Genomic DNA, 69,034 nt, shown 5'->3' on the forward strand with positions numbered 1-69,034 from the left:
ATTGTTACTGAGTGCCAGAGAATTGTTACTCAGGGACAGACAGAATTGTTACTGAGTGCCAGAGAATTGTTACTCTCACAGACACAAAATTGTTACTTGCACAGACACAGAATTGTTACTTGCACAGACACACAATTGTTACTGAGTGCCAGAGAATTGTTACTCAGGGACAGACAGAATTGTTACTGAGTGCCAGAGAATTGTTACTCAGGGACAGACAGAATTGTTACTGAGTGCCAGAGAATTGTTACTCAGGGACAGACAGAATTGTTACTGAGTGCCAGAGAATTGTTACTCAGGGACAGACAGAATTGTTACTGAGTGCCAGAGAATTGTTACTCTCACAGACACAAAATTGTTACTTGCACAGACACAGAATTGTTACTTGCACAGACACACAATTGTTACTCAGGGCCACAGAATTCATACTCAGGGACAGACAGAATTGTTACTGAGTGCCAGAGAATTCTTACTCAGGGCCACAGAATTCATACTCAGGGACAGACAGAATTGTTACTCAGGGACAGACAGAATTGTTACTGAGTGCCAGAGAATTGTTACTCAGGGACAGACAGAATTGTTACTGAGTGCCAGAGAATTGTTACTCTCACAGACACAAAATTGTTACTTGCACAGACACAGAATTGTTACTTGCACAGACACACAATTGTTACTCAGGGCCACAGAATTCATACTCAGGGACAGACAGAATTGTTACTGAGTGCCAGAGAATTGTTACTCAGGGACACCTAATCGTTGAATTAAATAGTATGTCAGACAACATGCAGAGGAGTGGCAGAGGAGGCAATGTTTTAGGAGCGAGCAGACGTGGCAGCAGAGGAAGGGGTCGAGGCAGCAGTATTCGCAGCCAGAGGCCAGTGCTCCCGGTGTCATCCAGCGGTCGTGTCTCCACCGACAACCCTGCCGTCATTGATTGGTTGGCTCGGTCGTCTTCCTCTTCCCAGGTCACCTCTGACACCTACAGCCAACGGTCGGTGGGTACGTCAGACACAACCGTTAGTTGGCATGGCCCGGGACCAAGCCCACTGAAATCACGTGTCCTCTACCTGCCCCTGTCCTTTGCTGTTCCCTCACCAAGCGAAGTATCGCATGCTGTGGGCTCAGCCCCACTGTACAGTGAGGAAGAGCTAACAGAGGGCGGTCAGAAACGGGGGGAGACATCAGCCTTTTCAGCAGCCAGGCGAAGAAGTACTGGCGAGGAGAGTGACATAGGGTGCTGGCAGATTACGGACCTCCCATAGCTGCTGCCAGGCCCCTAATCTGCCATGGGCCCCTATATACCGCCTCCTCATGCTGCTGCCAAGTCCAGAGTCTCTCATGGGTCCCTGTACGGCCTCCCATTGCTGCTGTCTCCATCGCCACACTCTGCCATGTGCCACTTTCAGGTCTCCTCACACACTGCTGGTGTGTTGAATTTTTTGACATAGGGTGCTGGCAGATTACGGGCCCCCTATAGCTGCTGCCAGGCCCCTAATCTGCCATGGGCCCCTATATACCGCCTCCTCATGCTGCTGCCAGTTCCAGAGTCTCTCATGGGTCCCTGTACGGCCTCCCATTGCTGCTGTCTCCATCGCCACACTCTGCTGCCATGTGCCACTTTCAGGTCTCTTCACACTGCTGGTGTGTTAAATTTTTTGACATAGGGTGCAGGCAGATTACGGGCCTCACATAGCTGCTGCCAGGCCCCTAATCTGCCATGGGCCCCTATATACCGCCTCCTCATGCTGCTGCCAAGTCTAGAGTCTCTCATGGGTCCCTGTACGGCCTCCCATTGCTGCTGTCTCCATCGCCACACTCTGCTGCCATGTGCCACTTTCAGGTCTCTTCACACTGCTGGTGTGTTAAATTTTTTGACATAGGGTGCAGGCAGATTACGGGCCTCACATAGCTGCTGCCAGGCCCCTAATCTGCCATGGGCCCCTATATACCGCCTCCTCATGCTGCTGCCAAGTCCAGAGTCTGTCATGGTCCCTGTACGGCCTCCCATTGCTGCTGTCTCCATCGCCACACTCTGCTGCCATGTGCCACTTTCAGGTCTCTTCACACTGCTGGTGTGTTAAATTTTTTGACATAGGGTGCAGGCAGATTACGGGCCTCACATAGCTGCTGCCAGGCCCCTAATCTGCCATGGGCCCCTATATACCGCCTCCTCATGCTGCTGCCAAGTCTAGAGTCTCTCATGGGTCCCTGTACGGCCTCCCATTGCTGCTGTCTCCATCGCCACACTCTGCTGCCATGTGCCACTTTCAGGTCTCTTCACACTGCTGGTGTGTTAAATTTTTTGACATAGGGTGCAGGCAGATTACGGGCCTCACATAGCTGCTGCCAGGCCCCTAATCTGCCATGGGCCCCTATATACCACCTCCTCCTGCTGCTGCCAGGTCCAGAGTCTCTCATGGGTCCCTGTACGGCCTCCCATTGCTGCTGTCTCCATCGCCACACTCTGCTGCCATGTGCCACTTTCAGGTCTCTTCACACTGCTGGTGTGTAAAATTTTTTGACATAGGGTGCTGCAAGATAACGGGCCTCACATAGCTGCTGCCAGGCCCCTAATCTGCCATGGGCCCCTATATACCGCCTCCTCATGCTGCTGCCAAGTCCAGAGTCTGTCATGGTCCCTGTACGGCCTCCCATTGCTGCTGTCTCCATCGCCACACTCTGCTGCCATGTGCCACTTTCAGGTCTCTTCACACTGCTGGTGTGTTAAATTTTTTGACATAGGGTGCTGCAAGATAACGGGCCTCACATAGCTGCTGCCAGGCCCCTAATCAGCCATGGGCCCCTATACCGCCTCCTCCTGCTGCTGCCAGGTCCAGAGTCTCTCATGCCATGTGCCACTTTCAGGTCTCTTCACACTGCTGGTGTGTTAAATTTTTTGACATAGGGTGCAGGCAGATTACGGGCCTCACATAGCTGCTGCCAGGCCCCTAATCTGCCATGGGCCCCTATATACCACCTCCTCCTGCTGCTGCCAGGTCCAGAGTCTCTCATGGGTCCCTGTACGGCCTCCCATTGCTGCTGTCTCCATCGCCACACTCTGCTGCCATGTGCCACTTTCAGGTCTCTTCACACTGCTGGTGTGTTAAATTTTTTGACATAGGGTGCAGGCAGATTACGGGCCTCACATAGCTGCTGCCAGGCCCCTAATCTGCCATGGGCCCCTATATACCGCCTCCTCATGCTGCTGCCAAGTCCAGAGTCTGTCATGGTCCCTGTACGGCCTCCCATTGCTGCTGTCTCCATCGCCACACTCTGCTGCCATGTGCCACTTTCAGGTCTCTTCACACTGCTGGTGTGTTAAATTTTTTGACATAGGGTGCAGGCAGATTACGGGCCTCACATAGCTGCTGCCAGGCCCCTAATCTGCCATGGGCCCCTATATACCGCCTCCTCATGCTGCTGCCAAGTCTAGAGTCTCTCATGGGTCCCTGTACGGCCTCCCATTGCTGCTGTCTCCATCGCCACACTCTGCTGCCATGTGCCACTTTCAGGTCTCTTCACACTGCTGGTGTGTTAAATTTTTTGACATAGGGTGCAGGCAGATTACGGGCCTCACATAGCTGCTGCCAGGCCCCTAATCTGCCATGGGCCCCTATATACCGCCTCCTCATGCTGCTGCCAAGTCCAGAGTCTGTCATGGTCCCTGTACGGCCTCCCATTGCTGCTGTCTCCATCGCCACACTCTGCTGCCATGTGCCACTTTCAGGTCTCTTCACACTGCTGGTGTGTTAAATTTTTTGACATAGGGTGCAGGCAGATTACGGGCCTCACATAGCTGCTGCCAGGCCCCTAATCTGCCATGGGCCCCTATATACCGCCTCCTCATGCTGCTGCCAAGTCTAGAGTCTCTCATGGGTCCCTGTACGGCCTCCCATTGCTGCTGTCTCCATCGCCACACTCTGCTGCCATGTGCCACTTTCAGGTCTCTTCACACTGCTGGTGTGTTAAATTTTTTGACATAGGGTGCAGGCAGATTACGGGCCTCACATAGCTGCTGCCAGGCCCCTAATCTGCCATGGGCCCCTATATACCGCCTCCTCATGCTGCTGCCAAGTCTAGAGTCTCTCATGGGTCCCTGTACGGCCTCCCATTGCTGCTGTCTCCATCGCCACACTCTGCTGCCATGTGCCACTTTCAGGTCTCTTCACACTGCTGGTGTGTTAAATTTTTTGACATAGGGTGCAGGCAGATTACGGGCCTCACATAGCTGCTGCCAGGCCCCTAATCTGCCATGGGCCCCTATATACCGCCTCCTCATGCTGCTGCCAAGTCCAGAGTCTGTCATGGTCCCTGTACGGCCTCCCATTGCTGCTGTCTCCATCGCCACACTCTGCTGCCATGTGCCACTTTCAGGTCTCTTCACACTGCTGGTGTGTTAAATTTTTTGACATAGGGTGCTGCAAGATAACGGGCCTCACATAGCTGCTGCCAGGCCCCTAATCAGCCATGGGCCCCTATACCGCCTCCTCCTGCTGCTGCCAGGTCCAGAGTCTCTCATGCCATGTGCCACTTTCAGGTCTCTTCACACTGCTGGTGTGTTAAATTTTTTGACATAGGGTGCTGCAAGATAACGGGCCTCACATAGCTGCTGCCAGGCCCCTAATCAGCCATGGGCCCCTATACCGCCTCCTCCTGCTGCTGCCAGGTCCAGAGTCTCTCATGCCATGTGCCACTTTCAGGTCTCTTCACACTGCTGGTGTGTTAAATTTTTTGACATAGGGTGCAGGCAGATTACGGGCCTCACATAGCTGCTGCCAGGCCCCTAATCTGCCATGGGCCCCTATATACCACCTCCTCCTGCTGCTGCCAGGTCCAGAGTCTCTCATGGGTCCCTGTACGGCCTCCCATTGCTGCTGTCTCCATCGCCACACTCTGCTGCCATGTGCCACTTTCAGGTCTCTTCACACTGCTGGTGTGTAAAATTTTTTGACATAGGGTGCTGCAAGATAACGGGCCTCACATAGCTGCTGCCAGGCCCCTAATCTGCCATGGGCCCCTATATACCGCCTCCTCATGCTGCTGCCAAGTCCAGAGTCTGTCATGGTCCCTGTACGGCCTCCCATTGCTGCTGTCTCCATCGCCACACTCTGCTGCCATGTGCCACTTTCAGGTCTCTTCACACTGCTGGTGTGTTAAATTTTTTGACATAGGGTGCTGCAAGATAACGGGCCTCACATAGCTGCTGCCAGGCCCCTAATCAGCCATGGGCCCCTATACCGCCTCCTCCTGCTGCTGCCAGGTCCAGAGTCTCTCATGCCATGTGCCACTTTCAGGTCTCTTCACACTGCTGGTGTGTTTAATTTTTTGACATAGGGTGCAGGCAGATTACGGGCCTCACATAGCTGCTGCCAGGCCCCTAATCTGCCATGGGCCCCTATATACCGCCTCCTCATGCTGCTGCCAAGTCTAGAGTCTCTCATGGGTCCCTGTACGGCCTCCCATTGCTGCTGTCTCCATCGCCACACTCTGCTGCCATGTGCCACTTTCAGGTCTCTTCACACTGCTGGTGTGTTAAATTTTTTGACATAGGGTGCTGGCAGATTACGGGCCTCCTATAGCTGCTGCCAGGCCCCTAATCTGCCATGGGCCCCTATATACCGCCTCCTCATGCTGCTGCCAAGTTCAGAGTCTGTCATGGGTCCCTGTACGGCCTCCCATTGCTGCTGTCTCCATCGCCACACTCTGCTGCCATGTGCCACTTTCAGGTCTCTTCACACTGCTGGTGTGTTAAATTTTTTGACATAGGGTGCAGGCAGATTACGGGCCTCACATAGCTGCTGCCAGGCCCCTAATCTGCCATGGGCCCCTATATACCACCTCCTCCTGCTGCTGCCAGGTCCAGAGTCTCTCATGGGTCCCTGTACGGCCTCCCATTGCTGCTGTCTCCATCGCCACACTCTGCTGCCATGTGCCACTTTCAGGTCTCTTCACACTGCTGGTGTGTAAAATTTTTTGACATAGGGTGCTGCAAGATAACGGGCCTCACATAGCTGCTGCCAGGCCCCTAATCTGCCATGGGCCCCTATATACCGCCTCCTCATGCTGCTGCCAAGTCCAGAGTCTGTCATGGTCCCTGTACGGCCTCCCATTGCTGCTGTCTCCATCGCCACACTCTGCTGCCATGTGCCACTTTCAGGTCTCTTCACACTGCTGGTGTGTTAAATTTTTTGACATAGGGTGCTGCAAGATAACGGGCCTCACATAGCTGCTGCCAGGCCCCTAATCAGCCATGGGCCCCTATACCGCCTCCTCCTGCTGCTGCCAGGTCCAGAGTCTCTCATGCCATGTGCCACTTTCAGGTCTCTTCACACTGCTGGTGTGTTAAATTTTTTGACATAGGGTGCAGGCAGATTACGGGCCTCACATAGCTGCTGCCAGGCCCCTAATCTGCCATGGGCCCCTATATACCACCTCCTCCTGCTGCTGCCAGGTCCAGAGTCTCTCATGGGTCCCTGTACGGCCTCCCATTGCTGCTGTCTCCATCGCCACACTCTGCTGCCATGTGCCACTTTCAGGTCTCTTCACACTGCTGGTGTGTTAAATTTTTTGACATAGGGTGCTGCAAGATAACGGGCCTCACATAGCTGCTGCCAGGCCCCTAATCTGCCATGGGCCCCTATATACCGCCTCCTCATGCTGCTGCCAAGTCCAGAGTCTGTCATGGTCCCTGTACGGCCTCCCATTGCTGCTGTCTCCATCGCCACACTCTGCTGCCATGTGCCACTTTCAGGTCTCTTCACACTGCTGGTGTGTTAAATTTTTTGACATAGGGTGCAGGCAGATTACGGGCCTCACATAGCTGCTGCCAGGCCCCTAATCTGCCATGGGCCCCTATATACCACCTCCTCCTGCTGCTGCCAGGTCCAGAGTCTCTCATGGGTCCCTGTACGGCCTCCCATTGCTGCTGTCTCCATCGCCACACTCTGCTGCCATGTGCCACTTTCAGGTCTCTTCACACTGCTGGTGTGTTAAATTTTTTGACATAGGGTGCTGCAAGATAACGGGCCTCACATAGCTGCTGCCAGGCCCCTAATCTGCCATGGGCCCCTATATACCGCCTCCTCATGCTGCTGCCAAGTCCAGAGTCTGTCATGGTCCCTGTACGGCCTCCCATTGCTGCTGTCTCCATCGCCACACTCTGCTGCCATGTGCCACTTTCAGGTCTCTTCACACTGCTGGTGTGTTAAATTTTTTGACATAGGGTGCTGCAAGATAACGGGCCTCACATAGCTGCTGCCAGGCCCCTAATCAGCCATGGGCCCCTATACCGCCTCCTCCTGCTGCTGCCAGGTCCAGAGTCTCTCATGCCATGTGCCACTTTCAGGTCTCTTCACACTGCTGGTGTGTTAAATTTTTTGACATAGGGTGCAGGCAGATTACGGGCCTCACATAGCTGCTGCCAGGCCCCTAATCTGCCATGGGCCCCTATATACCGCCTCCTCATGCTGCTGCCAAGTCTAGAGTCTCTCATGGGTCCCTGTACGGCCTCCCATTGCTGCTGTCTCCATCGCCACACTCTGCTGCCATGTGCCACTTTCAGGTCTCTTCACACTGCTGGTGTGTTAAATTTTTTGACATAGGGTGCTGGCAGATTACGGGCCTCCTATAGCTGCTGCCAGGCCCCTAATCTGCCATGGGCCCCTATATACCGCCTCCTCATGCTGCTGCCAAGTTCAGAGTCTGTCATGGGTCCCTGTACGGCCTCCCATTGCTGCTGTCTCCATCGCCACACTCTGCCATGTGCCACTTTCAGGTCTCCTCACACTGCTGGTGTGTTGAATTTTTTGACATAGGGTGCTGGCAGATTACGGGCCTCCTATAGCTGCTGCCAGGCCCCTAATCTGCCATAAGCCCCTATATACCGCCTCCTCATGCTGCTGCCAAGTCCAGAGTCTGTCATGGGTCCCTGTACGGCCTCCCATTGCTGCTGTCTCCATCGCCACACTCTGCCATGTGCCACTTTCAGGTCTCCTCACACTGCTGGTGTGTTGAATTTTTTGACATAGGGTGCTGGCAGATTACGGGCCTCCTATAGCTGCTGCCAGGCCCCTAATCTGCCATAAGCCCCTATATACCGCCTCCTCATGCTGCTGCCAAGTCCAGAGTCTGTCATGGGTCCCTGTACGGCCTCCCATTGCTGCTGTCTCCATCGCCACACTCTGCCATGTGCCACTTTCAGGTCTCCTCACACACTGCTGGTGTGTTGAATTTTTTGACATAGGGTGCTGGCAGATTACGGGCCTCCTATAGCTGCTGCCAGGCCCCTAATCTGCCGTAGGCCCCTATATACCGCCTCCTCATGCTGCTGCCAGGTCCAGAGTCTCTCATGGGTCCCTGTACGGCCTCCCATTGCTGCTGTCTCCATCGCCACACTCTGCCATGTGCCACTTTCAGGTCTCCTCACACTGCTGGTGTGTTCCATTTTTTGTCATAGGGTGCTGGCAGATTATGGGCCTCCCATAACTGCTGCCAGGCCCCTAATCTGCCATGGGCCCCTATACCGACTCCTCATGCTGTGACGTTGCAACAAGGTGGAATTCAACCCTACATATGTTAGACCGCCTTTACGAACAGCAAAAGGCCATCACAGATTTCCTGATGTTAAAAGCAGATAAAGGTACTCCCTGTGTAACTTAGATGTCAGCCATTGGCAGCTCATGCGTGACACCTGCGCTTGCTCAGGCCCTTTGAGGAGGCCACGCTATTCGTGAGTCGGCAGGACTATGGGATGAACGACGTCATTCCTCTGTTGCACGTCCTGGAACAAATGCTGTTAACAATGGCTGGTCAGGGTGCGGTAGACGTGGCGCACAGATCTCAACGCCACATGGCCCCTGTGGGGGCAGGACTGGAAGAAGAGGAGGAGGTAGAGGAGGACATTGGTGCTCAGGAATTATTGAGTGAAATGGGTGGTTTTTCCACTCAGCGGACAGGAGTGGAGGAGCAGGAGCATCTGGTAGAGGAGGAGGAAGAGGAGACAGAGGACCTAGACGCACCGTGGCAGTATGCTGTGGAGATGGAGGCAGGGAGTCCCTCGCATTCCTTGGCACAAATGGCCCATAGCATGCTCGGTTGCTTGCGTAGCGACAGCCGAATAATAACCATCAGACAGAGGGATGACTTTTGGCTGTCCACCTTGTTGGACCCTCGCTACCGTTCAAAAATGGTGGCCTTTTTCACACCTGCTGAGAGGGAGGCCAAAATAACGTACTATAAAAAACACCTATGTAGTCAGCTGGTCTCTGCCTGTCTGCGCCAACGTCCATCCTCAGACACTGTGGGCCCTGTGCGCTCGTGTTCCGCTGCCATGGCAGCAGGGGAGGGGTGGGGTGGTAGGAGCAGTGGCAGCTCCACCAGCAGCGGCTGCCTCAGTCTGCAGTCGATGATGAGTAGCTTTCTTCACCAGCGCAGTGAGGAAACTACTAACCAGCCGCAGCAGCAGCAGCAGCATCAGGTGGACCTGGAGCAGGACCTCAAACAACAGGCTTAGGCCTACTTGGACAGCACCCTGCCAACCGAGGTAGACAATCCCCTTGACTACTGGGCAACGAAACTTGACCTTTGGCCCCAACTAGCTGAATTTGCCCTTGAAAGGCTGTCATGCCCGGCCAGTAGCGTGGCATCGGAGCGCGTGTTTAGTGCGGCAGGAGGTATTGCAACTCCGCGGAGGACACGACTGTCCACCCAAAGTGTGGAGAGACTGACGTTTGTGAAAATGAATCAGGCGTGGATTAGTCTGGATTTCAAACCACCAGTTCCTGACACAACTGACTAAATCCGCCATGAATCATGCCCCAAACATGTGCCACTTTCAGGTCTCCTCACACTGCTGGTGTGTTCCATTTTTTGTCATAGGGTGCTGGCAGATTACGGGCCTCCCATAGCTGCTGCCAGGCCCCTAATCTGCCATGGGCCCCTATACCGCCTCCTCATGCTGCTGCCAAGTCCAGAGTCTCTCATGGGTCCCTGTACGGCCTCCCATTGCTGCTGCCTCCATCGCCACACTCTGCCATGTGCCACTTTCAGGTCTCCTCACACTGCTGGTGTGTTCCATTTTTTGTCATAGGGTGCTGGCAGATTACGGGCCTCCCATAGCTGCTGCCAGGCCCCTAATCTGCCATGGGCCCCTATACCGCCTCCTCATGCTGCTGCCAGGTCCAGAGTCTCTCATGGGTCCCTGTACGGCCTCCCATTGCTGCTGTCTCCATCGCCACACTCTGCCATGTGCCACTTTCAGGTCTCCTCACACTGCTGGTGGGTTCCATTTTTTGTCATAGGGTGCTGGCAGATTACGGGCCTCCCATAGCTGCTGCCAGGCCCGTAATCTGCCATGGGCCCCCGTACCGACTCCTCATGCTGCTGCCAGGCCCGTAATCTGTCATGGGCCACTGTTGTCGCTTGTTGGCATATTCCGCTCGTTCAGATGCTCCTTCTCCTGCTACTCCTCTTCACGGATTCCGTCAGCAGTCTTTCTTGGAATCCGTTTCCAAGAGACAACAGTTTGCGAGCACGCACCCGACGGTGCAGAAGCTGAACGTCCTCCTGTCCAAGTTGCTGCTGCCAGGCTCGTAATCTGTCATGCGCCCCTGTACCGCCTCCTCATGCTGCTGCCAGGTCCAGAGTGTGTCATGGGCCCCCGTACCGACTCCTCATGCTGCTGCCAGGCCCGTAATCTGTCATGGGCCCCTGTACCGCCTCCCCATGCTGCTGCCAGGTCCAGAGTGTGTCATGGGTCCCTGTACGGCCTCCCATTGCTGCTGCCAGGCCCGTAATCTGCCATGGGCCCCTGTACCGACTCCTCATGCTGCTGCCAGGCCCGTAATCTGTCATGGGCCCCTGTACCGCCTCCTCATGCTGCTGCCAGGTCCAGAGTGTGTCATGGGTCCCTGTACGGCCTCCCATTGCTGCTGTCTCTATCGCCACACTCTGCCATGTGCCACTTTCAGGTCTCCTCACACTGCTGGTGGTTTCCATTTTTGTCATAGGGTGCTGTATGGCCTCCCATTGCTGCTGCCTCCACCGCCACACTGTGGCTCCACACTCTGGTTTTGGCCCCGTGACTGCCCAAATGAGTGAAGTGTGCGGTGATTCTAAGATCGACGGCACTCATCTGCATGTCATACTGACTGACAGTATTATTTCTCTTCCCCAGCAGACTCCAAGGGCATTTAAATTAAAGGTACAGTGTTCTGCACTAATATTAAGTCTCTCTGAAGCCTAGAAACACCCTTTTTTAAGTTAAATTCACAGCGAATTTATTCGACTCGAATCGAATATTGTCCACGAATTCGCCGAATCAGTCGAATCGAATTTTTCATTTCTTCGCTCATCTCTAGTGACTAGGCTCCCAAAAAGTCTCACACATGTGGTATCCCCATACTTGGTAGAAGTAGCAGAATGTATTTTGGGGTGTAATTCCACATATACCCATGGCTTGTGTGAGCAATATATCATTTAAGTGACAACTTTGTGTACAAAAAAAAAAAATAATGTTTTTGTCATTTTCCAAAAACTTGTGGAAAAAAAAAATCTTCCATGGGCTCAATATGCCTCTCAGCAGATAGCTTAGTGTGTCTGTTTTCTGAAAAGGGGTCATTTGGGGGTGTTTGTACTATCTTGGTTTTTTAGCAGCTCAAGAAATGTGATGGGCAGTCAGAAAGTAAGAGCTGTGTAAATTCCATTATCTACACCATAGTTTGTAGACGCTATAACTTTCACACAAAGCAATCAATATACACTTATTGGAATTTCATTTACCAAAAACATGTAGGAGAATACATTTTAGCCTAAAATTTATGATGAAATTTTAGTTTTTTAGATATTTTTTATGACAGAAATGAGAAAATATAGTTTTTTTTTCAAAATTTCGGTCTTTTTCTTTTTATAGCGTGAAAAATAAAAAGCACACAGGTGATTAAATACCACCAAAAGAAAGCTCTATTTGTGTGAAAAAAGATCATAAATTTCATTTATGTACCATATTGCATGACCGTGCAATATCAGTTAAACGAATGCTGTATAGCAAAAAATGGCGTAATTTGCAGTATGTATACCATAGTTTGTAGACGCTATAACTTTCGCACAAAGCAATCAATATACACTTATTGGGATTTTTTTAACCAAAGACAAGTATAGCGTGAAAAATAAAAAGTGCACAGGTGATCAAATACCACCAAAAGAAAGCTCTATTTGTGTGAAAAAAGGACATAAATTTAATGTATTTACAGCATTGCATGACCGTGCAATTGTCAGTTAAACTAGTGCAGCGCTGTATAGCAAAAAATGGCGTAAATTGCAGTATGTATACCATAGTTTGTAGACGCTATAACTTTCACACAGAAGAATTAATAAACACCTATTGGGATTTTTTTTACCAAACACATGTAGCAGAATACATTTTGGCCTAAATGTATGATTAACTTTGAGTTTATTATATATTTTTTATAGCCGAAAGTAAAAAAGATTGTTTTTTTAAAAACATGTTTGGTCTTTTTTTGTTTATAGCGCAAAAACTAAAAATTGGAACATGTGATCAAATACCACCAAAGAAGGCTCTGTGAAAAAAAGAATGTAAATTTCGTTTGGGTACAGCATTGCATGACCGCACATTTACCAATTGAAATAGTGTAGTGCCGAATAGCAAAAAAAGGTCTGGTCGGGAAGAAGGGGTAAATCTTCAGGAGGGAAAGAGGTTAATGGAGGCGGAGACAGCAATAAAAACGGACAGGTGTTCTAATCCCTCTCCACTTTATCCAAAGCTAGAAAAAAGGTTTTGCCCATAGTTATACTTTAAGTTTCTGCAATCAATGCATAGAAAGTCATAATAATATTGTCTGACATGGTAATGTAACACCCTGCCGTAATACTGTTTGCAGGATGTTAAATGGTCACAAGATGGCAGTGTCCTGCAGACCAGTTATACAGACTCTGTTGAAAAGCTTTGTGGGATTCGTAGGCTGATTGCAGGACTTCACTGTCTGACGGGGAGTTAATAAACTACATTTCCCAGAGAAGCTGGCAGATTGGTGGAGGCAAATACATACAGAAGCTCAGGAATGCGAGGACAGGCAGTGAATGTAGAGAGCTGGGGAGCAGGTGTAAAGGGAAAACTGTGCGGGACACCAGAGGTCCAAGTTGGGCCAGACCACAGAGAGTGTAGGAGAGAGGAGGAATTGCTGACTGCTGACATTGCTGGCAAGCCTGGCAGACAACCCTGCGAGCAGTCAAGCTGGAGCACTGCTGTCCAGAGTGATCTCTGAAGGAGGAACTTGAGGAAACAGGGGCTCTCATCTACAGAGAGACCATTCACCACCTGACCAAGGCCACTGATCGGGTGAGAGAATGCCATACTCAAGCCATCTAAGTTGCACTTTTTGCTCCCCTTACAGTCTGCCCCATTCTGCCCAATTTTCATTTCTGCCAAATTTTGCACCTCACCCTGTTTGGGTCAAAAATGGGTACCATTCAAACTCAATATCATTTAAAGGGACAGCTCCCTTCCTTTGTGTTCACCCTCTATTAAGGAAGTTTTACTTTTGCCTCAAGGAAGATTTGAATCCTTAAGAGTGCCAACTAGGGCCCCATCGAGTGTGTCAAAGATCTGAAACTGCAGTTAAAGGGGCATTGACCTTATTAACTGAAGAGCTCTTCTTTTTCTCAGAATTAGACTCAGCCATCCGCTACTGAGAGCCCAAAGTGAGTTAACCTCTCTGGTAGTTTTTTTTACCCACTGGTGAAGAAACATCTCAGGACTGGGGCTATCATTTAAATTCTGAATTGCAGGACCTCTAGAACTGATTGAGATTGTGCTATGTTGTAACCCTTACTTGAAGTTACTAGAGTGACAGCTGTTTTCTTATATACATATTTTCCTGTAGCTTTACTGTGCTTACATTTGAGCTCAATACAACCAAAATATCAGTTCACTCTAAACCATGTGTGAGTCTATTTTACGGTTGCAGCCAGAGGATTCTTCTGGCCAGAGGTTTAAAGTGATGTCAGCAGGGCTGAGCTTCCAGAGTGGGGTCAAGAAAGACAGGGAACCTGAAAATTGCTCAGCGGCCCCTGAGGGGGTAGGGCTACAATAATAAAATAGTGTGTAGTGGCAGTGTAGCCTCTCATATGGTACCTACAAGGCACACCAGTCATACAAGAAATAGCCTACAGTCATTTTTCTCTTTATCATAGGTCTAGAGTTTAGACAGGCATTCCCCCGTGGTCCCACAAGGTGTTGTTGTCCAGTAGCTGGGATACCCTTGGTATTTTGCAGCAGCCCTGTCAGAACCTGGATCACATGCTGGTGGCACTGTGCTTCCCAGAGTAGAAAGTTGTAGTTCCAGTGTCCACCAGCAGGTGCTTCCCATCAGCCAGCAGTCTCTAGTAATCAGTCTCTACCTGATGCTGTTTGCTGGATGTGTTTCTTGACAGATACTGAGTGCTGTTTATCCTGTTCCGGCTCCTGATCTTGCCCTGCATCATGTACCCTGCTGCATTTTTTTCTGCTCCCTTTATTCCTGATCACAATCCAGGTTTGAAAATATTGTGCCTAGTTAGTTTGTAGTTAGGCTCCCTTTTACTTAGTTAGGCATTTTGGTTATATGGTTGTGGTTTACTTGTAGTTTTAGGTTTGCTGGGTGCTAGGATTTGGATGTCTTTTGTTTCACGATTAATAAATCAACTATTATACATAGTCTGGTCTCCAGTTTCCTTGTGTAGCCATGCAGATCTGGTCATCTCAGCTGTTGATTCTTGACAAGCCCTTTATCAGTTCAGCCCACCCCATGTTGTTGGGCAGCCTTCCTAACTGTCCAAGTTGTAAAATGAGTATATAAGGTCAGGGTAGTGACGCATAGCCAGTCCGTCATAGGAAGAACTAGTTTTCGGTCAGGAAAGATGCAGCCGTCTGTGTATTTCATATGCTTCCCCCCTTGGGAGGTAAGATCATGGCATGTCCCATGCTACAGATGCCTAGAATCTACCTCTCTATGCTAAAAGGAACAGGTCTCACTCAGTGTACTGCCCATTCTGTAAGCAATTCTTTGTAACCAATTTTGATTTACATACCAGGCTGCTGGACCTCCATATGTGGAGTAGCTGAATTTACTATGTACCTTGTTTGTTGAACTGTTCAGTAGCGCAACAGAAAAGATATGCAGTGGCTGGACATTGAGTTATCCTGACCAAAGTGAACTTCTTCTGGAACTTTTTCTTTCCTACCTACTTTGTGATGTGCGGTCCTTTGCTGAGGGACCAGGGCTGATAATCCTGGTAAAGCCAGGCTTAGTTGTCTTTAGCCAGTGAGGGCTATCCCAGAAGCAGAATGGGGGACACAGACCAGAGGTCCCATGATAAAGGATTAATGTGACCAATGAGAGCATCGCCCACTGCTCGGTTGTAGAGTGTTAAAAAATGCTTCCACGCTACACAACGTTCAAATGTGAGAAGACAGGAGACACTGGGGGGATAGCTATCACAGATATAATTTTACAGGCAGAGGCGGACTGACCATTTGAGCACTCGGCACTGCCTGAGGGCCCGAGGTCAGTAGGGGGCCCCATGAGATGCCTTTGATACCTTTCACAGGCTTTTTTGGGTGTGGTTTGAGTGTTGGCAAGGACACAGGGGCCCCATGATTTGCAATTGCCTGGGGGCCCCATGAGTCGTCAGTCCGCCCCTGATTACAGGATTAAGCGCATGAGCTCTAGGCCCGCATGAGCTCTAGCATGTACATGGCTTCAGTTCCAGAACACACCTCAATACCTATGGTACCAGTAAATCTGAAATTGCTGACTATTAGAGATGAGGTTTGGGTTTGAGGCTACCATGGGCTCCCTGGGAATCCTGCGTGGTTGAGAGTCGTGAACCTATCAAATTCATGCAGGAATTCACTGAGCTGAATTCTTTGTACCAAAGCATTTTATGGCTTTTGCCATTATGTCAGCTGGCTTATAAAGGTCAATAATGGGGGCTTTTTGAATTGCAAAGGGCTTTGTTATTAAAAGGTGAGTTTTCAGCAGTTATTTGTTAATGTGTGAAGTTTATGGAGATCAAAAAGTGTGGGAGACTGTTCATAGTTCAGTGACCCAGAAGTCCTTTATGGCAACCTTTTTGTGTCTACTAGCGACCACTATAGTTGCAGTTACCTGCCCCCACCTCCTTTTTGTATATCAACTAGGTTAAAAAAAATTGGCTTGGGCATTATGGGGTTTCACAGTTTATTTTTTGAGGGGTGGTAAATTATATTTTGCTATGGCCTTTTTGTTATTTTGGGGTCCACAGTGTACAAATGTTGCTGACACAAACAAAGCTGCCCTCGACGCAATGTTGTGTGATACAGTGTGCATTGAAGCACCACATTTTTTCCCCCTATTGCTAAAGTTGATATTAAATGTAGTCAATCCCCTTTACTGAAATTGTCAGGCAGGCCTGAAGGGAGAGGCAGAGGATCTGTACATGGATATTATCTCTGTAGAGATAGTAGGAGGTGAGCAGGCTCTACAGGGCAAAGTTGTAGTCGGGCCATATCACCAAGAGGCATGTCTGCCTTTTCTCCCTACTCTAGATATACTTTTAATTATGAATTGACACAATGTAGTCACCTGAATCTCAGCTAACAAAGCATGACTTAAGTCACAATGTAATAATATTTGGTGACATTCTAATGAAGTCGCTTAAATATTTAAAAAGTTAAATATATCACACACATCGGAAGATAAGAAAAACATTTGAGATTTGCTACAGTGGAGATAATATTACAGGATGGATCCCTTTCATAAGCGCTACAATGTACACGGCTTCCATTCCCGAACATTCCTTGACACGTACTTTTCTAATAAACCAGAAATGACCTTAACTTATGAGTGTCTGACATATCCTATGGAGAAGTTTTGCTCTGCATTTTCCACAGGTAGGTAAAGTTATTTTTGAATTAATAAATTATTTTGTAAAGAGTTCAGGATTTACTGTATATATTAGGAGAAATGCAGCATGAACTATTGATTTGCACAATGATCTTGTACAAGTAAAGAATGAACAGATGATTGAGTCATTTATATAGAAAAACTAGGTTGAGACAAAGCAGAATTGCTGCTGATCCACACTTTAGGAAAACCTAGGGTTATGTTAACTTGCTGTGGAGCACAAGAATGTGCATAAGGAGGCTGTTTTCAAATGTTTTAAATGTTTTAAAAGGCAAATCAATGCAGCTATAGGTGGAAACCTGTTTGACTGACTCAGCCCCTTACATTTGTTGGAAATACCATCTCCCTGCCTAAACTCCCAGCCTAATTATGCCCTCCTGGAAGTATTGTTTGTTCAAGGCCTTCCTATTACATTCTACATAACATAAAAAAAATAATACTATAAATCCAGCATGCAGTATGGGAGAGCTTCATAATGGACACACTAGGTGTGCAGACCTGGAAACTCAGTGCAGGGTGTGGGAGCCTCTCATAATCGGCACAGCAGGTACAGTGAAGGAAATAAGTATTAAATCCCCTGCTGATTTTGAATGTTTGCCCACTCACAAAGAAATGATCAGTCTAAAAATCGAATGGTAGGTGTATTGTAACACTGAGAGATAGAATAGCAACAAAAAATTCAAAAGAAATGCATGTCTAACAAATTATACACGGATTTGCATGTTCATGAGGGAAATAAGTATTTGATCCCCTTCACAAAACATGAATTAGTACTTGGTGGCAAATCCCTTGTTGGCAATCAAAGAGGTCAGACTTTTCCTGTAGTTGGCTACCAGATTTGCACACATCTCCGAAGGGATTTTGGCCCACTCCTCTTGGCAGATCCTCTCCAAGTCATTAAGGTTTGGTGGCTGACGTTTGGCAACTCAAACTTTCAGCTCCCTCCACAGATTTTCAATTGGATTAAGGTCTGGAGACTGGCTGGGCCACTCCAGGACCTTAATGTGCTTCTTCTTGAGCCACTCCATTCTCTTGGAGAATAAAATAATCACTTCTCACTGATCCTGCTCTGGAAAAGGATATTGCTAAGGCAATTGATGACTATTTTCGCACTAATGATATTCCTGAGACCCTTTGGTCTGCTCATGAGGCAGTCATTAGTGAACATCTCATTCAATTAGCCTCATCTTTTAACAAGGAGATCTGGGAAAAAATTCTTCCCTTACGAACCAATTGGATGCCTTATATAAATCTCACTCTAATTCACATTCTCTGGCCCTATTACTACAGTTCAATCAGAAAAGACTGGAATTAAATTCTTTACTCTCCCACAAAACTGAAAAAGCTTAATGCTGGTCAAAAGCTAAGCTCTTCCTCTCCAGCTACTCCTATATGGCTATGTTTACCCGTAAACTGACCCAAATCGTGAAGCCCACTCATGTTCACAAACTTCGTATTGACTCTGGACAACTGGTCTTTTCAACCCAAGACACTTAAAAAATATTTGAAGATTTTTATTCTAAGTTATTCTCCAGTCTCCCAGACAGTGATGTCCAGGTTAGATGGTATTCCACTTCTGTCCCTTTCCTCACCCCAGCAGGATATTTTGAATACGTTATGTACAGAAGAAAAAGTCCTCTCTATTATTAAATCTAGAGATGAGCGAAGAAATGAAAAATTCGATTCGACTGATTCGGCGAATTCGTGGACAATATTCGATTCGAGTCGAATAAATTCGCTGTGAATTTAACTTAAAAAAGGGTGTTTCTAGGCTTCAGAGAGACTTAATATTAGTGCAGAACACTGTACCTTTAATTTAAATGCCCTTGGAGTCTGCTGGGGAAGAGAAATAATACTGTCAGTCAGTATGACATGCAGATGAGTGCCGTCGATCTTAGAATCACCGCACACTTCACTCATTTGGGCAGTCACGGGGCCAAAACCAGAGTGTGGAGCCACAGTGTGGCGGTGGAGGCAGCAGCAATGGGAGGCCATACAGCACCCTATGACAAAAATGGAAACCACCAGCAGTGTGAGGAGACCTGAAAGTGGCACATGGCAGAGTGTGGCGATAGAGACAGCAGCAATGGGAGGCCGTACAGGGACCCATGACACACTCTGGACCTGGCAGCAGCATGAGGAGGCGGTACAGGGGCCCATGACAGATTACGGGCCTGGCAGCAGCATGAGGAGTCGGTACAGGGGCCCATGGCAGATTACGGGCCTGGCAGCAGCAATGGGAGGCCGTACAGGGACCCATGACACACTCTGGACCTGGCAGCAGCATGGGGAGGCGGTACAGGGGCCCATGACAGATTACGGGCCTGGCAGCAGCATGAGGAGTCGGTACGGGGGCCCATGACACACTCTGGACCTGGCAGCAGCATGAGGAGGCGGTACAGGGGCGCATGACAGATTACGAGCCTGGCAGCAGCAACTTGGACAGGAGGACGTTCAGCTTCTGCACCGTCGGGTGCGTGCTCGCAAACTGTTGTCTCTTGGAAACGGATTCCAAGAAAGACTGCTGACGGAATCCGTGAAGAGGAGTAGCAGGAGAAGGAGCATCTGAACGAGCGGAATATGCCAACAAGCGACAACAGTGGCCCATGACAGATTACGGGCCTGGCAGCAGCATGAGGAGTCGGTACGGGGGCCCATGGCAGATTACGGGCCTGGCAGCAGCTATGGGAGGCCCGTAATCTGCCAGCACCCTATGACAAAAAATGGAACCCACCAGCAGTGTGAGGAGACCTGAAAGTGGCACATGGCAGAGTGTGGCGATGGAGACAGCAGCAATGGGAGGCCGTACAGGGACCCATGAGAGACTCTGGACCTGGCAGCAGCATGAGGAGGCGGTATAGGGGCCCATGGCAGATTAGGGGCCTGGCAGCAGCTATGGGAGGCCCGTAATCTGCCAGCACCCTATGACAAAAAATGGAACACACCAGCAGTGTGAGGAGACCTGAAAGTGGCACATGGCAGAGTGTGGCGATGGAGGCAGCAGCAATGGGAGGCCGTACAGGGACCCATGAGAGACTCTGGACTTGGCAGCAGCATGAGGAGGCGGTATAGGGGCCCATGGCAGATTAGGGGCCTGGCAGCAGCTATGGGAGGCCCGTAATCTGCCAGCACCCTATGACAAAAAATGGAACACACCAGCAGTGTGAGGAGACCTGAAAGTGGCACATGTTTGGGGCATGATTCATGGCGGATTTAGTCAGTTGTGTCAGGAACTGGTGGTTTGAAATCCAGACTAATCCACGCCTGATTCATTTTCACAAACGTGAGTCTCTCCACACTTTGGGTGGACAGTCGTGTCCTCCGCGGAGTTGCAATACCTCCTGCCGCACTAAACACGCGCTCCGATGCCACGCTACTGGCCGGGCATGACAGCCTTTCAAGGGCAAATTCAGCTAGTTGGGGCCAAAGGTCAAGTTTCGTTGCCCAGTAGTCAAGGGGATTGTCTACCTCGGTTGGCAGGGTGCTGTCCAAGTAGGCCTAAGCCTGTTGTTTGAGGTCCTGCTCCAGGTCCACCTGATGCTGCTGCTGCTGCTGCGGCTGGTTAGTAGTTTCCTCACTGCGCTGGTGAAGAAAGCTACTCATCATCGACTGCAGACTGAGGCAGCCGCTGCTGGTGGAGCTGCCACTGCTCCTACCACCCCACCCCTCCCCTGCTGCCATGGCAGCGGAACACGAGCGCACAGGGCCCACAGTGTCTGAGGATGGACGTTGGCGCAGACAGGCAGAGACCAGCTGACTACATAGGTGTTTTTTATAGTACGTTATTTTGGCCTCCCTCTCAGCAGGTGTGAAAAAGGCCACCATTTTTGAACGGTAGCGAGGGTCCAACAAGGTGGACAGCCAAAAGTCATCCCTCTGTCTGATGGTTATTATTCGGCTGTCGCTACGCAAGCAACCGAGCATGCTATGGGCCATTTGTGCCAAGGAATGCGAGGGACTCCCTGCCTCCATCTCCACAGCATACTGCCACGGTGCGTCTAGGTCCTCTGTCTCCTCTTCCTCCTCCTCTACCAGATGCTCCTGCTCCTCCACTCCTGTCCGCTGAGTGGAAAAACCACCCATTTCACTCAATAATTCCTGAGCACCAATGTCCTCCTCTACCTCCTCCTCTTCTTCCAGTCCTGCCCCCACAGGGGCCATGTGGCGTTGAGATCTGTGCGCCACGTCTACCGCACCCTGACCAGCCATTGTTAACAGCATTTGTTCCAGGACGTGCAACAGAGGAATGACGTCGTTCATCCCATAGTCCTGCCGACTCACGAATAGCGTGGCCTCCTCAAAGGGCCTGAGCAAGCGCAGGTGTCACGCATGAGCTGCCAATGGCTGACATCTAAGTTACACAGGGAGTACCTTTATCTGCTTTTAACATCAGGAAATCTGTGATGGCCTTTTGCTGTTCGTAAAGGCGGTCTAACATATGTAGGGTTGAATTCCACCTTGTTGCAACGTCACAGCATGAGGAGTCGGTATAGGGGCCCATGGCAGATTAGGGGCCTGGCAGCAGTTATGGGAGGCCCATAATCTGCCAGCACCCTATGACAAAAAATGGAACACACCAGCAGTGTGAGGAGACCTGAAAGTGGCACATGGCAGAGTGTGGCGATGGAGACAGCAGCAATGGGAGGCCGTACAGGGACCCATGAGAGACTCTGGACCTGGCAGCAGCATGAGGAGGCGGTATATAGGGGCCTACGGCAGATTAGGGGCCTGGCAGCAGCTATAGGAGGCCCGTAATCTGCCAGCACCCTATGTCAAAAAATTCAACACACCAGCAGTGTGTGAGGAGACCTGAAAGTGGCACATGGCAGAGTGTGGCGATGGAGACAGCAGCAATGGGAGGCCGTACAGGGACCCATGACAGACTCTGGACTTGGCAGCAGCATGAGGAGGCGGTATATAGGGGCTTATGGCAGATTAGGGGCCTGGCAGCAGCTATAGGAGGCCCGTAATCTGCCAGCACCCTATGTCAAAAAATTCAACACACCAGCAGTGTGAGGAGACCTGAAAGTGGCACATGGCAGAGTGTGGCGATGGAGACAGCAGCAATGGGAGGCCGTACAGGGACCCATGACAGACTCTGAACTTGGCAGCAGCATGAGGAGGCGGTATATAGGGGCCCATGGCAGATTAGGGGCCTGGCAGCAGCTATAGGAGGCCCGTAATCTGCCAGCACCCTATGTCAAAAAATTCAACACACCAGCAGTGTGAGGAGACCTGAAAGTGGCACATGGCAGAGTGTGGCGATGGAGACAGCAGCAATGGGAGGCCGTACAGGGACCCATGACAGACTCTGGACTTGGCAGCAGCATGAGGAGGCGGTATATAGGGGCCCATGGCAGATTAGGGGCCTGGCAGCAGCTATGGGAGGCCCGTAATCTGCCAGCACCCTATGTCAAAAAATTCTACACACCAGCAGTGTGTGAGGAGACCTGAAAGTGGCACATGGCAGAGTGTGGCGATGGAGACAGCAGCAATGGGAGGCCGTACAGGGACCCATGACAGACTCTGGACTTGGCAGCAGCATGAGGAGGCGGTATATAGGGGCCCATGGCAGATTAGGGGCCTGGCAGCAGCTATGGGAGGCCCGTAATCTGCCAGCACCCTATGTCAAAAAATTCAACACACCAGCAGTGTGTGAGGAGACCTGAAAGTGGCACATGGCAGAGTGTGGCGATGGAGAAAGCAGCAATGGGAGGCCGTACAGGGACCCATGAGAGACTCTGGACCTGGCAGCAGCATGAGGAGGCGGTATATAGGGGCCTATGGCAGATTAGGGGCCTGGCAGCAGCTATGTGAGGCCCGTAATCTGCCTGCACCCTATGTCAAAAAATTAAACACACCAGCAGTGTGAAGAGACCTGAAAGTGGCACATGGCAGAGTGTGGCGATGGAGACAGCAGCAATGGGAGGCCGTACAGGGACCATGACAGACTCTGGACTTGGCAGCAGCATGAGGAGGCGGTATATAGGGGCCCATGGCAGATTAGGGGCCTGGCAGCAGCTATGTGAGGCCCGTAATCTGCCTGCACCCTATGTCAAAAAATTTAACACACCAGCAGTGTGAAGAGACCTGAAAGTGGCACATGGCAGCAGAGTGTGGCGATGGAGACAGCAGCAATGGGAGGCCGTACAGGGACCATGACAGACTCTGGACTTGGCAGCAGCATGAGGAGGCGGTATATAGGGGCCCATGGCAGATTAGGGGCCTGGCAGCAGCTATGTGAGGCCCGTAATCTGCCTGCACCCTATGTCAAAAAATTAAACACACCAGCAGTGTGAAGAGACCTGAAAGTGGCACATGGCATGAGAGACTCTGGACCTGGCAGCAGCAGGAGGAGGCGGTATAGGGGCCCATGGCTGATTAGGGGCCTGGCAGCAGCTATGTGAGGCCCGTTATCTTGCAGCACCCTATGTCAAAAAATTACACACCAGCAGTGTGAAGAGACCTGAAAGTGGCACATGGCAGCAGAGTGTGGCGATGGAGACAGCAGCAATGGGAGGCCGTACAGGGACCCATGAGAGACTCTGGACCTGGCAGCAGCAGGAGGAGGTGGTATATAGGGGCCCATGGCAGATTAGGGGCCTGGCAGCAGCTATGTGAGGCCCGTAATCTGCCTGCACCCTATGTCAAAAAATTTAACACACCAGCAGTGTGAAGAGACCTGAAAGTGGCACATGGCAGCAGAGTGTGGCGATGGAGACAGCAGCAATGGGAGGCCGTACAGGGACCATGACAGACTCTGGACTTGGCAGCAGCATGAGGAGGCGGTATATAGGGGCCTATGGCAGATTAGGGGCCTGGCAGCAGCTATGTGAGGCCCGTAATCTGCCTGCACCCTATGTCAAAAAATTTAACACACCAGCAGTGTGAAGAGACCTGAAAGTGGCACATGGCAGCAGAGTGTGGCGATGGAGACAGCAGCAATGGGAGGCCGTACAGGGACCATGACAGACTCTGGACTTGGCAGCAGCATGAGGAGGCGGTATATAGGGGCCCATGGCAGATTAGGGGCCTGGCAGCAGCTATGTGAGGCCCGTAATCTGCCTGCACCCTATGTCAAAAAATTTAACACACCAGCAGTGTGAAGAGACCTGAAAGTGGCACATGGCAGCAGAGTGTGGCGATGGAGACAGCAGCAATGGGAGGCCGTACAGGGACCATGACAGACTCTGGACTTGGCAGCAGCATGAGGAGGCGGTATATAGGGGCCCATGGCAGATTAGGGGCCTGGCAGCAGCTATGTGAGGCCCGTAATCTGCCTGCACCCTATGTCAAAAAATTAAACACACCAGCAGTGTGAAGAGACCTGAAAGTGGCACATGGCATGAGAGACTCTGGACCTGGCAGCAGCAGGAGGAGGCGGTATAGGGGCCCATGGCTGATTAGGGGCCTGGCAGCAGCTATGTGAGGCCCGTTATCTTGCAGCACCCTATGTCAAAAAATTTAACACACCAGCAGTGTGAAGAGACCTGAAAGTGGCACATGGCAGCAGAGTGTGGCGATGGAGACAGCAGCAATGGGAGGCCGTACAGGGACCCATGAGAGACTCTGGACCTGGCAGCAGCAGGAGGAGGTGGTATATAGGGGCCCATGGCAGATTAGGGGCCTGGCAGCAGCTATGTGAGGCCCGTAATCTGCCTGCACCCTATGTCAAAAAATTTAACACACCAGCAGTGTGAAGAGACCTGAAAGTGGCACATGGCAGCAGAGTGTGGCGATGGAGACAGCAGCAATGGGAGGCCGTACAGGGACCATGACAGACTCTGGACTTGGCAGCAGCATGAGGAGGCGGTATATAGGGGCCTATGGCAGATTAGGGGCCTGGCAGCAGCTATGTGAGGCCCGTAATCTGCCTGCACCCTATGTCAAAAAATTTAACACACCAGCAGTGTGAGGAGACCTGAAAGTGGCACATGGCAGCAGAGTGTGGCGATGGAGACAGCAGCAATGGGAGGCCGTACAGGGACCATGACAGACTCTGGACTTGGCAGCAGCATGAGGAGGCGGTATATAGGGGCCTATGGCAGATTAGGGGCCTGGCAGCAGCTATGTGAGGCCCGTAATCTGCCTGCACCCTATGTCAAAAAATTTAACACACCAGCAGTGTGAAGAGACCTGAAAGTGGCACATGGCAGCAGAGTGTGGCGATGGAGACAGCAGCAATGGGAGGCCGTACAGGGACCATGACAGACTCTGGACTTGGCAGCAGCATGAGGAGGCGGTATATAGGGGCCCATGGCAGATTAGGGGCCTGGCAGCAGCTATGTGAGGCCCGTAATCTGCCTGCACCCTATGTCAAAAAATTTAACACACCAGCAGTGTGAAGAGACCTGAAAGTGGCACATGGCAGCAGAGTGTGGCGATGGAGACAGCAGCAATGGGAGGCCGTACAGGGACCATGACAGACTCTGGACTTGGCAGCAGCATGAGGAGGCGGTATATAGGGGCCCATGGCAGATTAGGGGCCTGGCAGCAGCTATGTGAGGCCCGTAATCTGCCTGCACCCTATGTCAAAAAATTAAACACACCAGCAGTGTGAAGAGACCTGAAAGTGGCACATGGCATGAGAGACTCTGGACCTGGCAGCAGCAGGAGGAGGCGGTATAGGGGCCCATGGCTGATTAGGGGCCTGGCAGCAGCTATGTGAGGCCCGTTATCTTGCAGCACCCTATGTCAAAAAATTTAACACACCAGCAGTGTGAAGAGACCTGAAAGTGGCACATGGCAGCAGAGTGTGGCGATGGAGACAGCAGCAATGGGAGGCCGTACAGGGACCCATGAGAGACTCTGGACCTGGCAGCAGCAGGAGGAGGTGGTATATAGGGGCCCATGGCAGATTAGGGGCCTGGCAGCAGCTATGTGAGGCCCGTAATCTGCCTGCACCCTATGTCAAAAAATTTAACACACCAGCAGTGTGAAGAGACCTGAAAGTGGCACATGGCAGCAGAGTGTGGCGATGGAGACAGCAGCAATGGGAGGCCGTACAGGGACCATGACAGACTCTGGACTTGGCAGCAGCATGAGGAGGCGGTATATAGGGGCCCATGGCAGATTAGGGGCCTGGCAGCAGCTATGTGAGGCCCGTAATCTGCCTGCACCCTATGTCAAAAAATTAAACACACCAGCAGTGTGAAGAGACCTGAAAGTGGCACATGGCAGAGTGTGGCGATGGAGACAGCAGCAATGGGAGGCCGTACAGGGACCATGACAGACTCTGGACTTGGCAGCAGCATGAGGAGGCGGTATATAGGGGCCCATGGCAGATTAGGGGCCTGGCAGCAGCTATGTGAGGCCCGTAATCTGCCTGCACCCTATGTCAAAAAATTTAACACACCAGCAGTGTGAAGAGACCTGAAAGTGGCACATGGCAGCAGAGTGTGGCGATGGAGACAGCAGCAATGGGAGGCCGTACAGGGACCATGACAGACTCTGGACTTGGCAGCAGCATGAGGAGGCGGTATATAGGGGCCCATGGCAGATTAGGGGCCTGGCAGCAGCTATGTGAGGCCCGTAATCTGCCTGCACCCTATGTCAAAAAATTAAACACACCAGCAGTGTGAAGAGACCTGAAAGTGGCACATGGCAGCAGAGTGTGGCGATGGAGACAGCAGCAATGGGAGGCCGTACAGGGACCATGACAGACTCTGGACTTGGCAGCAGCATGAGGAGGCGGTATATAGGGGCCCATGGCAGATTAGGGGCCTGGCAGCAGCTATGTGAGGCCCGTAATCTGCCTGCACCCTATGTCAAAAAATTTAACACACCAGCAGTGTGAAGAGACCTGAAAGTGGCACATGGCAGAGTGTGGCGATGGAGACAGCAGCAATGGGAGGCCGTACAGGGACCATGACAGACTCTGGACTTGGCAGCAGCATGAGGAGGCGGTATATAGGGGCCCATGGCAGATTAGGGGCCTGGCAGCAGCTATGTGAGGCCCGTAATCTGCCTGCACCCTATGTCAAAAAATTTAACACACCAGCAGTGTGAAGAGACCTGAAAGTGGCACATGGCAGCAGAGTGTGGCGATGGAGACAGCAGCAATGGGAGGCCGTACAGGGACCATGACAGACTCTGGACTTGGCAGCAGCATGAGGAGGCGGTATATAGGGGCCCATGGCAGATTAGGGGCCTGGCAGCAGCTATGTGAGGCCCGTAATCTGCCTGCACCCTATGTCAAAAAATTTAACACACCAGCAGTGTGAAGAGACCTGAAAGTGGCACATGGCAGCAGAGTGTGGCGATGGAGACAGCAGCAATGGGAGGCCGTACAGGGACCATGACAGACTCTGGACTTGGCAGCAGCATGAGGAGGCGGTATATAGGGGCCCATGGCAGATTAGGGGCCTGGCAGCAGCTATGTGAGGCCCGTAATCTGCCTGCACCCTATGTCAAAAAATTAAACACACCAGCAGTGTGAAGAGACCTGAAAGTGGCACATGGCAGCAGAGTGTGGCGATGGAGACAGCAGCAATGGGAGGCCGTACAGGGACCATGACAGACTCTGGACTTGGCAGCAGCATGAGGAGGCGGTATATAGGGGCCCATGGCAGATTAGGGGCCTGGCAGCAGCTATGTGAGGCCCGTAATCTGCCTGCACCCTATGTCAAAAAATTTAACACACCAGCAGTGTGAAGAGACCTGAAAGTGGCACATGGCAGCAGAGTGTGGCGATGGAGACAGCAGCAATGGGAGGCCGTACAGGGACCATGACAGACTCTGGACTTGGCAGCAGCATGAGGAGGCGGTATATAGGGGCCCATGGCAGATTAGGGGCCTGGCAGCAGCTATGTGAGGCCCGTAATCTGCCTGCACCCTATGTCAAAAAATTAAACACACCAGCAGTGTGAAGAGACCTGAAAGTGGCACATGGCAGCAGAGTGTGGCGATGGAGACAGCAGCAATGGGAGGCCGTACAGGGACCATGACAGACTCTGGACTTGGCAGCAGCATGAGGAGGCGGTATATAGGGGCCCATGGCAGATTAGGGGCCTGGCAGCAGCTATGTGAGGCCCGTAATCTGCCTGCACCCTATGTCAAAAAATTTAACACACCAGCAGTGTGAAGAGACCTGAAAGTGGCACATGGCAGAGTGTGGCGATGGAGACAGCAGCAATGGGAGGCCGTACAGGGACCATGACAGACTCTGGACTTGGCAGCAGCATGAGGAGGCGGTATATAGGGGCCCATGGCAGATTAGGGGCCTGGCAGCAGCTATGTGAGGCCCGTAATCTGCCTGCACCCTATGTCAAAAAATTTAACACACCAGCAGTGTGAAGAGACCTGAAAGTGGCACATGGCAGCAGAGTGTGGCGATGGAGACAGCAGCAATGGGAGGCCGTACAGGGACCATGACAGACTCTGGACTTGGCAGCAGCATGAGGAGGCGGTATATAGGGGCCCATGGCAGATTAGGGGCCTGGCAGCAGCTATGTGAGGCCCGTAATCTGCCTGCACCCTATGTCAAAAAATTTAACACACCAGCAGTGTGAAGAGACCTGAAAGTGGCACATGGCAGCAGAGTGTGGCGATGGAGACAGCAGCAATGGGAGGCCGTACAGGGACCATGACAGACTCTGGACTTGGCAGCAGCATGAGGAGGCGGTATATAGGGGCCCATGGCAGATTAGGGGCCTGGCAGCAGCTATGTGAGGCCCGTAATCTGCCTGCACCCTATGTCAAAAAATTAAACACACCAGCAGTGTGAAGAGACCTGAAAGTGGCACATGGCAGCAGAGTGTGGCGATGGAGACAGCAGCAATGGGAGGCCGTACAGGGACCATGACAGACTCTGGACTTGGCAGCAGCATGAGGAGGCGGTATATAGGGGCCCATGGCAGATTAGGGGCCTGGCAGCAGCTATGTGAGGCCCGTAATCTGCCTGCACCCTATGTCAAAAAATTTAACACACCAGCAGTGTGAAGAGACCTGAAAGTGGCACATGGCAGCAGAGTGTGGCGATGGAGACAGCAGCAATGGGAGGCCGTACAGGGACCATGACAGACTCTGGACTTGGCAGCAGCATGAGGAGGCGGTATATAGGGGCCCATGGCAGATTAGGGGCCTGGCAGCAGCTATGTGAGGCCCGTAATCTGCCTGCACCCTATGTCAAAAAATTAAACACACCAGCAGTGTGAAGAGACCTGAAAGTGGCACATGGCAGCAGAGTGTGGCGATGGAGACAGCAGCAATGGGAGGCCGTACAGGGACCATGACAGACTCTGGACTTGGCAGCAGCATGAGGAGGCGGTATATAGGGGCCTATGGCAGATTAGGGGCCTGGCAGCAGCTATGTGAGGCCCGTAATCTGCCTGCACCCTATGTCAAAAAATTTAACACACCAGCAGTGTGAAGAGACCTGAAAGTGGCACATGGCATGAGAGACTCTGGACCTGGCAGCAGCAGGAGGAGGCGGTATAGGGGCCCATGGCTGATTAGGGGCCTGGCAGCAGCTATGTGAGGCCCGTTATCTTGCAGCACCCTATGTCAAAAAATTTAACACACCAGCAGTGTGAAGAGACCTGAAAGTGGCACATGGCAGCAGAGTGTGGCGATGGAGACAGCAGCAATGGGAGGCCGTACAGGGACCCATGAGAGACTCTGGACCTGGCAGCAGCAGGAGGAGGTGGTATATAGGGGCCCATGGCAGATTAGGGGCCTGGCAGCAGCTATGTGAGGCCCGTAATCTGCCTGCACCCTATGTCAAAAAATTTAACACACCAGCAGTGTGAAGAGACCTGAAAGTGGCACATGGCAGCAGAGTGTGGCGATGGAGACAGCAGCAATGGGAGGCCGTACAGGGACCCATGAGAGACTCTGGACCTGGCAGCAGCAGGAGGAGGTGGTATATAGGGGCCTATGGCAGATTAGGGGCCTGGCAGCAGCTATAGGAGGCCCGTAATCTGCCAGCACCCTATGTCAAAAAATTCAACACACCAGCAGTGTGAGGAGACCTGAAAGTGGCACATGTTTGAGGCATGATTCATGGCGGATTTAGTCAGTTGTGTCAGGAACTGGTGGTTTGAAATCCAGACTAATCCACGCCTGATTCATTTTCACAAACGTGAGTCTCTCCACACTTTGGGTGGACAGTCGTGTCCTCCGCGGAGTTACAATACCTCCTGCCGCACTAAACACGCGCTCCGATGCCACGCTACTGGCCGGGCATGACAGCCTTTCAAGGGCAAATTCAGCTAGTTGGGGCCAAAGGTCAAGTTTCGTTGCCCAGTAGTCAAGGGGATTGTCTACCTCGGTTGGCAGGGTGCTGTCCAAGTAGGCCCAAGCCTGTTGTTTGAGCTCCTGCTCCAGGTCCACCTGATGCTGCTGCTGCTGCTGCGGCTGGTTAGTAGTTTCCTCACTGCGCTGGTGAAGAAAGCTACTCATCATCGACTGCAGACTGAGGCAGCCGCTGCTGGTGGAGCTGCCACTGCTCCTACCACCCCACCCCTCCCCTGCTGCCATGCCAGCGGAACGCGAGCGCACAGGGCCCACAGTGTCTGAGGATGGACGATGGCGCACAAAGGCAGAGACCAACTGACTACATAGGTGGTTTTTATAGTACGTAATTTTGGCCTCCCTCTCAGCAGGTGTGAAAAAGGCCACCATTTTGGACCGGTAGCGAGGGTCCAACAAGGTGGACAGCCAAAAGTCATCCCTCTGTCTGATGGTTATTATTCGGCTGTCGCTACGCAAGCAACCGAGCATGCTATGGGCCATTTGTGCCAAGGAATGCGAGGGACTCCCTGCCTCCATCTCCACAGCATACTGCCACGGTGCGTCTGGGTCCTCTGTCTCCTCCTCCTCCTCCTCTACCAGATGCTCCTGCTCCTCCACTCCTGTCCGCTGAGTGGAAAAACCACCCATTTCACTCAATAATTCCTGAGCACAAATGTCCTCCTCTACCTCCTCCTCTTCTTCCTGTCTTGCCCCCACAGGGGTCATGTGGCGTTGAGATCTGTGCGCCACGTCTACCGCACCCTGACCAGCCATTGTTAACAGCATTTGTTCCAGGACGTGCAACAGAGGAATGACGTCGTTCATCCCATAGTCCTGCCGACTCACGAATAGCGTGGCCTCCTCAAAGGGCCTGAGCAAGCGGCAGGTGTCACGCATGAGCTGCCAATGGCTGACATCTAAGTTACACAGGGGAGTACCTTTATCCGCTTGTAACATCAGGAAATCGGTGATGGCCTTTCGCTGCTCGTAAAGGCGGTCTAACATGTGTAGGGTTGAATTCCACCTTGTTGCAACGTCGCAGATCAGGCGATGCTGTGGAATTCCGTTCTGCCGCTGCAGCTCAATGAGGGTGTTCTTTGCGGTGTAGGAATGGCTGAAATGCATGCACAGTTTACGTGACATTTTAAGGATGTCTTGCAGTGGGATGGTGGATTTTAGGAACCGCTTGACAACCAGATTGAACACGTGAGCCATGCATGGCGCATGGCACAACCTTCCTTGACGCAGAGCAGACACCATGTTCTTTCCGTTGTCAGTCAACATGGTTCCGATTTTTAGTTTGCGCGGAGACAGCCATCTGTCGATTTCTCTGTTCATTACACTCAGCAGTTCCTCCCCTGTGTGACTACGTTCGCCAAGGCATACCAGGTGCAGCACAGCGTGACACCGTTGCGCCCTGCACATGTGATATGCCGGTCGGGTAATGGGACTTGGCACGGGGGTGGCGGCTGAGGACACGGCGGAAAAAGAGGTGGTAGAGGCGGACATGCTTGCTGGACCAAGGACGTGCAAACGTGGAGGCAAAAGCGTCGTGACCTGTCCAAGTTGCTGGTGCGGCTGTGCCGGCACCACGTTCACCCAGTGGGCCGTAAATGACATGTACTGTCCCTGACCGTAGTTACAGCTCCACACGTCGGCGCTGCCGTGCACTTTGGCAGAGACCGACATGCTCAAAGACTGGCCCACCATCTCTTCTACATGTGAATGCAGGGCTGGCACTGCCTTTTGGGCAAAGAAATGACGGCTTGGCACTCTCCACCGCGGCGCGGCACAAGCCATCATTTCTCGGAAAGGTGCTGAGTCCACCAGTTGGAAAGGGAGGGACTGCAGCACCAGCAACTTGGACAGGAGGACGTTCAGCTTTTGCACCGTCGGGTGCGTGCTCGCAAACTGTTGTCTCTTGGATACGGATTCCAAGAAAGACTGTTGACGGAATCCGAGAAGAGGAGTAGCAGGAGAAGGAGCATCTGAACGAGCGGAAGATGCCAATGAGCGACAACTCCCCTCAGCAGAGGTGTTGGAGCCTTGACTGGCTGATAGAGGGCGATTGACGACGTCGGGTGACGGAGCAAGTAACGGAGCGGGTGATGGAGCGGGGGCTGGGGCAGGCAGAACCGCCGTATGTTTATCACGGTTTTCCCAGGCCACCGAATGGTGACGCTGCATATGCTGACGCAACGCTGTAGTCCCAACATGGGCCCCCTGGCCACGCTTGCATTTCTGGCCACATAGTCGACATACGGCTACATTTACTTCCTCGGGCGGCTTGAGGAAAAATTGCCACACCACCGAGTAGGAAACTTTGCCCCCGCTACTCTTCACTGGCTGACTGCTACTTCCTCCGTGCGCACCGGCACCACTACTGGCCGTGGTGGTAGGCTGCAGTGGAGCTGGTGCTCTACTCCGTGGACGTTTGGCTCCACTGACACTGATGCGACCCTGCTGCTGTCTCCTGGGCAACCCACCGACTGTTTTGCTCGCTGCCAAGCTGCCACCCTCTTCTCCTGATGATGCGGAAGAAATTGCCTGATGACGACGAGGCTGCCAAGTGCGATCAACCTCCTCATCATCAAGTAGGGTCTCCGCCTCACTACTAGCCCCCTCGGCTGCGTCTGGGTCAGGAGACAGACCTGTCTCTAGACCGGCTACCGAGCCACTCTCCTCGCCAGTACTTGTTCGCTTGGCTGCTGAAAAGGCCGATGTCTCCCCCCGTTCCTGACCGCCCTCTGTTAGCTCTTCCTCACTGTACAGTGGGGCTGAGCCCACAGCATGCGATACTTCGCTTGGTGAGGGAACAGCAAAGGACAGGGGCAGGTAGAGGACACGTGATTTCAGTGGGCTTGGTCCCGGGCCATGCCAACTAACGGTTGTGTCTGACGTACCCACCGACCGTTGGCTGTAGGTGTCAGAGGTGACCTGGGAAGAGGAAGACGACCGAGCCAACCAATCAATGACGGCAGGGTTGTCGGTGGAGACACGACCGCTGGATGACACCGGGAGCACTGGCCTCTGGCTGCGAATACTGCTGCCTCGACCCCTTCCTCTGCTGCCACGTCTGCTCGCTCCTAAAACATTGCCTCCTCTGCCACTCCTCTGCATGTTGTCTGACATACTATTTAATTCAACGATTAGGTGTCCCTGAGTAACAATTCTCTGGCACTCAGTAACAATTCTGTCTGTCCCTGAGTATGAATTCTGTGGCCCTGAGTAACAATTCTGTGTCTGTGCGAGTAACAATTCTGTGTCTGTGCGAGTAACAATTCTGTGTCTGTGCAAGTAACAATTTTGTGTCTGTGCGAGTAACAATTCTCTGGCACTCAGTAACAATTCTGTCTGTCCCTGAGTAACAATTCTCTGGCACTCAGTAACAATTCTGTCTGTCCCTGAGTAACAATTCTCTGGCACTCAGTAACAATTCTGTCTGTCCCTGAGTAACAATTCTCTGGCACTCAGTAACAATTCTGTCTGTCCCTGAGTATGAATTCTGTGGCCCTGAGTAACAATTCTGTGTCTGCGCGAGTAACAATTCTGTGTCTGTGCAAGTAACAATTTTGTGTCTGTGCAAGTAACAATTTTGTGTCTGTGCGAGTAACAATTCTCTGGCACTCAGTAACAATTCTGTCTGTCCCTGAGTAACAATTCTCTGGCACTCAGTAACAATTCTGTCTGTCCCTGAGTAACAATTCTCTGGCACTCAGTAACAATTCTGTCTGTCCCTGAGTAACAATTCTCTGGCACTCAGTAACAATTGTGTGTCTGTGCAAGTAACAATTCTGTGTCTGTGCAAGTAACAATTTTGTGTCTGTGAGAGTAACAATTCTCTGGCACTCAGTAACAATTCTGTCTGTCCCTGAGTAACAATTCTCTGGCACTCAGTAACAATTCTGTCTGTCCCTGAGTATGAATTCTGTGGCCCTGAGTAACAATTCTGTCTCTGTGCGAGTAACAATTCTGTGTCTGTGCAAGTAACAATTTTGTGTCTGTGAGAGTAACAATTCTCTGGCACTCAGTAACAATTCTGTCTGTCCCTGAGTAACAATTCTCTGGCACTCAGTAACAATTCTGTCTTCCCTGAGTAACAATTCTCTGGCACTCAGTAACAATTCTGTCTGTCCCTGAGTATGAATTCTGTGGCCCTGAGTAACAATTCTGTCTCTGTGCGAGTAACAATTCTGTGTCTGTGCAAGTAACAATTTTGTGTCTGTGAGAGTAACAATTCTCTGGCACTCAGTAACAATTCTGTCTGTCCCTGAGTAACAATTCTCTGGCACTCAGTAACAATTCTGTCTGTCCCTGAGTATGAATTCTGTGGCCCTGAGTAACAATTGTGTGTCTGTGCAAGTAACAATTCTGTGTCTGTGCAAGTAACAATTTTGTGTCTGTGAGAGTAACAATTCTCTGGCACTCAGTAACAATTCTGTCTGTCCCTGAGTAACAATTCTCTGGCACTCAGTAACAATTCTGTCTGTCCCTGAGTAACAATTCTGTCTGTCCCTGAGTATGAATTCTGTGGCCCTGAGTAAGAATTCTCTGGCACTCAGTAACAATTCTGTCTGTCCCTGAGTATGAATTCTGTGGCCCTGAGTAACAATTGTGTGTCTGTGCAAGTAACAATTCTGTGTCTGTGCAAGTAACAATTTTGTGTCTGTGAGAGTAACAATTCTCTGGCACTCAGTAACAATTCTGTCTGTCCCTGAGTAACAATTCTCTGGCACTCAGTAACAATTCTGTCTGTCCCTGAGTATGAATTCTGTGGCCCTGAGTAACAATTCTGTCTCTGTGCGAGTAACAATTCTGTGTCTGTGCAAGTAACAATTTTGTGTCTGTGAGAGTAACAATTCTCTGGCACTCAGTAACAATTCTGTCTGTCCCTGAGTAAGAATTCTCTGGCACTCAGTAACAATTCTGTCTGTCCCTGAGTAACAATTCTCTGGCACTCAGTAACAATTCTGTCTGTCCCTGAGTAACAATTCTGTCTGTCCCTGAGTATGAATTCTGTGGCCCTGAGTAAGAATTCTCTGGCACTCAGTAACAATTCTGTCTGTCCCTGAGTATGAATTCTGTGGCCCTGAGTAACAATTGTGTGTCTGTGCAAGTAACAATTCTGTGTCTGTGCAAGTAACAATTTTGTGTCTGTGAGAGTAACAATTCTCTGGCACTCAGTAACAATTCTGTCTGTCCCTGAGTAACAATTCTCTGGCACTCAGTAACAATTCTGTCTGTCCCTGAGTAACAATTCTCTGGCACTCAGTAACAATTCTGTCTGTCCCTGAGTAACAATTCTCTGGCACTCAGTAACAATTCTGTCTGTCCCTGAGTAACAATTCTGTCTGTCCCTGAGAATGAATTCTGTGGCCCTGAGTAAGAATTCTCTGGCACTCAGTAACAATTCTGTCTGTCCCTGAGTAACAATTCTCTGGCACTCAGTAACAATTCTGTCTGTCCCTGAGTATGAATTCTGTGGCCCTGAGTAACAATTGTGTGTCTGTGCAAGTAACAATTCTGTGTCTGTGCAAGTAACAATTTTGTGTCTGTGAGAGTAACAATTCTCTGGCACTCAGTAACAATTCTGTCTGTCCCTGAGTAACAATTCTCTGGCACTCAGTAACAATTCTGTCTGTCCCTGAGTAACAATTCTGTCTGTCCCTGAGTATGAATTCTGTGGCCCTGAGTAAGAATTCTCTGGCACTCAGTAACAATTCTGTCTGTCCCTGAGTATGAATTCTGTGGCCCTGAGTAACAATTGTGTGTCTGTGCAAGTAACAATTCTGTGTCTGTGCAAGTAACAATTTTGTGTCTGTGAGAGTAACAATTCTCTGGCACTCAGTAACAATTCTGTCTGTCCCTGAGTAACAATTCTCTGGCACTCAGTAACAATTCTGTCTGTCCCTGAGTATGAATTCTGTGGCCCTGAGTAACAATTCTGTCTCTGTGCGAGTAACAATTCTGTGTCTGTGCAAGTAACAATTTTGTGTCTGTGAGAGTAACAATTCTCTGGCACTCAGTAACAATTCTGTCTGTCCCTGAGTAAGAATTCTCTGGCACTCAGTAACAATTCTGTCTGTCCCTGAGTAACAATTCTCTGGCACTCAGTAACAATTCTGTCTGTCCCTGAGTAACAATTCTGTCTGTCCCTGAGTATGAATTCTGTGGCCCTGAGTAAGAATTCTCTGGCACTCAGTAACAATTCTGTCTGTCCCTGAGTATGAATTCAGTGGCCCTGAGTAACAATTGTGTGTCTGTGCAAGTAACAATTCTGTGTCTGTGCAAGTAACAATTTTGTGTCTGTGAGAGTAACAATTCTCTGGCACTCAGTAACAATTCTGTCTGTCCCTGAGTAACAATTCTCTGGCACTCAGTAACAATTCTGTCTGTCCCTGAGTAACAATTCTCTGGCACTCAGTAACAATTCTGTCTGTCCCTGAGTAACAATTCTCTGGCACTCAGTAACAATTCTGTCTGTCCCTGAGTAACAATTCTGTCTGTCCCTGAGAATGAATTCTGTGGCCCTGAGTAAGAATTCTCTGGCACTCAGTAACAATTCTGTCTGTCCCTGAGTAACAATTCTCTGGCACTCAGTAACAATTCTGTCTGTCCCTGAGTAAAAATTCTGTGGCCCTAATAACGTTTCTGTGGCCCTAAGTAACAATTCTCTGGCACTGAGTAACAATTCTGTCTGTCCCTGAGTATGAATTCTGTGGCCCTAACTAGCGTTTCTTTGTCCCTAAATAACGATTCTGTGGCCCTCATTAACAAGTCTGTGTCCCTGAGTAATGGTTCTCTGTCCCTAAGTAACTTCTCTCTGTCCCCAATTCTCGTTTCTGTGGCCCTAACTCTGTCCCTGTCCCTAGTACAGAGCGGTCTGCCTCTGTTCAATGACTGCAGGCAAATGAAGATTTCCAAAATGGCCGCTATATATACCTCGACCATTACACAGTGCTGGCTGGCTGGCTGCTGATTGGCTGATGCGATCACATGTCGTTGAGGAATGCATTATGGGGCAGCGCGCCTTGTCTGCGCGCCTTCCCCGACATCCCCGCTCCGTCGCCGCACATGTCAGCCGCCATTTTCGGAAAAATTTCGATTCGCGCGTCCGAATTAGGCTGTTTTTCGGATTCGGCACGAATCGAAATTTTTCCGATATTCGACTCGAATTCCACTTCGGATACTTCGATTCGCTCATCTCTAATTAAATCACTTGAATGCAATTCTGTTCCAGGACTGGATGGGTATTCCACACAATATTATAAGCAGTTTGCAGCTCTGTTGGTGCCTTGTCTTACTTGTCAATTTAATCATATTCTACAAGGTAGACAATTCCCCGGGGAGATGCTGTTGGCCAACATGTCCTTGATTCCCAATTCTTCAAAAGACCATACTCTACCACATAATTACAGGCTAATTTGGATCAGTAACAGCAGTCAAAATTAATGCTTCCCTAAACTTCAATATGTATTTAGGGCTCTCCCTGTTCATCTAACAAAATTATACTTGGACTCTTTTCAGTAAAATATTAATACATTTATATAGGCTAATTCCCATCCCCATTTTGCTAAATCCACCTTATATTGCTGTAAGGATAAAGGTGGCTTGGGGATCCCCTGCATTTGGCTCTATTATTTATCTGCATGTTTCTCCCAGTTGGACCAATGGAACATCCTTGACTCCAGAGTTCAATGGGTATGTTTTGAAAGTGAGTCCATTTTGCCTTTTTTGTTTGATGAGCCTATTATGGTCTACTTCTATTTCAGTGCAAGACACTACCCCACGTAATATTACAGTTGCTCAATCCCTTAGACTTTGGCAGATCTATAAACAAAAATTCAATCTGACCTCATCTACGCTACCTCAGACTTTGTTTTTGGGTAACCCTGCCTTTATCTATGGACTCTCTGGGCTCTTTTACTTCTCTTGGTGGATATCTTGAAACCTAATGTTTTGGTCTAACTTCCAAGTCAATTCCACCTTTGCTTCCCCATCATTATATTTAAAAATTTGCCAGAACACCCCTAGAGGCAAAGGCCTCATTTCTGATCTATATAAATATATGATTGGTATCAGTTCCCCAGAAAACTTGTCACATATGACTAAATGGGAGGAGGATAGTGGTACTTCATTCTCTCCAGGGGACTGGAAGGAATGTTTGACCAACCTTCAAAAGTGTACTCAGTATCTTAGTGTTCGAGAAACAGCCATGAAGCTGTTGATTAGGGGGTATCTAACCCCTGGTCAAACTACATACTATCTACCCTCCTGTACCCCCTACATGTTTCTGTGGCAGTTCTCTCCCTGGGATACTCCCGAACATCTTTTGGTTCTGTGACAAGGCATAATCTGTCTGGCGGAAAAAACAATCCTTTTTCATTTACCCTAATAGGTAGCCCTGTCTCATTGACTATGGCACATTGCCTACTGTTTGCCCCACTCCCAGGAGTCACCCATGTTCAAGAAAAATGTACCCACGCAATCTGTGTTGCAGTTCAGTTGGTTATTGAACTCCACTGGAAGACATACCCTTGTCACAGGTCAAATCCAGAGTTGATGTCATTATGCTAATGGTGAAATTATTTCACATCCTAGATAACTCAAAAATCACAATTCAAAGATAAGTGGGACCCTTGGAGAGATCAAAAACACCTTTTTTTTCTTTTAAAACGCTGTTCCCCCCTTTCCTTTAGGTTTCTCATTGCTAGTAGACACTGTTAGCCACCCGATATCCTTGTCTTGCATAACATCTTTGTATCTAGACTATTCTGGGTTCTATATTTTGAAATATGTTGACATTCCATTGCTCTTATTACTTTCTTATTATCACATGTCAAACCTGATATATATTGTGCCTTGGTTTGTATTAAGCATAACATATGCGTCATCATGAGTATTGTATCCCTTTATTTGCTCTGTTTTTGTATATTCTGTTATTGGATATGCTGGTTCTATTGTATAGTTTTGCAATCTTTAATAAAAGATAGTAAACAAAAAATAAATATATGCCTATTCCTTGCTTAATTTATACTGATAGTGCAGCATAATTTTCATAATGTGTTATAGCTGACGCACATATGATGTTAAGATTTAAAGTGATATTAAACCCAAAATAAAAAAAATTACCATACTGCAGTTTACCGATCATTAGTGGCTGTATTAATTTTCTTTTTTTTAGGCTTTTTTCCCTTCTGTTATCCCCTGGTGATCTGGCCAAAACATCTTCTGTATTATACAGACACCATTCTGGATAAAGGAGCACAGGGGCAGATTTGGGCAGCAGCGCTGTCAGTGTTGGAAGTACTAGCAGAGTTAACTACACTAACAAATTGAAGCTAAACTCCAGCTAACACTTTATATTCAGTTACAACAAAGATTTTTCCTTTTGGGATAAAGGATTTATATAAATGTAAAAAAGATGATCATTAGAGATGAGCGAATCGAACTAGGCGAACCGGAATTCGAGTCGAATTTCAGGAAATATTCGATTCGTGTCGAAACCGAAATTTTGCCTACTTCGGGTGCGCGAATCGAACATTTCCCGATCAGCCGGCAAAAGTGTCCCTGCAGTGAGCTCCGCTATTTCTGACAGTTCTCTGACAGAAGGAACACATGTTTAGCGGTTGAAACATTGTATCTATTAGTTTACATTTAGGATACAGATGTTTCAACCACTGTACATGTGAAGAAGTTGTGAGAGAACTGTCAGAAATAGAGGAACTCTGCACATACACTTTTTGCCGGCTTGGAATTATTCTTCTTTTCATCCTACTTCTTCTTCTTCTTCATCCTCAGAAGAAGAGGATGAGGATGAGGATGAAGAAGAAGAAGAAGAAGAAGAAGAAGAAGTAGGATGAAAAGAAGAATAATTCCAAGCCGGCAAAAAGTGTATGTGCAGAGTTCCTCTATTTCTGACAGTTCTCTCACAGCTTCTTCACATGTACAGCGGTTGAAACATCTGTATCCTAAATGGAAACTAATAGATACAATTTGTATCTATTAGTTTCCATTTAGGATACAGATATTTCAACCGCTGTACATGTGAAGAAGCTGTGAGAGAACTGTCAGAAATAGAGGAACTCTGCACATACACTTTTTGCCGGCTTGGAATTATTCTTCTTTTCATTCTTCTTCTTCTTCCTCATCCTCATCCTCATCCTCATCCTCTTCTTCTGAGGATGAGGATGATGAAGAAGAAGAAGAAGAAGTAGGATGAAAAGAAGAATAATTCCAAGCCGGCAAAAAGTGTATGTGCAGAGTTCCTCTATTCTGCAGATACACTTAGAGGAGCTCTGCAGATACACTTAGAGGAGCTCTGCACATACACTTTTTGCCGGCTTGGAATTAATCTTATTTTCATCCTACTTCTTCTTCTTCTTCTTCTTCTTCTTCATCCTCATCCTCAGAAGAAGAAGAGGATGAGGATGAGGATGAAGAAGAAGAAGAAGTAGGATGAAAATAAGAATAATTCCAAACCGGAAAAAAGTGTATGTGCAGAGCTCCTCTAAGTGTATCTGCAGAGCTCCTCTAAGTGTATCTGCAGAATAGAGGAACTCTGCACATACACTTTTTGCCGGAAACCGCTGTATGGAGTGAATGTCCCAGAACTGTCAGAAATAGACTATTTATGACAGTTCTGGGACATTCACTGCATACAGCTGTTTTAACCGCTGTATGGAGGGAATGTCATGGAACTGTCAGAAATAGACTATTAATGACAGTTCTGGGACTGTCCTTCAATGCAGCGGTTGAAACATTGTATGTATTTGTTTCCATAAATGGATCCATTTATGGAAACAAATACATACAATGTTTCAACCGCTGTATGGAAGGACAGTCCCACAACTGTCATTAATAGTCTATTTCTGACAGTTCCATGACATTCCCTCCATACAGCGGTTAAAACAGCTGTATGGAGTGAATGTCCCAGATCTATCAGAAATAGACTATTTATGACAGTTCTGGGACATTCACTGCATACAGCTGTTTTAACCGCTGTATGGAGGGAATGTCATGGAACTGTCAGAAATAGACTATTAATGACAGTTCTGGGACTGTCCTTCAATGCAGCGGTTGAAACATTGTATGTATTTGTTTCCATAAATGGATCCATTTATGGAAACAAATACATACAATGTTTCAACCGCTGCATGGAAGGACAGTCCCAGAACTGTCATTAATAGTCTATTTCTGACAGTTCCATGACATTCCCTCCATACAGCGGTTAAAACAGCTGTATGGAGTGAATGTCCCAGATCTATCAGAAATAGACTATTTATGACAGTTCTGGGACATTCACTGCATACAGCTGTTTTAACCGCTGTATGGAGGGAATGTCATGGAACTGTCAGAAATAGACTATTAATGACAGTTCTGGGACTGTCCTTCCATGCAGCGGTTGAAACATTGTATGTATTTGTTTCCATAAATGGATCCATTTATGGAAACAAATACATACAATGTTTCAACCGCTGTATGGAAGGACAGTCCCACAACTGTCATTAATAGTCTATTTCTGACAGTTCCATGACATTCCCTCCATACAGCGGTTAAAACAGCTGTATGGAGTGAATGTCCCAGATCTATCAGAAATAGACTATTTATGACAGTTCTGGGACATTCACTGCATACAGCTGTTTTAACCGCTGTATGGAGGGAATGTCATGGAACTGTCAGAAATAGACTATTAATGACAGTTCTGGGACTGTCCTTCAATGCAGCGGTTGAAACATTGTATGTATTTGTTTCCATAAATGGATCCATTTATGGAAACAAATACATACAATGTTTCAACCGCTGCATGGAAGGACAGTCCCAGAACTGTCATTAATAGTCTATTTCTGACAGTTCTATGACATTCCCTCCATACAGCGGTTGAAACCGCTGTATGGAGTGAATGTCCCAGAACTGTCAGAAATAGACAGAAACTGTCACAGAACTGTCCTTCTTCTCATCCTTCTCCTTCTTCTCATCCTTCTTCTCATCCTTCTCCTTCTTCTCATCCTTCTCCTTCTTCTCATCCTTCTCCTTCTGCTCATCCTTCTCCTTCTGCTCATCCTTCTTCTCATCCTTCTCCTTCTTCTCATCCTTCTCCTTCTCCTTCTTCTCATCCTTCTCCTTCTCCTTCTTCTCATCCTTCTCCTTCTCATCCTTCTCCTTCTCCTTCTCATCCTTCTCCTTCTTCTCATCCTTCTCCTTCTTCTCATCCTTCTCCTTCTCCTTCTTCTCATCCTTCTCCTTCTCCTTCTCATCCTTCTCCTTCTTCTCATCCTTCTCCTTCTCCTCATCCTTTTTCTTCTCATCCTTCTCCTTCTCCTTCTTCTCATCCTTCTCCTTCTTCTCATCCTTCTCCTTCTTCTCATCCTTCTCCTTCTTCTCATCCTTCTCCTTCTTCTCCTTCTTCTCATCATTCTCCTTCTTCTCATCCTTCTCCTTCTTCTCATCCTTCTCATCCTTCTTCTCATCCTTCTTCTTCTCATCCTTCTCCTTCTTCTCATCCTTCTCCTTCTCCTTCTTCTCATCCTTCTCCTTCTTCTCATCCTTCTCCTTCTTCTCATCCTTCTCCTTCTCATCCTTCTCCTTCTCCTTCTTCTCTTCCTTCTCCTTCTTCTCATCCTTCTCCTTCTTCTCATCCTTCTTCTTCTCATCCTTCTCCTCCTTCTTCTCATCCTTCTTCTCATCCTTCTTCTTCTCATCCTTCTCCTTCTTCTCATCCTTCTCCTTCTCCTTCTTCTCATCCTTCTCCTTCTTCTCATCCTTCTCCTTCTTCTCATCCTTCTCCTTCTTCTCATCCTTCTCCTTCTTCTCATCCTTCTCCTTCTCCTTCTTCTCTTCCTTCTCCTTCTTATCATCCTTCTCCTTCTTCTCATCATTCTCCTTCTTCTCATCCTTCTCCTTCTTCTCATCCTTCTTCTTCTCATCCTTTTCCTTCTTCTCATCCTTCTTCTTCTCATCCTTCTTCTTCTCATCCTTCTCCTTCTCATCCTTCTCTTTCTTCTCATCCTTCTCCTTCTCCTTCTTCTCATCCTTCTCCTTCTTCTCATCCTTCTCCTTCTCCTTCTTCTCATCCTTCTCCTTATTCTCAGCCTTCTTCTTCTCATCCTTCTCCTTCTCATCCTTCTCCTTCTCATCCTTCTCCTTCTTCTCATCCTTCTCCTTCTTCTCATCCTTCTCCTTCTCCTTCTTCTCATCCTTCTCCTTCTCCTTCTTCTCATCCTTCTCCTTCTCCTTCTTCTCATCCTTCTCCTTCTTCTCATCCTTCTCCTTCTTCTCATCCTTCTCCTTCTCCTTCTTCTCATCCTTCTCCTTCTCCTCATCCTTTTTCTTCTCATCCTTCTCCTTCTCCTTCTTCTCATCCTTCTCCTTCTTCTCATCCTTCTCCTTCTTCTCATCCTTCTCCTTCTTCTCATCCTTCTCCTTCTTCTCCTTCTTCTCATCATTCTCCTTCTTCTCATCCTTCTCCTTCTTCTCATCCTTCTCATCCTTCTTCTCATCCTTCTTCTTCTCATCCTTCTCCTTCTTCTCATCCTTCTCCTTCTCCTTCTTCTCATCCTTCTCCTTCTTCTCATCCTTCTCCTTCTCATCCTTCTCCTTCTCCTTCTTCTCTTCCTTCTCCTTCTTCTCATCCTTCTCCTTCTTCTCATCCTTCTTCTTCTCATCCTTCTCCTCCTTCTTCTCATCCTTCTTCTCATCCTTCTTCTTCTCATCCTTCTCCTTCTTCTCATCCTTCTCCTTCTTCTCATCCTTCTCCTTCTTCTCATCCTTCTCCTTCTTCTCATCCTTCTCCTTCTTCTCATCCTTCTCCTTCTCCTTCTTCTCTTCCTTCTCCTTCTTATCATCCTTCTCCTTCTTCTCATCATTCTCCTTCTTCTCATCCTTCTCCTTCTTCTCATCCTTCTTCTTCTCATCCTTTTCCTTCTTCTCATCCTTCTTCTTCTCATCCTTCTTCTTCTCATCCTTCTCCTTCTCATCCTTCTCTTTCTTCTCATCCTTCTCCTTCTCCTTCTTCTCATCCTTCTCCTTCTTCTCATCCTTCTCCTTCTCCTTCTTCTCATCCTTCTCCTTATTCTCAGCCTTCTTCTTCTCATCCTTCTCCTTCTCATCCTTCTCCTTCTCATCCTTCTCCTTCTTCTCATCCTTCTCCTTCTTCTCATCCTTCTCCTTCTCCTTCTTCTCATCCTTCTCCTTCTCCTTCTTCTCATCCTTCTCCTTCTCCTTCTTCTCATCCTTCTCCTTCTTCTCATCCTTCTCCTTCTTCTCATCCTTCTCCTTCTCCTTCTTCTCATCCTTCTCCTTCTCCTTCTCCTTCCTCATCTCCAAGGGCATTTAAATTAAAGGTACAGTGTTCTGCACTAATTTAAAGGCTCTCTGAAGCCTAGAAACCCTTTAAATAAGTCATCTTCGTAGCGGAGAAATTCGCATCGAATCGAATTTCACACTGGAATTCGCCGAATCAGCCGAATCGAATTTTTCATTTCTTCGCTCATCTCTAATGATCATTTTAAGCACTCATTCTAGTGTTAAATCCCTGTCTCATCCCTGTAAATGCAAGAGAACTTTTCTGTGGAAAAATAACACACTTACTGGTTGGATTACCAGATAAGAATAGAAAAAAGCTCAAAAAAGGAAACTAATGCAGGCATCACATCTAAGAAATAGTAAGCTGCAATATAATAAATGTTTGCTTTTGGGTTTAATACGTCTTTAAAGTGGTTGTAAAGTCAATTTTTGTTTAAATTTAAAAAACGGGAATATTTACCTTCTCTGTGCAACATGCACAGAGCAGCCCCTTACCTCCTCTTCTGGAGTCCTCCACCAATCATCAACTTCTCCTCTTTTCTGAGTGCCCCCTCAGCAAGCAGTGTGCTCAGGATGCACCTGTGCAGCTGTACACCCTAGCCAGCCTGTTTGGGTCCATAGAAAAACACTGCATAGCTTGGCAACGTCCCCCAGCTCCCTCCTTCCTGAACATGACTGATAGCAGCAGGACCCAATGGCTCTCATTGTTCTCAGTGTAGCCTGTGAATCCAGGTAGAGAGAGCAGCTTTGCTGCAGATGAGCACAGCACTGGATGGAGAGAGGTCTCAGGTGAGTGTTTAGGGGTGGATGGCGGGAGACAAGTAGTGTGGAGTTTTTTACCTAAATTCATAGAATGCATTAAGGTAAAACACCTCTTGACTTTAGAACCACTTTAATGTACAGTTAGGCAGCAGAGTGTGTCATGCATGTCGGAATTGTGCATATTCTGGTGGCACACAGTTGTGCTGTAACTGTCTTGAATTCAAATTGTATGTGTGTAGAAACTATAACACAGCTCTCCTTGAAGGTTTTCTTTTGTTTTTTAATCTTTTGCTGCAGGTGACTTTAAAGGAGATGTGTTGATTGACATCAGCATTGGTCCCATCATTCACCATCTCTATTCGGCCCAGGAATGTTTCAGAGATATCATCCTTCTCAAGCCTACTGACCACTGTATTGTAGAAGTGAAAAAATGGACTGATAAACGAACCGGAGCATTTGATTGGTCACATACCTGTACAGTTGGTACAGAGATGGCAGAAAACAGGTGAAGTAACTGCCAGCTTTTTGTCAGAGTTAGGAGGACCAGACATAATTTTTAGAACATTTTTGTAGTTTTTTTTAAGCCTGAAATTTGCCATTTTAGCTTGTAAAAAAAGATTTTTAGATCATGTGTTAATACCTTACTCTGATGCTTTAAATACCAACTTTATATGTAAGACAAACGCTTAAATAATCATTTTTGGCACAAAGCATGTTATTCCCAGCAAAAGAATAAAGTGGAGGGGAGAAAAGAGAGAAGAAAGGGAGGACTGTGGAGAATAGGAGAGAACAATAAAGAAAGAGAGCGGAGGCAAGGAAAAGAAGAGGAAAGGGGAAAGCAGATGAAGCTGGGAATAGATAAAAAGGAAGGAGAGGGGAGAGAAGGGCAGAGGAAGTGAGTATTGGAGTAGAGGAGAAGAGAACAGGAGGGGGAGGTAAAGAGGAGAGAGGAACGGTGAGGAGAAGCAAAGAGTATGCGTGTGGAGGACAGGAGAGGAGAGAGTAGGGGTGCAGAGTGTTTGTTGGGCTCCATGTGGACCAAGTTCTACAAAACAAAAATCACTTGGTACAACTGTGTATTTCAGTTCGTATTTCAGATAGCCCTGAAAATATATTTCTATCTGATATAATTCTCAAAACTCAGGACTCTCCTATTTCTTCTTGTCCATGTGGTGAGCTCAAACCCCAGGACCACTTAGTCTGCATTTCTACAAGTCTAGGTGGACTAGTCTCATGAAAACCAGGGATAAAATATCCCCCATACTTAAAGCAGAGTTCTAGTTGAATAAAAAAAATAAAATAAAAAGCAGCTACAAAAACTGTAGCTGCTGTATTTAAAATACTGACACTTATCTGTCCCTCGGTCCAGCTGTTTTCTCACTATGGCTACTTCCACCAGCCGTCTTCTCTCCCCTGTACTAGCAACTGCAGTGTGGGCCCCTGGCTGTGACAGCTTGCAACTTCACAGCCGGGTGCCCACTGCACATGTGCGAGCAGAGGCGGACTGACAACTCATGGGGCCCCCAGGCAATAGGGGATCATGGGGCCCCTGTGTCCTTGCCCAAACTAAAAAAAACCTATGAAAAAGGTACCAAGGGCATCTCATGGGGCCCCCTACTGACCCCGGGCCCTCGGGCAGTGCCCTAGTTTCCAAATGGTCAGTCCGCCCCTGTGCGCGAGTAGCGCTTCTCTTTGTGAATGGTCCTGTATTCTTCTGGGACCTGTCACATGTCCCAGAAGACTACTTGAAGGGAGGGGGAGGACAACTTTCGCTTCCGATCACCTTAGGCGATCACATCGAAAGTGGGAGTGGGTACCTGTCAAATTCTAGTACCCGCTCCCCAAAAGGTACCAATCCTTAACAGGGAGTGGGGGACAAAGCCTTAAAGCGGAACTTCCCCTTTTGGGTGGAGCTCCACTTTAAGGCTCACAGTGGGTGCAAACATAGTGTCCCATGCCCTCTCCCTACAGAAGTATTTGGAGCCCCCAGCTTGCAAAGATCAGAGTAGTCTATACCACCACTTTTACCAAACACCATACCTACTGTCAGGGCTCCCGGGTATGACCAGAGGTATGTGAACTGACGCAGGGAAACGCAGGCTTCAGGGTCCTGGAAAACCACACACCAAGGCAGAGACTGCAGGTCTGGCCATCACTTAAATACACCTGCATAATCAGCTTCAGGTGTTTGGCTGGCTGCAGGGTTGAGTCTCTGATTGCTGGGAGCACCCGCTGGCCAGCCCTGGTACTGCAGCCCACAAGGCAGGTGAGTCCCACCATTACTGGCAAGTCCATTCCTGACAGTACCACCCCCTCAAGAAGCGGCCTCAGGACGCTCCAAACAGTCCTAGCTGGGCAAAATGTTTCACCGCCCGGGTCTGGTAACTGGCGGGATATCAAAGACTGGCACACCGGGCAGGACTCCGGGGAGCGGCACACCGGGCAGGACTCCGGGCAGCGGCACACCGAGCAGAGGCACATCGAGCTGGACTCCGGGCAGAGGCACATCGAGCTGGACTCCGGGCAGAGGCACATCGGGCAGGACTCCGGGCAGAGGCACATCGGGCAGGACTCCGGGCAGAGGCATATCGGGCAGGACTCCGGGCAGGACTCCGGGCAGAGGCACATCGAGCTGGACTCTGGGCAGAGGCACATCGAGCTGGACTCCGGGCAGAGGCACATCGAGCTGGACACCGGATCACCAGGCGGAGCAGCAGGCACCGGACCACCAGGCGGAGCAGCAGGCACCGGACCACCAGGCGGAGCAGCAGGCACTGGGCCCCCAGGAGGGGCGGCAGGCACCAGGCCCCCAGGCGGAGCGACAGGCATCGGGCCCCCAGGCGGGGCGGCAGGCATCGGGCCCCCAGGCGGGGCGGTGGGCCCCCAGGCGGAGTGACAGGCATTGGGCCCCCAGGCGGGGCGACGGGCATCAGGCCCTCAGGTGGAGCGACGGGCATCGGGCCCCCAGGCAGAACGACGGGCGTTTGGCCCCCAGGCGGAGCGACGGGCGCCAGGCCCCCAGGCGGGGCGGCAGACGCCGGGCCCTCGGGCAGGGCGGCAGGTGCCGGGCCCCCAGGAGGGGCGGCAGGCGCCGGGCCCCCAGGAGGGGCGGCGGGCGCCGGGCCCCCAGGCGGAGCGGCGGGCACCGGGCCCCCAGGCGGAGCGACGGGCGCCGGGCCCCCAGGCGGGGTGGCGGGCGCCGGGCCCCCAGGCGGAGCGGCGGGCGCCGGGCCCCCAGAAGGGGCGACAGGCATCGGGCCCCCAGGCGGAGCGACAGGCATCGGGCTTCCAGGCGGAGCGACAGGCATCGGGCCCCCAGGAGGGGCAGCAGGCACCGGGCCCCCAGGAGGGGCGGCAGGCACCGGGCCCCCGGGCGGAGCGACAGGCATCGGGCCCCCAGGCGGCGCGGTGGGCGGTGGGCCCTCAGGCGGAGCGGCAGGCACTGGGCCCCCAGGAGGGGCGGCAGGCACCGGGCCCCCAGGTGGAGCGACAGGCATCGGGCCCCCAGGTGGGGCGGCAGGCATCGGGCCCCCAGGCGGGGCGGTGGGCCCCCAGGCGGAGTGACAGGCATTGGGCCCCCAGGCGGGGCGATGGGCATCAGGCCCTCAGGTGGAGCGACGGGCGTCGAGCCCCCAGGCAGAACGACAGGCGTTGGGCCCCCAGGCGGAGCGACGGGCGCCGGGCCCCCAGGCGGGGCGGCGGACGCCGGGCCCTCGGGCAGGGCGGCAGGTGCCGGGCCCCCAGGAGGGGCGGCAGGCGCCGGGCCCCCAGGAGGGGCGGCAGGCGCCGGGCCCCCAGGCGGAGCGGCGGGCACCGGGCCCCCAGGCGGAGTGCCGGGCGCCGGGCCCCCAGAAGGGGCGACAGGCATCGGGGCCCCAGGCGGAGCGACAGGCATCGGGCTTCCAGGCGGAGCGACAGGCATCGGGCCCCCAGGAGGGGCGGCAGGCACCGGGCCCCCAGGAGGGGCGGCAGGCACCGGGCCCCCGGGCGGAGCGACAGGCATCGGGCCCCCAGGCGGGGCGGTGGGCGGTGGGCCCCCAGGCGGAGTGACAGGCATCGGGCCCCCAGGCGGGGCGACGGGCATCAGGCCCTCAGGTGGAGCGACGGGCGTCGGGCCCCCAGGCAGAGCGACGGGCGTTGGGCCCCCAGGCGGAGCGACGGGCGCCGGGCCCCCAGGCGGGGCGGCGGACTCCGGGCCCTCGGGCAGGGCGGCAGGTGCCGGGCCCCCAGGAGGGGCGGCGGGCGCCGGGCCCCCAGGAGGGGCGGCGGGCGCCGGGCCCCCAGGCGGAGCGGCGGGCACCGGGTCATCAGGCACAACAACGGGCATCGGGTCACCAGGCATCAGGTCATTTGGCTCGCCAGCGGGCACCGCGTCATCTGGCAAGGCAGTGGGCACCGAGTCACCAGACACGACAGTGGGCTCCGAGTCAGCTGGCACGACCGCGGGCACTGGGTCAGACATTGGATCGTCTGGCCCGACAGCAGGCATCGAGTCAACTGGCCTAATGGAATCATCAGGCTGGATCAGTTCATCAGGCTGGGTAGAAACATCATGCTGGGTAGAGGCATCAGGCTGACTGGAGGCATCAGGCTGGGTAGAGGCATCAGGCTGGGTAGAGGCATCAGGCTGAGTAGAGGCATCAGGCTGGGTAGAGGCATCAGGCTGAATTGTGGGCGCCGAGGCACCAGGCTGCACCACGGAAGGCAGGTTTTCAGATGGGAGGCTGACCGGTTTGGATACTGGCAGGATGGTATTGGTTGGAAAGAACTTTCGCCTTTTCCTGGTTTTAGTTACCGGAGCACTGTAAGTAAGCGCAGGTTTGTAAACGGATGGAGCAGCTGGAGAGAGAGAAGAGCTGGAGGATGGAACAGGGGAGGGAACAGTTGCTACAGAGGGCTTCTTTACAGGGTTAAAGGCAGGATAGGTGCAGCGAGTGGGAACAGGGTACTGACATGCGGTAGATAGCAGGGTATACTGGGCTGTAACTGGAGGTGCTGTTGGGAATGCAGGAATAGAGCTTTGAAGAAATAGATTAGAAGCAGGACTGGGTTTTTGCAAGCTGACTGAGGCTGGGTGCAACAAGTCTGATCACGTCTGCAGTATGGGTTGAACAAAGCTCAGCTTACACAAAGCCTGTCTGACCAAAGACTGCACTGCGTTTATACAATCCCTTAATACCTGTGGTGAACATGCAGAATAATGCTCCAAGAAGCAATCCACATCATCCTCTAATAACCATACCAGGGACTCTACCTGGTCTGCACTAAATGGTGGCAAAAAGTCATTCCTGCTTTCAGGGGTACCAGATGAAGCCAACTCTACACAAACCTGAATCAAAGGTTGCACCTCAGAGAACTCTGTGCCCTGATCTACTAGAACATGAGCGATCCGTATACATTCTAGCAGTTGATCCCGGGTATACTCCCTCAGAGCCTGATAAGCATATTCTCTGTCATCAAAAACCAGCAGCGACAAATACACAACCTCATCAAGATGCATCCTTCCCAGCAACAAGCCAAGATGGCTTCCCTGTGCAGCCACTTCTGGTCAGGATTTGCCTTGGTGTAATGTCAGGGCTCCAGGGTATGACCAGAGGTATGTGAACTGACGCAGGGAAACGCAGGCTTCAGATAAGTTATAAACAATATAATTTATTAAAGACTAACAATACAAACATAAACGCAGTGCAATACTAAAACATAACACAGTGCAAACGAACCAAACCAAACCAACCACAGATAACAATACATACAATGCAAGCGTCGTCAGGCAGGCCGGGTCAATAACAATCGGGCAGGTAGGTACAGGGGGTCAGGCAGAGAATGGTCGGGGTCACAAGCCAGGGATCAAACAGGAGAAGTCAGCAGAGGTCCGGATCAGGCAGGGTCAGCAACGAATCAGTCAGACAGGAACAGGAACAGGAATGCAGGTAACAAGATACAGGGCCCAGGAAAACCACACACCAAGGCAGAGACTGCAGGTCTGGCCATCCCTTAAATACACCTGCATAATCAGCTTCAGGTGTTTGGCTGGCTGCAGGGTTGAGTCTCTGATTGCTGGGAGCACCCGCTGGCCAGCCCTGGTACTGCAGCCCACAAGGCAGGTGAGTCCCACCATTACTGGCAAGTCCATTCCTGACACCTACTGAGTATGACCCTTCCTTCCTTGTCTTATAGATTCTTTCTTTTTGGTAAAAGATCCCAATAACAGCAGTGTGTAATAACAGTAATGTGCAGACCTGAAGGCAGTTAAACATTATGCTATTTACATAGAGAGATATTGATGCTTGTGCTGCAAGGTTGTCTTACTCTATAGCAATGCAAACAGAGGTGTAGCACCCTCCTAGTTTGATAGTTGTTAGGTAAATGTAATTGGCTATCAAGGTCCTACTTTTCCTCAGGGCTTGTGCTGCTCCATGTCCTGGCATCCATCTTAGGTCTGCAAAGCATTGTGGGATCCTTTATGCTTTTAGCCCTCTGCGGCTCCTCCCCCAGGAGGTGGCGGCTTATCACATTTAAGTCTGCTGTTTGCAGCTGTCCATTGCATTTGTGTCCTGTCTGTTGCACAGCAGCAAGCTCCTGTTTAGTTAACTCTTTGCTCTCCTGGATACTGACTTGGCTTTGGCTAAGACTCTTCCTGGCTTCTGACCCTGGCTCTGGCGACCATTCTTCCTGGCTTCTGACCCCGGCACTGGCGACCATTCTTCCTGGCTTCTGACCCCGGCTTTGGCGACCATTCTTCCTGGCTTCTGACCCCGGCTTTGGCTACGATTCCCGCTGGTTCTCGACTTGATTATCCTGGAAGACGACCTCAGCAGGAGAACTTCTGTCCTACCTAGTCATCCGCTGTTGCTGTTGGACTTGCATAGACTCTTGCCTTGTTTCTGTGTAAATAAACCTACCTTTAATTGCACCTCCTTGTGTGTCTGGTTCCTCGGTCCCTGACATTGGCTCCTCTGTAGACAGCAGAAAAGGGGTTAAATGTGTTAGGAGCTGTTCCGTGTCTTACGGGCTGCTGGCCTGTTGCTTCCCCCATCTTCTGGAGTGTTCCAGAACATAGTGGGAGGTAGAGCAGGGTTGGCAGTCTGACTATTTATGGATCTGCAGCCTATTTCTGAAGAGGCATGCTCAGTAGGTGGAGGGAAAATGCATAAATACTCTGAGAAATGGTAGCTTGGAGAGCAGAGTCCAGGGTCCATCCCTCTGGAGGTGACCTGTATGCTGGGGGCTCTGCTCCAGGGACAGAGAGGAAGAAAAAGGAAAAGAGGCCTCGGGAGTTGTTGCAACCATCCAAGTCCCAACTAGGTTTACTTGGAGACCCTACTAGATTGAGACAGCCTGGGACTTTGTGGAGTCAAGAGCCAGGAGTTCTGGAGAGTAGAAGCTTCATGTTTGGGACTGGGGAAGGACCATGTTTTGGGACTTAATCCAGTCATACTTACAAAAGAAGTGACTATGGAGTGCAATATCTCACAATTCAGGACCGGGTGCAACCGAAAGCAGTGCCAGACAACCAATGGCACACCATTTGTCAGTGACTGAATATGCAGCCAGGTGCAGTGCAAGACAAACAGGCTTTGTGCTACTTCTACTGCTGCTACTACTGGTACTACTTCTACTACTACTCCCACTACTAGTAGAATTACAGGACGACTTTGCAGCCTATGGCTGTGCGAGACAGCTGGCAACCTGTACAGTACAGCCAGGAGCTTATCTGTCCTCCATGTTGTACAAAATTCTGCAGTTTTCGACAGTGTGGGGTATCCCATGTTCCTAACCCGATCCAAGTTCATTGGTCCCTCAATAAAAACCCCCTGACTTTACTGAGCCTGAGGAAGAGTGCAGAAAATAACGTGTGCCTGGCTGTTGGTGCTGTAAAGGGGAAATAGGCCCAATCACCAGTGGGTCCTTTGGGGGTAGTGCTACAGAGGTGAAGCACAATTTTCTTCCACAGTGTAAACAGCATAGAATTGTTTATGCAAGCATAGTTATCAGAAGAAGAGCCTTAGTACCAACATCTTGCATCACACAGAGTCCAGTGTCTCTGGCAAATCACAAGAGCCTTCTTTTTTACTCCCCATCTCTTTTGGGAAGGAGGCCCTCGCTATCTCCTAGAGGGGAAAGCACTCAAAGATGTTCACATTATCATTATTATACAGGATTTATATAGCGCCAACAATTTTCTTAGCACTTTACAAAATAATGGGAGACAATACAGCAACAGTACAGTTCAATACAAGAGGTTTAGGAGTGCCCTGCTCCTTGGAGCTTACAATCTAAGAGGGAGGGGCTGGTGGTACAAAAGGTAATAACTGTGGGGTGTGGACTGGTAGAAGGAATAGAAGTTTCCATAATTAGCTGAAGGCAGCATAGGCTTCCTGAAGAGATAGGTTTTGAGAGATCGCCTAAAAGTGGGCAGAGTAGGCGATAGTCTGATGGATTGGGGTAGAGCGTTCCAGAGGATGGAGGAGGCTCTGGAGAAGTCCTGGAGATGAGCATGGGAGGAGGAGACAAGGGAGCTAGAAAGTAGGAGGTCATGGGAGGAGCGGAGAGGACGGTTTGGGTAATATTTGGAGACGAGATTGGTGTTCATATAGTGGTACTGTTCTCTTCAACCCAGAGAAACCATCCTCACACACTTGCAGCCTACTCCATTCCACCAACCAACCCAAAGCAATTCCCACTGGGACCTTAAATACTACTTAGGAAACCCAAATTATGGGCATACTAGACTCCCTGACAAAATACCGAGGAAGGGATGTGCATCCAGTTAAAAGAGGACAGGAGACCAGACGAGGAAAGGAGCGTAAAGGAGAGGAGAAGTAAAGGAGAAAAGAGCATGAAGATAGAGATATACAGTAGATAAGGTGATCAGAATTAGTGATTCAAATGAAGATTGATTGTAAAGGTACATTTTTTAAAAATAATAAACATGTCATACCTACCTGCTCTGTGCAGTGGGTTTTACATACTTTTTTCACCATTTTGACATTGTACTACCTAAGGGGGTGATCATGGATTGTTTTGACACTTATTTGCTGTTACAATGATGATCGCTGTCACAGCAAGGTTTTGCACTGTCATGAATGGGTTACATTCATGACAGCTGTGATTACTAGTGATCTGTGATTGGCTACAGCTAATCACATGGTACAGGGTCCTGTGACTGGCCCAGGTACCATGTGATAGCTGTGGGGCACAGCTGTTATGAATTAATTCGTTCATAACAGTTTTGTTGACATTATGATCATGTGATTGCATAGAGATCACATGATCTCCCGGCTGCCGAATGCAGCCGGGTACTGGGATCCACAATCCACTGAGTCCTGTGGACAGAGCGGTCACGGAAGCGGCATGCTGCGTGCCCGAGGTGGTGCACCAATGCTTACATGCTAAACAACGTACAGATACATCCCTTAGCCTGTAGCTGCCACCCACCTGCAGTACATACAGTCATGGCCGAAATTGTTGGCACCCTTGATATTTTTCCTGAAAATCAAGTATTTCACACAAAAAAGGTATTGCATTAACACATGTTTTGCTATACACATGTTTATTCCCTTTGTATGTATTGGAACAAATATAAAACAGAGGCAGAAAAGCAAATATGACATAATGTCACACAAAACCCCAAAAATGGGCTGGACAAAAGTATTGGCACCCTTAACTTAATATTTGGTTGCACACCCTTTGGAAAACATAACTGAAATCAGTCGCTTCCTATAACCATCAATAAGCTTCTGACACCTCTCACCCGGAATTTTGGACCACTCTTCCTTTGCAAACAGCTCCAGGTCTCTCTTATTGGAAGGACACCTTTTCCCAACAGCAATTTTAAGATCTCTCCACAGGTGTTCAATGGGATTTAGATCTGGGCTCATTGCTGGCCACTTCAGAACTCTCCAGCGCTTCTTTGCCATCCATTTCTGAGTGCTTTTTGACGTATGTTTGGGGTCATTGTCCTGCTGGAAGACCCAGGATCTTGGACGCAAACCCAGCTTTCTGACACTGGGCCCTACAGTGCGACCCAAAATCCTTTGGTAATCCTCAGATTTCATGGTGCCTTGCACACAGTCAAGGCACCCAGTGCCAGAGGCAGCAAAACAACCCCAAAACATCATTGAACCTCCACCATATTTTACCGTAGGTACTGTGTTTTGTTCTTTGTAGGCCTCATTCCGTTTTCGGTAAACAGTAGAATGATGTGCTTTACCGAAAAGCTCTATCTTGGTCTCATCTGTCCACAAGACGTTTTCCCAGAAGGCTTTTGGCTTACTCAAGTACATTTTGGCAAACTGTAGTCTTGCTTTTTTATGTCTCTGTGTCAGCAGTGGGGTCCTCCTGGGTCTCCTGCCATAGCGTTTCATTTCATTTAAATGTCGACGGATAGTTCGCGCTGACACTGATGCTCCCTGAGCCTGCAGGACAGCTTGAATGTCTTTGGAACATGTTTGGGGCTGCTTATCCACCATCCGGACTATTCTGCGTTGCAATCTTTCATCAATTTTCCTCATCCGTCCACGACCAGGGAGATTAGCTACAGTGCCATGGGTTGCAAACTTCTTGATAATGTTGCGCACTGTGGACAAAGGCAAATCTAGTTCTCTGGAGATGGACTTGTAACCTTGAGATTGTTGATATTTTGCCACAATTTTGGTTCTCAGGTCCTCAGACAGTTCTCGTCTCCTCTTTCTGTTGTCCATGCTTAGTGTGGCACAGACAGACACACAATGCAAAGGTTAAGTGAACGTCTCTCCTTTTTATCTGCTTTCAGGTGTGATTTCTATATTGCCCACACCTGTTACTTGCCCCAGGTGAGTTTACAGGAGCATCACATGCTTGTAACATTCTTATTTATCCGCAGTTGTGAAAGGGTGCCAATACTTTTGTCCAGCCCATTTTTGGAGGTTTGTGTGACATTATGTCGAATTTGCTTTCTTTCCTCCCTTTTTTTGTTTTGTCCCAATACACACAAAGGGAATAAACATGTGTATAGCAAAACATGTGTTAATGCAATACGTTTCGTGAGAAATACATGATTTCCTGGAGAAATATCAAGGGTGCCAACAATTTCGGCCATGACTGTATACTGCAACTAGTTAATTTAGAGAATGCATTAAAGTAAAAAACCTTCTGCCTTTACAACCACTTTGAATGAGTTTGATTTATTTATATGTTTATTTATTTCAATCTTCAATTATTCTAGTTTTTTAAAAAAAAAAATCAAAAATGCCCAACATAGCAACATTCCATTCTTCCTTTCTCCAGTTTTATGTATTCTCGCTATGAATAGCCATCTACAGATTAGAAATGTTAGCAGCATGTCACCTGCTGAGACCTAATATACTCAATGCCCCACAGAATATCTGTTGAATCTTTTATGTGACATTAGATGTGCTTCTGCCTTTCAGTGTGCAATGTGAGGACAAAGAAATTGGACTCAGGGACGCCATTACCCATGTTCTAAAATTTGATCTTGACCAGGAAAATCTCACCGACCCAGTGGTGCTTCCACAAGCTGACTGCCTTGTGCTCGCCTCTATTCTGGAAGCCATCAGCAAAGACCTTGAAGATTTTGTGAGAAACTTCAGGAGATTCTCAAAGCTTCTAAAACCTGGCGGACACTTGTTGTATTATGGATTTTTAAATGGCACTTTCTATATGGTTGGCGGAGACAAGTTCCATGTTGTCAAGTATAATGAAAGCAACTTGAGAAGTATACTCAGTAATGAGGGGTTTATCATCAGCCATTTGGAGGTTTCCCAAAGAATGGCGAAGAATGATCTGTGTGATTTTGACTCAAATGTGTTCTGCATAGCTTGTAAAGAATAGACACATTAGGCTGTGTTCACACCACTGTGTTGAAGGATATGTTCAGCTTTGTTAACAAAAAAAAATAATACTAATTTTTTTTGCAGGTAAAAAAGTGCATTTATTATTGAATTTTTTTACTAGGAGCCTGCAAAGCATTGCACCCATGATCAGCAGCAGGGATAGGCTGACAACTCATGGGGCCCCTGGGCAATAGGGGATCATGGGGCCCCTGTGTACTTGCCCAAACTCAAGAAAGCCTATAAAAAAGGTACCAGGGGCATCTCATGGGGCCCCCTACTGACCCCGGGCCCTTGGGCAGTGCCGGAGTTTCCAAATGGTCAGTCCACCCCTGATCAGCAGAACGCAGATGCAATACAAGGCTCCTGCAGACTCTCAGTTACATAATGACAGGGAGCATCAATAAACTACCTGGAGCTCTCATCATCTCATTGGGAACTACAAGTCGACAGCCAAAAAGGCTGTTGATACTTGAAGTTCTCCCATTTACAGAACACGTGAGTAAATGCTGCGGGCAGGTGGGCGGGGTCCCGCACGGCCACGTATTTGTAAAAATATGACAGCAGGTGTGGGGAGAGGATCCTGCTCACTGTCACAATGGGGGATTGGGTGGGGGGGGGCTGCTGCAACAGAAGCATGTTACATGTTATACCCTGAATACAGGTGTAACATGTAACATGTTGTAAAAGGTGAACTTATCCTTTAAGGAGCCCATAGGTTATGCAACTTTCTTTCCTTTCATCACAGGTGGAAGGAAAGAAAATAGCTTGACTCCCCCATCAACACAGAAAATAGCTTGATTCCCCCATAAACACAGTCAGTATTGATGGGGAATCCCTCAGATCCCAGAGCTATTGTGTTCTGCCTGCTGGGAGCCTTCCCCACCAACAGAACACAAAAACCACTGCTTTCGGCTATAGCTGCCTACAGCATTCACTTGAAAAAAAATCAGACAGGCTGGTTGTACTAAAATCAATCAATTGACTTCAGTACAATCAGCCTACTCATAGATGGATCGAAACTTGGCTGGTCCCTGCTGAATCGGCTGAGATTCGATCCATCTATGGCTAGCTTTAAAAAAGCACATGAATTTTAATCAAAAAGCATAATCTGTTTTGAATGCAATTTTAATGTGTTGCATTAAAATATAATGCAAAGCAAAGCTTGGGTTACATGTATTTTACATGCATTTTTTTCCTTTGAAATTTGACACGTGACTTAAAAGATGCGCTAATGCATTTTGAATTTTTAGTGCGTTTTTCCATGTGTTGCCTTTGACTATATTGTAAAGTGCATTTGTACCAAAAATGCACAAAAGATGCAGAAAGCTGAAGTTTTCAAAAAGTAGAGTAGTTTCCTCTAACACTGATATAAACAGCTTCATACGGTAGATTACAATGGTAACTCGAGTTATCATGCGCTTTGATTCAGCATTGTAGAGTATATAAAAAAGAACAGTGTGAATAGGTCCTTAGGTAGCAAAAGAATTCATAAACAAATTTCAGCATACTACCTATGCACTGTTCCCGGAGTGGAGGAAGTTCTGTGGACATAGCGAGAGCCAAAAAAACAGTTTTTCACACTGACATGAACAAGCTATGGCCATTTTTAACCAGCATTTCTTGGCAGGCAACAAAAGGTACAGAAGCCCTGATGAAGAAGGCATCCTAAGACCTCTAAAACATGTTCAACATTGCTGGATTTTTTTGACCTAATAAATAGACAAAAGTCAAAATATTCTGATTATAAAATATTTATTTGTAGTGGTTCTATACTAGACATCACTAAATAGTGAACTCCAGTCTGGCCGTGAGATGTATGATAGTTTTATTATGACCGTGATACATTGTTTATAAGTGAATTCCATTCACAGTGGTGTATCTAGGATATGGCAGCTATGGAATATGATAAAACCTATTAAACCTGCGCTTAGATATTATACAAAAAATAATGAAAAAAAATATTTCAAATAAAAATCAAAGAAAAGCAACTCGCATAAAAGGCAATATGAATAATATATAATACACAAATTGCAGCGCTAATCACAATCAAATTAAAGCAGGGCCCATTCCTGTACCAAGCAATAGTAACTCCAAAAACACCATACCAACTGTGAAGTTTGGAGGTGGGAACATCAGTAGTAATTCTAGCACTAGACCTCCTTTGTAAATCTAAAATGATAGCTTGTGCAGGCTTTTAAAGCGTTGCCTATGGATATTAAAACTGTATGTAGTTTTTCGCCATTGCACGGGGAATGCTCAGTTTTAAAGCATGCCATGTTTGGTATCTATTTACTCGGCATACCATCATCTTTTACACCCTGTTCCAAATTATTATGCAAATTCTATTTAAGTGTCACAAAGATGAAATATTTTGTTTTTCAGTTTAACTCATGGATGGCCTTGTGTCTCAGGGCTCTTTTGATCACTGAAAACAATCTCGGACACCTGTGATAATTAGATTGCCAGGTGAGCCCAATTTAAGGAAAAACTACTAAAGGAGGGTGTTCCACATTATTAAGCAGAGCACCATTTTCAAGCAATATGGGGAAGAAAAAGGATCTCTCTGCTGCCGAAAAGAGTGAAATAGTTCAAGGCCTTGGACGAGGTATGAAAACATTAGATATTTCACGAAATGTAAGCGTGATCATCGCACTATTAAGAGAGTTGTGGCTGATTCAGAGCACAGACGGGTTCCTGCAGATAAAGGCACATTGAGGAAGATTTCTGCCAGATCCATGCATCGGATCAAGAGAGCAGCTGCTAAAATACCATTACATAGCAGCAAACAGATATTTGAAGCTGCTGGTGCCTCTGGAGTCCCACCGACATCAAGGTGTAGAGTCCTCCAGAGTCTTGCAACTGTGCATAAACCTTCTATTCGGCCACCACTAACCAATGCTCACAAGCAGAAACGGCTGCATTGGGCAGAAAAATACACGAAGATTCATTTTTAAACAGTCCTGTTTACTGATGAGTGCCATGCAACCCTGGATGGTCCAGATGGATGGAGTAGTGGATGGTTGGTGGACGGCCACCCTGTTCCAACAAGGCTGCGACATCAGCAAGGCGGTGGTGGAGTCATGTTTAGGGCCGGAATCATGGGAACAGAGCTGGTCGGCCCCTTTAGGGTCCCCGAAGGTGTAAAGATGACCTCTGCAAAGTATGTGGAGTTTATGACTGACCACTTTCTTCCCTGGTACAGAAGGAAGAACTATGCTTTCCGTAATAAAATCATCTTCATGCATGACAATGCACCATCTCATGCTGCAAAGAATACCTCTGCATCAATGGCTGCTCTGGGGATAAAAAGAGAGAAAGTTGTGGTGTGGCCTCCATCCTCCCCTGACCTCAAACCTATTGAGAATCTTTGGCGCATCCTCAATCAAAAGATCTATGAGGGTGGGTGGAAGTTTACATCCAAGCAGCAGCTCTAAGAGGCTATTCTGACATCTTGCAAACAAATTCAAGCAGAAACTCTCCAAAAACTCGCAAGTTCAATGGATGCAAGACTTGTGAAGCTGCTATCAAATAAGGGCTCCTATGTTAAAATGTAACGTGACCTGTTTAAATGTTTAAAAAGTTAAAATGTTGTTAAAAATTTGATTGAAATAGCTTTTGATTTCAGTAAATATCCTGCAAACACAACAAATGACAATTTTCAGTTCTTTACAACCTATAAAGTGTTTTGAAACTTACTGTGTGGAATAATATGGAACAGTGCATTGTAAGTTGTTTATGTTTAAAATAAATACTGTTATCATTAGGAGGTTTGTTCAATAAAATTTGAATTGTACTCTTAATAGTTGATAACATGAGAATTATGCTGACTGTTATTTACATCAATTATTTAGGTAAATGAGAAAAATATAATTTGCATAATATTTTGGAACACGGTGTATATGTTACCAAATAGTTGGCAAATATATTGTGTTTTTGTGCATTAAAAGTAAAAAAGTGTATTTTTTTTTAAATATAAGTTTGAAAATTCGCTGCGAGAGTACTATCTGACATAAAAAAAATTGCAGCACCCACCATTTTATTCACTAGGGTGTCTGCTTTAAAAAAATATATAATGATTGGGGGTTCAAAGTAATTTCCTAGCAAAAAATACAGATTTTTTTCATGTGAACATAAAGTGTCAGAAAAGGCTTGGTCTTCAGGTGGTTAGAAGAGTGAGTGACATAAACTTCTAAATCAGCGCTGAGCAAACTATTGGCGCTATATAAATCCTGTATAATAATAATAAAAATGCTGGGCATAAAATGCCCCCACCCCCCAAAATGACCCCTTTTTGGAAAGTAGGCACCCCCTATCTACTGTATTTGCTGAGAGGTATGCTGAGTCAATAGAAGAATGTATACTTTTTACCACAAGTTTTTGGAAATTTACTAAAAAATAGTTATTTTTTGGCAGTCTAGCCAAGCACAGGACCCCAAAATTCAATAAGCACCTTCAGGCTTTTAAATGGCTTTATTTCCTCATTACACTTCTACCTATTACAGTTTCGGAGGCCCTGAAATGCCAGGATAGCTTTCTTTCCGAAAAGGGGTCATTTGGGGGTGTTTGTACTATCCTGGTATTTTAGCACCTCAAGAAATGTGATGGGCAGTCAGAAAGTAAAAGCTGCGTAAATTCCATTATCTATACCATAGTTTGTAGATGCTACAACGTTTACACAAAGCAATCAATATACACTTATTGGGATTTCTTTTACCAAAAACATGTAGCAGAATATATTTTAGCCTAAATTTATGACACCATTTTAGTTTTTTGGACATTTTTTATGACAGAAATGAGAAAATACCCTTTTATTTCAAAATTTCAGTCTTTTTTTTCTATAGCGCAAAAGATAAAAAAGCGCACAGGTGATCAAATACCACCGAAAGAAAGCTCTATTTGTGTGAAAAAAGGACGTAAGTTTCATTCATGTACCGTATTGCATGACCGTGCAATTGTCAGTTAAACAAGTGTAGCGCTGTATAGCAAAACATTGGCGTAAATTGCAGTATCTATACCATAGTTTGTAGACGCTATAACTTTCACACAAAGCAATAACTATACACTTATTGGGATTTTTTCCAAAGTCATGTAACAGAATATATTTTGGCTTAAATTTATGACTAACTTTGAGTTTACTATATATTTTTTATAGCCAAAGTAAAAAATAATATTTTTTTCAAAATTTTCGGTCTTTTTTTGTTTACAGTGCAAAAAATAAAAAGTGCACAGGTGATCAAATACCACCGAAAGAAAGCTCTATTTATGTGAAAAAAAGGACATAAAGTTTTTTTGAGTACAGCATTTCATGACCGTGCAATTACCAATTGAAATAGTGTAATGCCAAATAGCAAAAAAAGGTCTGGTCAGGAAGAAGGGGTAAATCTTCCGGAGGGCAAGAGGTTAATGGACGCAGAGACAGCAACAAAAACTGACAGGTGTTCTAATCCCTCTCCACTTTATCCAAAGTTAGAAAAAATGTTTTGCCCATAGTTATACTTTAAGTTTCTGCAATCAATGCATAGAAAGTCATAATAATATTGTCTGACATGGTAATGTAACACCCTGCCGTAATACTGTTTGCAGGATGTTAAATGGTCACAAGATGGCAGTGTCCTGCAGATCAGTTATACAGGCTCTGTTGAAAAGCTTTGTGGGATTCGTAAGCTGATTTTAGGACTTCACTGTTTGATGGGGAGTTAATAAACTAAATTTCCCAGAGAAGCTGGCAGATGAGTGGAGGCAAATACATACAGAAGCTCAGGAACTCGAGGACAGGAAGTGGACAGAGAGAGCTGGAGAGCAGGTGTAAAGAGAAAACTGTGTGGGATGCCAGAGGTCCAAGTTGGGCCAGACTGCAGAGAGTGTAGGAGAGAGGAGGAATTGCTGACTGCTGACATTGCTGGCAAGCCTGGCGGACAACCCTGCGAGCAGTCAAGCTGGAGCACTGCTGTCCAGAGCGATCTCTAAAGGAGGAACTTGAGGAAACGGGGGCTCTCATCTACAGAGAGACCATTCACCACCTGGCTGATGCCACTGATCGGGTGAGAGAATGCCATACTCAAGCCATCTAAGTTGCACTTTTTGCTTCCCTTCCAGTTTGCCCCATTCTGCCCAATTTTTCTTTCTGCCAAACTTTGCACCTCACCCTGTGTGGGTCAAAAATAGGTACCATTCAAACTCAATATCATTTAAAGGGACAGCTCCCTATCTTTGTGTTCACCCTCTATTAAGGAAGTTTTACTTTTGCCTCAAGGAAGATTTGAATACTTTTGAGTGCCAACTAGGGCCCCATCGAGTGCATCGAAGATCTGACACTGCAGTTAAAGGGGCATTGGCCTTATTAACTGAAGAGCTCTTTTTTTTCTCAGAATTAGACTCAGCCATCCATTACTGAGAGCCCAAAGTGAGTTAACTTCTCTGATTGGTAGTTTTTTTGACCCACTAGTGAAGAAACATCTCAGGACTGAGGCAATCATTTAAATTCTGAATTTTAGGACCTCTAAAACTGATTGAGATTGTGCTATGTTGTAACCCTTACTTGAAGTTACTAGAGTGACAGCTGTTTTCTTATGCACATATTTTCCTGTTGCTTTACTGTGCTTACATTTGATCTCAATACAACCAAAATTTAATTTCACTCTAAACCGTGTGTAAGTCTATTTTACGGTTGCAGCTGGAGGATTCTTCTGGCCAGAGGTTTAAAGTGATGTCAGCAAGGTTGAGCTTCCAGAGTGGGGTCAAGAAAGAAAGGGAACCTGAAAATTGCTCAGTGGCCCTTGAGGGGGTAGGGCTACACTAATAAAATAGTGTGTAGTGGCAATATAGCCTCTCATATAGTAGCTACAAGGCACACCAGTCTACAATAAATAGCCTACAGTAATTTGTTCTCTTTATCATAGGTCTACAGTTTAGACAGGCATTTCCCCATGGTCCCACTAGGTGTTGTTGCCCAGTTGCCTTGGACACGCTTGGTACTTTACAGCAGCCCTGTCAGGACCTGGATCACCTGCTGGTGGCACTGTGCTTCCCAGAGTAGAAAGTTGTAGTTCCAGTGTGCAGCAGCAAGTGCTTCCTAGCAGTCTCTAGTAATCGGTTTTCACCAGATGCTGGCTGCTGGATGTGTATTTAGTCTCTCTTCTGCTAATACACTTCATATCAGTGTTTTGCTTTGTTTCCTGACAGATACTGAGTGCTGTTTATTCTGCTCCTGCTCCTGATCTTGCTCTTGCCCTGCATCATGTATCCTGCTGCCTTTTGTCTGCTGCCTTTATACCTGATCGCAGTCCATCTTTGCAAATATTGTGCCTAGTTAGTTTGTAGTTAGGCTTCCTGTTGCTTAGTTAGGCAATTTGGTTATATGGTTGTGGTTTACTTGTAGTTTTATGTTTGCCGGGTGCTAGGATTTGGATGTCTTTTGTTTTACGATTAATACATCTATTATACTATTATACATAGTCTGGTCTCTAGTTTCCTTGTGTAGCCATGCAGATCTGGTCATCTCAGCTGTTGATTCCTGACAAGCCCTTTATTAGTTAAGCCCACCCCATGTTGTTGGGCAGTCTTCCTGACTGTCCAAGTTGTTAAATGAGTATATAAGGTCAGGTAGGTGCCGCATAGCCAGTCAGTCATAGGAAAAACTAGTTTTCGGTCAGGAAATATGCAGCCGTCTGTGTATTTCCTATGCTTCCCCCTGGGAGGTAAGATGAGGGCATGTCCCATGCTACAGATGCCTAGAATCTACCTCTCTATGCTAAAGGGAAGGGCTCGCTCAGTGTACTGCCCATTCTGTAAGCAATTATTTGTAACCAAATTATATTTACATTACCAGGCTGCTGGACCTTCATATGTGTAGTAGCTGAATTTACTATGTCAAAAAGTAAATGAGCGAGCGCAGATATATATAAGCGTATTGATAAGGTAGCTGCTAGCACCACAGGACATAGGTAACGGTCCCAATAGAAGTATATACATGGATAAAGTGCAGCGCTATAAATATATATGTAATAAAACTGTCAATTCATATAAATATCTGTGCAAAATACTCAAAGTGCTATTCAGTGCAATATGTGCAAAAAGTGAATACATAAATGTCCGTATATATCTCTCCAATTTCATTGGTAAAGAAAATAAGCAGGAATAGTCCTCAGATTAAAACATAATATATCCATGTGAACAAAGTGCAGATGTGAGCAAATCCTTTGAGGGAATCCACCACCTCTGAAAATTAGAAATTAGATGTATACAAGCATTGGTTACATTGGTTACAACCTGCACCCGGATATGACAGATTGTAACCAATGCTTGTATACATCTAATTTCTGGTGAGTGTACACCCATCAGAGGTGGTAGATTCCCTCCAAGGATATGCGCGCATCTGCACTTTGTTCACATGGATATATTATGTTTTAATCTGAGGACTATTTCTGCTTATATTCTTTACTGATGAAATTGGATGGATATATATGGACATTTATTTATTCACTTTTTGCACATATTGCACTAAATAGCTGTTTGAGTATTTTGCACAGATATTTATATGAATTGCCAGTTTGATTATATATATATTTATAGTGGTGCACTTTATGAAATTATTACGTACCTTGTATGTTGAACTGTTCAGTAGCGCAACAAAAAAGATATGCAGCAGTCTGGACATTGAGTTATTCCTGACCAAAGTGAACTTCTCCTGGGACCTTTTCTTTCCTACCTACTTTGTGATGTGCAGTCTCTTTGCTGAGTGAGCAGGGCTGATAATCCTGGTTAAGCCAGGCTTAGTTGTCTTTAGCCAGTAAGGGCTATCCCAGAAGCAGAATGGGGGACACAGACCAGAGGCATCGCCCACTGCTCGGTTGTAGAGGGTTAAAAAATGCTTCCACGCTACACAACATTCAAATGTGAGAAGACATGAGACACTGGGGTATAGCTATCACAGATATAATATTACAGGATTGAGCGTGGCCCACATGAGCTCTAACATGTACACGGCTTCAGTTCCAGAACATACCTCAATACCTATGGTACCAGTAAATCTGAAATTGCTGACTATTGGGGATTGAGGCTACCATGGGCTTCCTGGGAATCCTGCGTGGTTGAGAGTCGTGAACCTATCAAATTCATGTGGGAATTCACTGAGCTGAATTCTTTGTACCACAAAGCATTTGATGGCTTTTGCCATTATTAGAGATGAGCGAATTATTCAAAAATTCGATTCGGCTGATTCGCCGAATTTGCGGGAGAAATTCGATTCGATGCAAATTTATTCGCCGCGAATTTAACTTATTAAAAGGGTTTCTAGGCTTCAGAGAGCCTTTATATTAGTGCAGAACACTGTACCTTTAATTTAAATGCCCTTGGAGTCTGCTGGGGAAGAGAAATAATACTGTCAGTCAGTATGACATGCAGATGTCTGCCGTCGATCTTAGAATCACCACACACTTCACTCATTTGGGCAGTCACGGGGCACGACGAAGAAGAAGAAGAAGAAGAATGAAAAGAAGAAGAAGAAGAATGAAAAGAAGAAGAAGAAGAATGAAAAGAAGAATGAAAAGAAGAAGAAGAAGAATGAAAAGAAGAATGAGAAGAAGAATGAAAAGAAGAATGAAAAGAAGAATGAGAAGAATGAAAAGAAGAATGAGAAGAATGAAAAGAAGAAGAACAAGAATGAAAAGAAGAATGAGAAGAAGAATGAAAAGAAGAATGAAAAGAAGAATGAAAAGAAGAATGAGAAGAATGAAAAGAAGAAGAAGAAGAATGAAAAGAAGAAGAAGAAGAATGAAAAGAACAATGAAGAGAAGCAGAAGAAGAATGAAAAGAAGAAGAAGAAGAAGAATGAAAAGAAGAATGAAAAGAAGAGGAAGAAGAATGAAAAGAAGAAGAAGAATGAAAAGAAGAATGAAAAGAAGAAGAAGAATGAAAAGAAGAAGAATGAAAAGAAGAAGAAGAAGAATGAAAAGAAGAATGAAAAGAAGAAGAATGAAAAGAAGAAGAAGAAGAAGAATGAAAAGAAGAATGAAAAGAAGAAGAAGAAGAATGAAAAGAAGAAGAGGAATGAAAAGAAGAAGAATGAAAAGAAGAAGAATGAAAAGAAGAATGAGAAGAAGAATGAAAAGAAGAATGAGAAGAAGAATGAAAAGAAGAATGAAAAGAAGAAGAAGAAGAATGAAAATAAGAAGAAGAAGAATGAAAAGAAGAATGAAAAGAAGAAGAAGAAGAAGAATGAAAAGAAGAAGAATGAAAAGAAGAATGAAAAGAAGAAGAAGAAGAATGAAAAGAAGAATGAAAAGAAGAAGAAGAAGAATGAAAAGAAGAAGAATGAAAAGAAGAATGAAAAGAAGAAGAAGAAGAATGAAAAGAAGAAGAAGAAGAATGAAAAGAAGAATGAAAAGAAGAATAAGAAGAATGAAAAGAAGAAGAACAAGAATGAAAAGAAGAATGAGAAGAAGAATGAAAAGAAGAATGAAAAGAAGAATGAAAAGAAGAATGAGAAGAATGAAAAGAAGAAGAAGAAGAATGAAAAGAAGAAGAAGAAGAATGAAAAGAACAATGAAGAGAAGCAGAAGAAGAATGAAAAGAAGTAGAAGAAGAATGAAAAGAAGAATGAAAAGAAGAGGAAGAAGAATGAAAAGAAGAAGAAGAATGAAAAGAAGAATGAAAAGAAGAAGAAGAATGAAAAGAAGAAGAATGAAAAGAAGAAGAAGAAGAATGAAAAGAAGAATGAAAAGAAGAAGAATGAAAAGAAGAAGAAGAAGAAGAATGAAAAGAAGAATGAAAAGAAGAAGAAGAAGAATGAAAAGAAGAAGAAGAATGAAAAGAAGAAGAATGAAAAGAAGAAGAAGAAGAATGAAAAGAAGAATGAGAAGAAGAATGAAAAGAAGAATGAGAAGAAGAATGAAAAGAAGAATGAAAAGAAGAAGAAGAAGAATGAAAAGAAGAAGAAGAAGAATGAAAAGAAGAATGAAAAGAAGAAGAAGAAGAAGAATGAAAAGAAGAAGAATGAAAAGAAGAATGAAAAGAAGAAGAAGAAGAATGAAAAGAAGAATGAAAAGAAGAAGAAGAAGAATGAAAAGAAGAAGAATGAAAAGAAGAATGAAAAGAAGAAGAAGAAGAATGAAAAGAAGAAGAAGAAGAATGAAAAGAAGAATGAAAAGAAGAATAAGAAGAATGAAAAGAAGAAGAAGAAGAATGAAAAGAAGAATGAAAAGAAGAAGAAGAAGAATGAAAAGAAGAAGAATGAAAAGAAGAATGAAAAGAAGAAGAAGAATGAAAAGAAGAATGAAAAGAAGAAGAAGAAGAATGAAAAGAAGAAGAAGAAGAATGAAAAGAAGAAGAAGAATGAAAAGAAGAATGAAAAGAAGAAGAAGAAGAATGAAAAGAAGAAGAAGAAGAATGAAAAGAAGAATGAAAAGAAGAAGAAGAAGAAGAATGAAAAGAAGAAGAAGAATGAAAAGAAGAAGAATTCCAGTACAGCAAAAAGTGTATCTGCAGAGAGCTCCGCTATTTCTGACAGTTCTCTGACAGTTCCTTCACATTTACAGCGGTTGAAACATTGTATCTATTTATTTCCGAATAAAAACATCTGTATCCTAAATGGAAACAAATAGATACAATGTTTCAACCGCTGTAAATGAACTGTCAGAACTGTCAGAGAACTGTCAGAAATAGCGGAGCTCTCTGCAGTGACACTTTTGCCGGCTGATCGGGGAAAATTCGATTCGTGCATCCGAAGTTTGGTAAAATTCGGATTCGATGCGAATCGAATTTTTCCTAATATTCGAAACGAATTCCACTTCGCCAAGTTCGATTCGCTCATCTCTAGCCATTATGTCAGCTGGCTGATAAGGGTCAATAATGAGGGGTGGTATAATATATTTTGCTATGGCCTTTTTGTTACTTTGGGGTCCACAGTGTACAAATGTTGCTGACACAAACAAAGCTGCCCTCGACGCATTGTTGTGTGATACA

General features: G+C 47.7%; 1 protein-coding gene across 1 annotated transcript; it reads left to right on the forward strand.

Moving 5' to 3' along the window:
• Window positions 1–16,717: 16,717 nt before the first annotated feature.
• LOC149438259 (nicotinamide N-methyltransferase-like) lies at window positions 16,718–58,808 on the forward strand. Its single transcript, XM_089660065.1, has 3 exons — window positions 16,718–16,927; window positions 45,537–45,744; window positions 56,651–58,808. Exons 1-3 carry the CDS (start codon window positions 16,780–16,782, stop codon window positions 57,069–57,071), a joined length of 777 nt encoding a protein of 258 aa, XP_089516191.1. The 5' UTR covers window positions 16,718–16,779; the 3' UTR covers window positions 57,072–58,808.
• Window positions 58,809–69,034: the final 10,226 nt, after the last annotated feature.

The sequence above is a fragment of the Staurois parvus genome, unplaced genomic scaffold (genome assembly GCF_062004578.1).
Source record: "Staurois parvus isolate SC_StPar_1 unplaced genomic scaffold, SC_StPar_1.0 ptg001200l, whole genome shotgun sequence".
In the NCBI taxonomy this organism is placed as follows: Eukaryota; Metazoa; Chordata; class Amphibia; order Anura; family Ranidae; genus Staurois; species Staurois parvus.

What these genes read in the sequence shown, in the direction of transcription:
- LOC149438259 (XM_089660065.1), top strand. Translation starts at nt 16,780, where the DNA reads ATGGATCCCTTTCATAAGCGCTACAATGTACACGGCTTCCATTCCCGA. An exon ending in TTGCTCTGCATTTTCCACAG is followed by an intron (nt 16,928 to 45,536) that starts GTAGGTAAAGTT and finishes CTTTTGCTGCAG; the next exon opens with GTGACTTTAAAGGAGATGTG. An exon ending in ACAGAGATGGCAGAAAACAG is followed by an intron (nt 45,745 to 56,650) that starts GTGAAGTAACTG and finishes TCTGCCTTTCAG; the next exon opens with TGTGCAATGTGAGGACAAAG.